The following is a 53036-nucleotide window of genomic DNA, read 5'->3' on the forward strand; positions in this document are numbered from 1 at the left end:
GGGATGGACAGATGGTATGTAGCCACTCAATCTCAGAACGCCAACATCTGACTCACAATGTATTTCGGGGAGAGAGAACTGAAGAAATAGAGGACAGGAAGTTATTAGAGAAAAGAAATTTGAAGGGACTAAAAGCAAAAATTTTAATCTAAAAATACCTATGAAAAATCAAGTAAGCTATATAAAAGATAAAGTAAAATATTACATATACACATCATTATATTTCAAACTGCCAGGGATAAAGATAAAATTCTAATAGCTTCCATAAAGAAAATCTAGTTTCACTTACACAGTAATGAAAATCCACCTGGCATCTGTCTTCTAATTAGCAGCACTGAATATGAGAAAATAATGAAGAAATATGTTTATAAACTTCTAAGGGAAATGATTTTGAACTCAGTATTTGAGGCCCAGTTAAATTATTAGACAGTTATCAGAAATCAGAAGTCAAAGAAATTCGTTTTCTAGGAATGCAGGAATTTAGAAAGTCTGCCTCCCAATCATCTTTTCTGGGGACGTTATACAGTTTAGCAAAACAAGGAATAAAATAGAAAATGAGGAAAGAATGAAAATAATGAAGCTAAGTCAGAGGAAAGTCAGGACCAAGATGGAAACAGGAAATCTGGGGGATGCTGGAGTCGTATTGCAGTGGAGAGCAGTATGTACAAGGTGGGTGATCTTCAGCATATAATAAAGGGGTATGGTTCTCTTATCTGCAAGGCTAAAGAAAAGTAGAAATAGCAGTGAAAAATAAAAGCTTCATAAGACACAATGATTTAAATATTGCAAACTAAAATATGGAATGCTTTGAATGGTTGAATGAACATGAGAAAATATTTTATCAGTGTTTGAAATGTTATTCTTTTGATACTGGATTTATAATGAAGGATAATCATATCTACTTCACTATGTAGCAAATAATGTTTACATTGTCATAATAATTTAAATGCTATTTTAGGGGGGAAGTTTCAGTTTTCAAGATTATACAAAACAGAAACCTTAAGTTTGGTTACAGGACTGAAGTAATTATTGAATTACATTAACACATTAAATTAAATTATTTAGTCAATTTCCATAAATTGAAAGCACAGTTGAAGGAAAGTGTAAGAGTATCTTAGAGAATAGGGAGATATATATGTTCTAAGTTGATGGAAGGAGAAATTAATATTTAAAAATATAGTGTTAATTTACATATGTAAATTTGAAGAGAACTACAGTAATAGTCATTACTTACGTAACAATTACTATGTGCTGGCACAGCTCCCGAAATGTATTAACTCATTTAACCTTCACAACAAGCCTATCAGGTACTCAGATTTTCTCCATTTGAGAGAGAGGAAAACTGAGGCACAGAGGGTTAAGTAACTTGCCCAAGTTCACTTCCCTAATAATGGTGGATCAAGAATGGAAACAAAACAACTATTTAATTCAGTAGAAGGTGTGGATGAAAAATTAGTCAGCATGAAAACCAATTGGGACATATGAAATAAAGCTGATAAATCTAGAAATAATAAGCTGTTTAGAACTATGGAGCTCTGAAGGCTTTACTGGAAGGACTGAAGCAGAGCAGACAGTACTTCTCATTTTATTGTCTATTTTAAACTATTCTCCATAGTAATTTAATATGTACACGATTTTCTTTTTTATTTTAAACTTATCACTTTCTCCCAAACTTCCCATTTAGTCACATTTAGCCAAAGTTCTCTTAACCGAAAAGAGGTTTGGAAGGATTGCAGATAAAATCCCCAAATAGAGAAAGTGGTCTGAGCGCATTCTGGTTCAAAGTGCCTCATCTGCCAGGTAGCTGCACAGAATTCACGTCATGTTCATAAAACATGACTTTTAAAAACATGTTTAAAACTTATTAAAATGTGTCACCATATCACAACACTTGAAAGTAGTGCAGAGAAGCAGTATCTAATGGCCTGAGAAAGTAAAGGTGATGGCAGCATTACAGTGAGAGCCACATAGGAAAACACCGAAGAGTTAAAGATGCCAAGCAAAGGCGGAGCCGTCGCAAAGCTGTAGAAAAGACGAGAACAGTTTTCAAACTTTTATTCAACCAGAATATATTGAGCATCTACATGTCCCTAATATGTTTCGGGTGTTAAGTGCTGAGCTTATCAAAATTTGGAAATGCAACTTGTTCTTAGTCTACAGTCTAGCAGAGAGTATGAGGGATGTATATAGAAATACCTTTTGTAGATGATAGAAAAGGTCAAGTCCCATCACATGAGAAAAGTTTGGTGCAGTAATAAAAGTAAGGGGAGAAATGCTCCAGGGAGATAATCAAAATGGAGCAATTAAGCAAATGTCAGTTTTCTGTGCTCCCTGTCATACAGGAAGCAAACTAAGATGTAGGCCCATTACTGGAGTTGACCAACAAGGGTCAGGAGATAAGGAAGTATTACGTGATGTAGCTAGTGAACCAAAAATGTGCAAAAGTAACCGTGTACCCTTGGTAAGAGACCCCACTTCCCCCCCATCCTTTTCTGGGCCCACAACTCTGCTGAGGATTTGTCTCACCCCAAGCCAGGGTAATACAAGGAGAAGGAGGGAAAACATACTACTCTTTGGCAAAATTACACACTAGATTCAATATTAAAATAAAGGTTTGTTGTCTTGGTGATTCTGACCTTGAGACTGAACCAGGTGATCCGTTTTCTCTCTTCTCCTCCATTAAGTGTAAGTCGGAGAGCCTGCGGTCTTCCCCCAAACCTCACACCCCACTTCCTTCCTCACTTTCTAGCTCAGGCAGTTGGTCAGATTCCGAAGGACTCTGAGCCAGAGGGAGGAAAAGGAAGTGGGATGAGGAGGGTGAGGAGGGAAGAGGTGGAAAAGGATAAAGAAGCTTATTGAGATCTTAAGGGAGGAGGAGAAGAGAGAGGGAGGCCAAGGGGAGGCAGCCTCTACGCCTGTCGGCGAAAGACTCAAGACCGTCTGGTGTTAGAAACCTACTCTGTGTGGCTATTTCATCATTTATCTGTGAGATTTTCTTTCTGGTAAAGGCTCATTTCTCTCTATCTTCCAAACATAGTTAAAGTTTTCATATGTTCATGGTGTAACTAGTTGCAATTCCACTAACTATTTCAGTGGATTTTTGGACATTGTAACAGAGGACTTTAAGGGAGCAGGCTATCTTCTGCCCTGGCAGCATAGACTATTGAATTTACACTCTGCTATACTTGGAGTGAGGTGATCTGTATCCCAATAGATGCAGAATAAGAACTTGACAAAATTCAACATCCATTCATGGTAAAAACCCTCACCAGGCGGCTGTAGAGGGAACAGATCTCAACGTGATAAAGCCCATTGATGACAAGCCCTCAGCCAACATCATAGTCAGTGGTGAAAAGCTGAAAGCCTTTCCCCTAAATTCAGTAAGAAGACAATGATGCCAACTGTCACTGCTGCTATTCAGCGTAGTATTGGCAGTCCTAGCCACAGCGATCAGATGCGAAAAAGAAAGAAAATGTATCCAGATTGGAAGGGGAGAATTAAAACTGTCACTATTCGCAGATGATATGTATACTATATAGAGAACCCTAAAGTCTCCTCACAAAAGCTATTGCAACTAATAAATGAATTCAGCAAGGCAGCAGGATGTAAGATTAATACACAGAAATCTGTTGCATTTTTTACACTAACAATGACATATCATAAAGAGAAAGTTAAAAAAAATTAAAATCACATCAAAAAATAAAATACCTAGGAACAAACTTAACCAAGGAAGTGAAAATGTATGTTGAAAACAATAAAACACTGATAGAGGAAATTGAAGATGACTCAGAGAAATCCCATACTCTTGGACTGGAAGGATTAATATTGTTAAAATGACCATACTACCCAAAGTAATCTAGAGATTTAATGCAATCCCTTATTAAAATACCCAGGACAATTTTCACAGAACTAGAACAAATAATCATAAAATTTATATGACACCAATAAAGACCCATAATTGCCAAAGTAATCCTGAGGGAAAAAAAACAGAGCTGGAGGAATAACCATTCCAGACTTCAGACTATATTACAGAGCTATAGTAATCAAAACAGCATGGTGGCAACACAAAAACAGACACAGAGATCAATGGAACAGAATACAGAGCCCAGAAAGAAACCCACACACCTATGGTCAGTTAACCTATGACAAAGGAGGCAAGAATATACAATGGAGAGAAGACAGTTTCTTCAACAAGTGGTATTGGAACAGCTACATGTAAGTCAGTGACATTAGAACATTCCTTCACATCATATACAAAAATAAACTCAAAATGGATTAAAGACCTAAATCTAAGACATGACACAGTAAAACTCCAAGAAGAGAACATAGGCAAAGATTCTTCGACACAAATCATAGCAATATTTTCTTAGATCCATCTCCCAAGGCAAAAGAAACAAAAGCAAAAATAAACAAGTGGGACCTAATTATTAAAAAGCTTTTGCACAGTAAAGGAAACCATCAACAAAATAAAAAGACAACCTACAGAATAGGAGAAACATCTGTGATGGACGGGGTTAATTTCTAAAATATATGAAAGCTCATGCAACTTAACATAAAAAAGACTCAAATAAAAAGTGGACAGAAGACTTACATAGATATCTTTCCAAAGAAGACATACAGATGCTCAACATTGCTTATAACATTGGATACTTGTAGGACTGATGTAAGTTTGTTTACCTGCCTGCCATCTCTAAAGCACTTCCCATTGAAAATATTAGCCAAGGATGCATGCAGTAAATTAACAGCAGATACGTAGCACCCTCAGGGTTTGCATCCTGACCCTGTTGTGTATGTCACCAAATGGCAACTTTTGAAATAAGCTCATGATCAGGATGGGGATGCTAGAGAAACAGTCTGGTATAAACTGAATTTCATATATTTTTTAATGATTAGAGTCTTTTTTCAATGATGAGGAGAAATTTGAAAAATAGGGTAAAAAATGTTAAAGTTTGGTTTAACTGAACTATCTTCGTGGATAAACACGATCACCTGCCGTCTAGCATATGTAAAGTAGTAGCCTGGGTTTGAGACCAGCGCTTAAAGCAGTGCATATTATGAAAATACATTAATAAATTCTAGGTCCCTTTCAACACTCAGAAAAGCAAAGATTTCCTTGTTTTCCAGTCCCTGTGCGTAGGATAGGTCCCAGTCAGGGGAAAAGGCTGGGCTGGCGCGGATCACCCGCCGCGCACCAGAAGTGATGGACACGCAGCGGGGGCTCTCCCCGCGGAAACGGGGCTGGAACCCAGGCCCTCCCTGCCCGGAGGAGGCGCCGTTGGTCCCAACCGCCGGGCGTGGGCACCCTCAGCTATGCGTGGCGGGAAACTGCCGAGCCTGGCGGCGAGGCTCCGGAGGCTTTGGACCAACTGTGCTGAGTCTGAAGCTGCCTCCTGGGGCCGAGCGCTGAGTGGGGGGACCTGTGAGGTTTCTCTGGGACCGGGTAGTGAGCGGCACAGACCCTCAGGCTTTCTAGGCTGTTGCCGCTGCTTTAGCTTTCATTTTCAGAAAGACAGTTTGCAGAGGTCTTGCTGATGAAATTAAGTATCCGTTGGTTGGAACCTTGACGAGCTAAATCTTAGATGCAATGGTTTGTTTCCTTACAGATTCAAGAATGTCTCTGGGGAGAAATCCCAATGCAGATTGAGAACACAGAGCTGCTTTGAGTGGGGGCGTGAATACACCAAATGCTACATAAATACCAGGACCTTCCAGGACAATGAGCTGGGGACCCGCTTTCCCCATTCAGTCAGTGGAATCGGAACCCGAGGTAAAAAGGGAGCACGCCCTCCAGTTCATGGCATGCTTTCTTCCTTCTTTCTTTACAATTTGATGAATGTTGATAGATGCACACACCCATGAAACCACCACCACTATCAATAAAGCTAACATTTCCACCACTCCTCAAGAGATGCAAACTTGGAATTCCCAATTTATTCCTTCCCACCCCCTTTACCCCCTGGTAACCATGTTTCTTCTCTGTGTGAGTCTGTTTCTGTTGCTATCATAAAGTGCTTACAAACTTCCCTCCTGTCTGAGATCTCCTGAGTCGGAGGCTCTGCCACCCCAGGGGGAGGGGGGAGGGGGAGGGGAGTCGGGGTCCTGAGACCACCTCTGCTGTGTCCAGTGATGTCAGGTTCTTGGGCTCAATCTGCCACTGTGGGTGGGGGGGCCAGGGTTGTCTCAGCAGCTGGAGGGCCGGGGGCCCGGGCTCCATGGCCACACAGTTACCTGTGGCTGTGGGCACTGTTTCTTCTGCAAGGCTGCAGTCGTGTGGCCACTGCCCCTGTTGCTACTGGTTTCTCTGGGATGCAGGCTGAGCCACCAGGGCTGGTTAGCTGGGCTAGCATGCACCGCCTCCCCTGTGCCTTCACTTCTGCCTTCTCTGCATTGCAGTCCACCCACCTTTAGTTGCACGGAAGTGCGAGCTTCTCTGGTATCCTGGTGTGCTGGGCAAAGGCAACTTAGTTGCATTGCTGATGCTTTTTCTGGTTGTAGGATAAGGAAGGAGACAAAGATAGCTTTGCACTCCATTATGATGCTAACACCTAAAGATGAATTCTTGCTGGTGAGTATTTGGGATTGTGTTTTTAACTGGCTTTGATTCCCATAGTTTTAATCATGCGATATGCTGAATTCCTCTTTTATGCAAATCTTTTACGCATTTCAGAAATCTGACATTGTGTGCCCTGGTTCAGAATGGAAATCAATGGTGAAAGAAAATTTTTTAAAAAACTGATGGTTTTTGTTATTTGGCCTTACGGATATTCTCTGCTTAATTATTACTGACGTATTAATTCCAATATAATTGTAATAGCAGAGATTTCGGCACAGCATTACAGGCAAGACCCAGTAGTATCTCAGGTGAACTGGAAATGGAGCTTTACTTAAAGACACCCACAGTCACAGTGTCTAACAACCCTACAAGCCACTAACCAAACACGAGTGTGCCAAGTTCCCACCTTTTTGGCAACACTGGGACCCACTGGGGATATGTGAGGGTTGTGGTTACCTGTTGGACACTAGCTTATGATTCTGAAAGATGAATCTTCATGACAGCTATATTTTAAATTTCGTTGAGACATTTTATTAGTTAATTTAAATTATGTTAACATGATTTTGATTTCACCTCCTTGGTGTGGTGCCTGACTACCTTCATCCTGGCCCTGACTTTCGTGGTTTCCTTTGCAGTCTCTCCTTGCTGCCTGCCTGGGGATTGCTATCCTGGCCATTTACCTCTGGAAGACGATCCTTGCTGTGAGTATATTATGGTACTCGATAGCTGTCCCCTGAATCATAAATACACAAGGGCTTTGATAGTCCCTGCACCTTGCATTTGTTTTCTTCCAGATTAGTAACATGAATGCAAATTGATGTTTGACATTGAAACAACCTTAGAAAGTATTTTAAACTTTTAAAATAAGAAACAGTATGACAACTATAATCTCACTAAGAAAACTAAGACCTAGTTCTTTTCTATGAAAAGGAAGTCATAGATCTCAACCTTTCATAGGCACTTTCTTACACTGTTAAGGAATTGTGACTTCTCATAATGATTCTTAGATACAATTTAAGAATATGTGAAACCTTAAAAATGTTCATTTCCTTTAATTCAGTGTGATTCCATTTCTCATAACCCCAATGAAATAACCAGACATGCATTTAAAGATGTGTGAGAAGGCAGAGACTCTTTCTAGAGTTGAGGATTTCTGGGGCTCTGTCCTTCAAGGCCCAGGTCAGGCACCCCTTTTTAAGAACGCCCACAGCCTGGGTTATATGCTCCCATAATATCTCCCTCTCATGGAAGTAATCTTGTCTACGTATTTGGTATTTGTTTACTTATCTTTCCACCCAGTAGATTATGAGGTTCCTGAAGACAGAAACCATGTTTTGTTCATTTCTGAATCCCCAGTGTCTGTCAGTGCCTGGCTTTGTAAAGGTTTGTAGAGTTGAAAAAGTAATAAGCCTTTTGTCTCCTTCCTTAAGCCAAAGAGACTAAAACTGTGGGGCCACTGAGTCAGGTTAAATATATTGACTAATCCCTTTTAACCACCAAGATACTGTGCTTTTAGAATATGCTGGGGGTGGGGAGAGTTGCCTAAATTAGGAAGTGAATGAGAGGTTCTAAAGCAAGAAAATTGGGCTGGATGAGAGTGGAAAAGGAGAGGAAAAAATTTCTCCTAAGCAGAATATTTGATTTAAACGGGTGAGATAAAGTGTGGCCAGGATAAAATGAAATTTAGGCCAGGTGTGTACAATGATATAAGCACAAAATTTTAGGAAAAAAACAGGAATATTAATTCTTATTTTTAACAAAGAAAAATCAATAATTGAAATCCAGAAGTAGTGATGACCAAAATTTGGGGTGCAAGAAAAAACTAGAAGCTCTCCCCACCTTTTTTTTTCCTGAAAATGAAAACTCTGACTTCATAAAAATAAATGAATAATGAAAATGAGGCTTGTTTCTTTTTCGGATTAGTGACTCAAAGGAGATAGAAACCATTGATGATCAATATGAAAAAGGCAATTTAATTGGCTTTTTATTTTTCAAAAAAATAAGAGAAATGTCAAACATTAGGCTCTTCTGGGTTATATGAAAGGAATAGAGAACATTAAAAATTCAATAAATAGAACAAATAAAATTAAACATAAAAAGATATGTGAGAAAGGAAAATACATTAACAGCCTAAATGATGCTTGGTAAGAGAATTGTTAAATTACTGTGCATCCATACGGTGTGATATTAGGCAGCTTTTAGAATTCATATATTGCAAAGACATTTCAAGAAATGGACAATATTCTTTAATATGTGTAAGCACATTTGACTTTTTTATGATTGGATTACCACATTTTGTTGATTCTTATTTTGTGGTTGGCATTATTCCTGTGATAACTGTGTAAGTTTAAAAAGCTTACGCTCTAAACTATTCTTAGAAACAAAGAATAGTAAAATATGTAAATTAAAAATATGTGCAGCATATTGTACATATGTTTTTACCTGCAATATATTGTATATGTGCAGTGAAATTGTAATAATTCTACCTAATAAAATTGGAAAATGAAAAAATGCACAATGTTAGTGTCAAATGGAAAAAGCAGAAACCATGAGTTTCTATACAGTGTAGTTAGAAAGGTATGTGCTTCTATTTACATTAAGAATGAATAAATAACGTTGCATGAAAATGTCATAAAATAGAAAAAAGAAACATCCTTATCTATAGGGAACAAGGTCATTTTAAATTTTTTTCTAATGCATTTCTGTTTACAAAACTTGCTCATTTGATTATGTCCTGTTGTAATCATATAAAACCTTCTTCTGTGGAAAAGCATTTTACTCTCTGAACCTGTGCAGCAGTCTTTTATTCACAGACCAAGATGAAACTTGAAGACATGATTAGATTAAGACCAACACTAGGGCACGATTAATTGATATACGGAACTGACTGTAGTGAAGTGAAATGGTCCTGGCAAAAAGCATCCTCTGTTCACTCTGTCACATCCTCTCATTTCTAAGCACATTCATGTCCCAGGCACCCTTGGACATGGTTTCTATTTTAGGGTCTTTTAATACGTTAACTTAGGAGAGAGCAGGACAAGAGCTTATTTGAGAGATGCCTCAGTTATCTAACACTGTTGGAAACAAATTATTCCATATAAACGAGCTTTGCAGATGACTTAAATTAACTGGTCCCAAAGTGGCAGAGTTTGGAGTGCAAAGTTCTAAAATTGAGAACAGATCCCCTGACTTGTTAATTGTAACAGACCTGTCATTGTAAGTGAAATATCCTCATGCGTATTGATTGGAAAATTCACTCAAATCAAAGGTCTTTCTCCTGGATTTCTGTGGCGTGTTTTATCCCTCACTGGCCATGAGATGCCCTGTGAAGAAAGAACATCACAGGGTGCAAAGGAGGTTGGAGAGGGAGAAGGGAAGCAGCTCATGTCCCCACTCTGCTTCCCGCTTTTGGAACAGCCCTCTGTTCTGATTTTCAAGGGACTCTTGTCTGTGTCCATATTTTGCCCCTCAGTCCTTCCTCTGGGTCACATGCCTGTTGCTCCTCCCGCTCGTCTCTGCCTGTGGGTGAGATGCCATCGGACAGAAGGTGCTCACTGCTGAGCAAGGTGTGACTTTAAAGGGATATCCTTGGCTTTCCCCTTTCCCCTTTCTCGGTGCTTTTCCTGCGATAGCATTATTGTAGGTGCTGTTGGACTACTGCATGATATTCTGATATCTTGGCAAGTTTTTCAGGCCAAACTCAGCATCTGATCGCCATTTACAACTTTTGATTTGGGAACTATGTACCAGGGGCCAGGACACGGTGTTTGACAGGGGCCTTGCCTGGATTTTATTGAGCTGTCACCCAGTGCTGTCTTCAGGGCTGAGTCACACGTGGGAGCTCTTTTCACCCTTTTCGTAAATGTCGACTTTCATTACTGTTGCTGCTTGTGCGTTTTGTCTAGCCAGTCTCCACTCCACCTCTGACTTGGCAACCATTGTCACTAGTCGTCTGGGAAAGATCGTAGGACCTGGTTTGTTGGAACCATTTGACAGTTCAGCAAATAGTTAACAGTGAGTAGACGTTTTCTAAGGTGTTTCTGGCGCGTGAAAGAGGCATAGCTTAGTCCAAAGATTTTGCCTTTGCTACTGTTTCCTGAGAGGCTTTGAAAACGGTCCTTGGTTCTGGATCATTATGGCTACTGGAGTTGACAAAATATAATGTGAGATAAATGGTGCTTTAGGATAGTAATTAAAATATCTGCCATTTCCAGGATTAAAGTTAAATAGACTGGTGCTCATGTAGAAGACTGTAAACAAATCTTTTCTTCGAAAATTAGATATTTACCTTCCTTCTTACTCAAAAAGGGGTATCGAAATATCACCAACTGAATAGGAAATTATTTTTTACTTTTAAAAATTCTATAAATTAATTATGCTGGGCTGCATCATTTGTATACTGCCATTGGATCACAGTTTGCTTGTTAGGAACTGTAAGTTTATGCAAAATAACATGCTTTTACATCAAATTTAATTTTCTTTCTCTCTGTTCTAGGCAAAGCATCGAATATATTGAGGTAAGATTTCAGGCTTCTGTTTTCTTTGTAATAGTTCCTCAGTACAGGTGTTTGTGTTGGTTCTAATTTGACTGGAAGTAAATACCTTGACTTCTCAGGTCTAATTTGCCTCTTCATAATTTTACTTTTCCTGGCTTGTGGCCTAAATGACAGCATTTTAGGATTGAGTCACCACCTGTTGAGACAGGAGCCCAGGAGAGGGAACAGGTCACACTGGTGGGAAGACATAGGTGTGTTTAATTCCATTTAGAAAAGTTAGGGAATCTGGTGAGTCTGAAGTTTGAGGGGAGTACTTTGGCCTAACCTGGCTCACGGGGAAGTGTAAAGATTACGACACTGTCTGAGGTAACCAAACTTAAGGCTTAGAGATGAAGACAGATAATGCCAGTCAAAGTGTGTGTCACAGCAGAGGCTTCAACTATGCGTTGAGCCGTCAGTGGAAGGAGCTTCAATGTCACTAATGAATGAGCAGAAATGAAAGGATGTAAAATGGGGATAATGAGTTCTGTGCAGGCTTCCCAGGCTGTGACGGTTATGTGGAGCTGTGTGTGGGGAGGCAGGACAGCCGTCTGGCACACATTTATTAGGTCCTCGAACGTGGGTGTTTCTTGTGGCGAAGTGCAACCCCCAGGGTAGGGTATAGAGAAGTGTGACCTCAGGGCAGCAGAGATATCATGTTGTTAAGATAGAGGGTAAGTCTGTACTTTGGGGTCAGACAATATTATTAAATGCCTGGCAGGAGGTTCTAGCTTCCTGGGCCCTGCTCTCCGGGCTTTCCGTGGTGTTATCCACCTGTAAGGCGAGTGTTTACCTACACGGTGCATGAAAACCTTCGCGTCTGGGGCTGATGACCCTTGTGACTCAGATTGTAAGGTGTTCGTGTTCTCAGCAATTAAGTGGTAAAGCCAAGATTGTACTCAAGGATGTGTGATTCCAGCGGCTGTGTCCTTCCAAGCCACCCACCCTGGTTCTTATGAAAGGAAATTTTCCGGCAGCAGGAAGACATTGGAGGTCTGAGTAACCAAGCAAGTGGTATTAGAAAGATTTCTCTGGGTAATTTAAACTGTGGGTGGAGGTGGGGAAAATCTGGAAGAAGTCAGGAATTTTCTTCTTTCTTTTGATTTTTTAAAGCAGTTGCAACAATCTGCTTACTTTATTGGTGACAGGAAGACAACATTTAAGTACACAGGATGCTTGAGTTTTTTTCTCTTCTGTATCTATTGATGTAGGTGCTATTTGAACCGTTGACATTTTCTAAGCTGTATGTTCCTTAATGATGTGATATTAGGTGGAGACATTGTATTGTGTTTCCCCATTTTTGAAGAAAGGTTGAATAGGAATCTCACTTTAATAGAGTTCTTACCTTCACATTTGTTTTTTACATTTAAAATGCTACTAACTAAATTTGCCTTCTTCAGGGATTACAGCAATGCTGAAAGGATATTTTTGCTCAGAGTACCAGGATAACGTGGCTTTGCTTTTGAAACATTGGGGTAATCCGATTTTGCTTGTTTTGGTGATAATATTAGAGATTGGTTTTTTTTTTATCTCTTTTTAGTTAATTTACACCGGATTTCTGAGGCGATCAAGCGTTGCATGAAGAAAAACTCAGAACTTGTAGAAGAAATATCCAGGTGCACACAGAAGGTATAATCAACCTTTCATTCTCATTCTCATGGCTTCCCCTTGAAGGGCGTCTGCCTCCTTCTAGCTTGCTGACTTCACTGTCTCTCCTTTCTTTCCTCCTGGTGGTCCATTTCATTATATTCTGTAACAGCCCGTTCAAAGCAAACATCATACCCACGTAAAGTACTGTTTTCTTTGTTTCTGTAAGGACTCACCCACAGGAGATCGGTTTTGCTATAATTAATGGTTTTGATTTCTGAATCCATTCTTACATAATTGTATAGATCAACGAAATAAAGAAATGTACTAAAGAAGCTATGAGGGAACATAGGATTCTCTCCAATGAAGTACATAGATTTCAGGTTAAAAAAAAAAAAACCCTTCTTTTTCCAAGATTACAGACCACAAAAACAGAAGTAAAGTAATGAGTGGCTATTACTGACCTCTGTGTTTTCTTGTAGGATGATATCAAAACACTTGAGAAGATGAATGAAATCCTTGATGATGTCATTCAAGATATACATACTGAACTGCAATCTAAGAGAGATCAGTGTCAAGAATTGGAACTTGGTGAGAATTTTGCCACTCAGTGTTACTGTCATTTGGCTTCTGAGGCTTTTTTGTGCGTTGGGTGAATTAGACCCTGCATTCTTCCATGCTGCTCATTTCAAGTATTAATACCACAGTAACATTTCTTTTTTTTAAATTGAAGGGCCTAGGAATAATTTTGTTCATGAACCGGGGTAATTTTTATATAGTTTAGCACTACCCTTTAAGAAAAATAGAACTGAGAAACTGTAGAAGAGAATCCTGTAGATTTCAAGCCACGTTGAACAGTCCTATTCCTCTTAATGAGAGCAGAGAATTTTCACAGTGAATCTGGGCACAGTACATATCTTTCAGTAGGAAAACTCATTCATTTAAGCCTCATGGCTTGAAAGATTTCAGGCCTTTATTTAGCCTTGTCACTCAGTTGACTAATCCATTGTCTTGAAAGCAGGAAATTCAACTTCCCATGAACTATTTATACCTTCAGCTGTTCTCTTCTTTACAACTTTCATGTGTTTGACTTGTCTCTTTGGCCCAAACTAGATCAGCTGCTTTAATGACACAATGATATATGATGTGTCTACCAGACATTTCTTTTTAGCACATGGCCCAGTGTTTCTTTTGAAATCCTAGTACATGTTATGTTTCCATCTTACATGCACACAGTGGAAAAGAACAATCTGCAAAGAATTTATAAAGGTGTTCTTTCTTTTTTAATTGAAGTATAGTCACTTACAATGTATCAATTTCTGGTGTACAGCATAATGTCCCAATCATATATCATACACACACACACACACACACACACATATATACATAATATTCATTTTCTTATTCTTTTTCATTAAAGGTTATTACAAGATACTGAATATAGTTCCCTGTGCTATACAGAAGAAATTTGTTTTTTCATCAATTTTTTTATCTCTCAGTTAATATTTGTAAATCTCGAACTCACAAATTGATCCCTTCCCACCCCTCCTCTCCAATAACCTTAAGATTGTCTGCTATGTCTGTGAGTCAGTTTCTGTTTTGTAGATGAGTTCCTTGGTGCCTTCTTTTTTCTTTTTTTAGATTTCATGTGTAAGTGATATTATATGGCATTTTTCTTTCTCTTTCTGGCTTATTTCACTTAGTATGACAATCTCCAGGTCCATCCATGTTGCTGCAAAGGGCATTAATTTTTCTTTTTGATGGCTCAGTAGTATTCCATTGTATAGATACACCACAACTTCTTTATCCAGTCATCTGTTGATGGACATTTAGGTTGCTTCCATGTCTCAGCTATTATAAATAGTGCTGCTATGAACAACAGGGTACATGTATCTTAAAATTAGAGTTCCTTCTTGATATATGCCCAGGAGTGGGATTGCTGATAAGTTTTTTTAGTTTTTTGAGGAATATCCATACTGTTTTCCATAATGGCAACACCAAACTACATTCCCACCAACAGTATTGGAGGGTTCCCTTTTATCCACACCCTCTCCAGCATTTATTATTTGTGGACTTTTTGATGATGGTCATTCTGACTGGTGTGAGGTGATACCTCATCATAGTTTTGATTTGCATTTCTCTGATAATTAGCGATATTGAGCATTTTTTCACGTGCCCATTGACCATTCATGTCTTCATTGGAGAACTGCTTGTTTAGGTCTTCTGCCCAATTTTGGATTGGGTTGCTTGGGTTTTTGTTTGTTTGTTTTTTATTAACTTGTATGAGCTATTTATATATTCTGGAATGTAAACCTTTGTTAGTCACATCATTTGCAAATATTTTCTCCCATTCCACAGGTTGTCTTTTTATTTTGTTGATAGTTTCTTTTGCTATCAAAAGCTGGTAAGTTTAATTAGGTCCCATTTGTTACTTTTTGCTTTTGTTTCTATTGACTGGATAGACTGTCCTAGGAGAACATTGCTAAGATTTCTGTCAGGGAATGTTTTGTCTATGTTTTCTTCTAGGAGGTTGACATTGTCTTGTCCTACATTTAAATCTATGAGCCATTTTGAGTTTGTCTTTGTGTATGGTGTGAGGGAGTGTTCTAACTTAATTAATTTACAGGCTGCTGTCCAGTTTTCCCAACACCATTTGCTGGAGAGACTGTCTTTTCTCCATTGTATATTCTTGCCTCCTTTGTCAAAGATTAATTGACTGTTCTGTCTGTGGGTTTATTTACAAATTACAGAATTTGTAAATGTATATATCCCTAGGTGCCAGTTTGTGACTGTCTTTACATATTTCAATACAGAAACTATAACATTCAGTAGTGTGCTGTCAGAGTGTGCTTCAGCTCATCCTCATCTGGATACACCCACAATGTTAATGTCTAAACAGTAATCATTAAACAGAAGCAGACTCATAGACATAGAATACAAACTTGTGGTTGCCGGGGGGAGGGGGGAGGGAAGCGACAGACTGGGAGTCCAAAATTTGTAGATACTGACAGGCATACGCAGAATAGATAAACAAGACTATGCTGTGTAGCACAGGGAAATATATACAAGATCTGTGGTAGTGCACAGTGAAAAAGAATGTGACAATGAATATATATATGTTCATATATAACTGAAAATTTGTGCTCTACACAGGAAATTGACATAACATTGTAAACTGACTATAACTCAATTAAAAAGAACAGTAATCATTAAAATGTTTTTGATTACCAAAAAAAACTATTTATAAAATAGATTTCAAACTATTAAATATATAGAAGTAAAGCAAAATGCACTCACTGATAAAAATCAATGTTATTTCAAAAAAATTAACCAATAACAACGTGTCAGATCTGACCAGCTCTTTGCATTTTTAGAGTGCATTTGCAAATAATTCTATCATGTTTTCACAAAGTCCTATGAACTGGTAGGGGCAGGCGTAATTTTTCTTCTTCAAAACCATATGCTAATTTCCAGGAGAATTTAGCACAAGATCCAAAACTTTTGATTTCTAACTGGATGGTCTCTTCCCAATAACTGACTACTGGCATTCAACCTATTGGTAAGAATTGAGTCTAAACTTCTAATAGTGTAGCTACTTGACATGATAAATATAAATAAAACCTTCTCATAAAATATATCTGTACGTGTGCTTCAGTATTCTATAAGGACCACAAAATGAGGAGGGTTCACTTCCTTACTGCTGTAACTGCAGTTATAGCTATGGAGAAGACAGTATTCTGCCGCAAAAATAAAATTAAAATGAGAAGTAAACATGTACAGTAAAAAATGTCTCCAGAATTTGGATGGGCAAATGCAGCAATGTGACACTGATTTTGGCAAATATATGATGCCAACTGTGCTGGAACAGAAAGAAGGAACTGTAAGATCATTGTTGACTTTGAGTAATTCCAAGATTATGTCATCTAACTCCAGTTGGCCAGCTCTACACTAGCAGAGACAGTGTTCAGCTTCCTGGATTATCCACTCCATGCCACAGAAGACACACAAGAGCTAGGAATGAGGGGGTGAGCAGGATGTAGGGACAAGGAAGCAAAAAGGAGCAGGGAGACCAGAGGAGATCCAAAGAGGGGTGAGGGCAGGGATGTGGATGGGGTCTCTGACAGACCAGGTATGTGAGTACCTGCCCCTCCCTCTCTCCCCCAGGGGCACTGCATATGGGACCCCTGCATCAGAAGTGGGTCACTGCCCCGTGTACCCGCAGGACTTAGAAGACCCTGGACCAACTTGCCCTGGCCTCCATGAGCTGCTTCTCGAAGAGAAGTTACCTGGTGAAGATGTCTTGTCTGTCTTGTTATCTGACCGATGAACACAGCTTGTATCTTCAAAGGACTTTGGAAGCTTAATGGATTTTCTCAGTGGCCTGGGGAGAGGCTCCCTGCTGGTGGGGAACGCTGCTTGTGGAGGTCACCAAGGCTCAGAGAAGCAGTGTGATGGCCTCCGGCAGAGAGCAGGACCAGAGTGGGAAGTCAGGCCCAACCCCTGTGACCGGGCTCCCACGGGTCACTCGGAGATCTTGGAACTGAAAGCCACAGCTACTTCAATCCAGCTATACTGACGCCATTGCTCACCTCAACACAAGATAATTCTTCACTCAGCACCTCTCCTGTGCCCAGTGCTATAGACCTGGCATGGAATTTAACCCCTGTGATAACCCTGAGAAGTGAGTCTTTCCACCTCCAGTTTACAAATAGAAACTGAAGCTCAGAGACATTAGGTTACCGGCCTACAGCCACACAGCCAGTGAAATGGCAGGTGAATGGCAGGTGTTTTCTTGCCACTAGAGGAAGCCAGACATCTGCTCATGCCCCGGATGGATGGACGCTTCAGGAGAGCAGGCCGCTTGCTGTACCAGCAGGACGGCCCCCAACCTGCTTCTATGAGGGTGGCTTTCTCACCTGCTGGGGGCCACGTTGGGGCCAATGCCTTGGCAGATCTGCAGTCATCAGTGAAGTTCCTGATGCTGTGTCATCCAGAAAATGTCCCCAAAACACCTGGGAAAGGGGGCTGAGGCCTCTGGGATCGTAACTTGCTACCCCCACTGAGGTGCCTTGAACTCCCCAGCCTGCAGTCTGGACTTAACTAGATTCTGCTTCCTTAAAAAAAAAAAAATCTAAGAACAGCAGGCATTTTCCACAAACAGAGGAGGAAGAAAAGTGACTGCTCGAATAAGTAGTAAGGATCTGAATGTGGGAATAGTCCTTCATGGCTGAACATAGATTTTTATATTTATAATGATCCATTTATAAGTAAGTATATATTTGTATGTATGTGAACATATATGTATGTATTTATGTATGTGAATATGTAAATGCAGGTACAGTTGGCTTTGTTCCAGAAAGTATTTAATCCCACCTATCAAAATATGTACACTTAGATAAAATGATGCAATAATATTAAAGAAAAAAAAACCCAAAACTAAAATCAAAATGTATATTGTAAAAAATGCATATATATGTATACATATGTATGAGTATATATTAAGTACATTCATTTGATAGTGTCAGATCAACGTATGGCTTTGAGTTTTCTCACAGCCAGTGTAAGAGAGAACTGAACTTCCTCTTGGTTTCTGTGATGTGATATGAAATAACCGATCCTTTCATCACTGGCATAAAATTTCCATCATTATCAGTTAGACAATCAGGACATGTTCTATGTTTGCATATACAATAGGGAAGCAGAACTCCTTTTAGTTAAATTGTTACCTGGAACACTTGGTTAGGGGAAGAGAGGCCAAAGGGATAAGATGCTGCAAAGTGTCAGTGAGGGAGTAAGCTGGGGGTCAGGGTCTCGAGAACATCCAAGCGCAACTGCTGAGGGAGCGGAGGACTGAGAGAGAGGGGAGGAAAATGAAGGAGAAACTCATCTTACTTCATGAGTTTGGTTTGGCCACATACATTTTTGAAACGTCTCCAGAAGTCTTTTCTTCTTTCAGTTCAAGGATCTCCGTTCTACTTATTCTCAGTAGAACCATTGAGCAAACACATATTTCTTTCATTGTAAAATAATATGTAATCTGACTTAATGTCCATAATTGGATTTTGTAATTGGAATTGGGTTATTTTCTGTGTTTCTTCAAACCTGAGTTTCTCATTCTGCAGAATGGGTTAATGTACTGAGTAAAGCCTTTCATGCTGATAAAGTATGAAAGTAAATACTTAGGAAAGTGCCACCATAAATTATAGCTACAACTTAATAACAGTTAAAAATGTGGGCCAACATATGTTGACTTGCTTAAAGTGTAGGGTATTTAGTTACTCATTTAGTCATTAAATCTGCAGTGTTTCATCCTACTCCAGCCCCTTACATCTGAGTTAGCATGGCTGTGGCCAAACCCTGGAGTCATTATTTACAATGAACATTCACCATTTGTCTAACATTAAGTTCATTTTTTTTCCTTCTCTTCAATGTGTGTAATTATTTCTATTTCTAAAGCCCCAGTGGAAGAAGGACAGAAGGATGAATCAGAATATGTTGGTTTTAATGTTGGTTCGGCCACAAGCAAGCTCTATGATCACAATCAAGGCACTGAATTTCTCTGGAGTTGAGTTTTCCTTTCTGATGTGCGTGACTAGTCAAGTGCATGATCGTCACCTATGTGGACACTTAACAATATGCAGGAAAGTGCTCTGAAATATCTCACACACTCCAAAATTTTTAAAGAATGTTATTGAATTGATTGTTTCCTAAAATTTACCTTTTGTCTTAGAATATTTATATTTCTCTATTTTAAGTACTAATTTTAACAATAATAATTCAATGTGGTCCCCTGAGTGTGCCCCAGGGTCAGCTCTAGAAGTGGTCCATTCTTTCAAAAATTTAAATTTTAGCATTTCTGATGCACAGAAGGAGGTAGTACTCACAATGATGTTAAGAGAATTTATTAAGGCCCTACCCTCTGTCCAGCCTTGTGCCAAGAATCTCTCTAATTTTATTATGTAACTGATGGAAGTCTATAATGATTTCAGTAATATTACTTATTCAGATACATCCGAAGTGTTCAAGGGCAGACAATCACCTGTCTCTTTCACACCATATTTAGTCTGTAAGCTATATGATGCCAGAAATTAATGAATATAAAACATTTGAAACATTTACATTTTTATTTGTTTCTCTAGAGGTAAATTTCACTACCTAGTTATAATCTACAGCTAGAACACATGCATCACCAAGATGAGGAGGCTTAGCAAACAGTGGGCACTGTAAATAGTTGATGAAGTTGATACATATGTGTAATTTAAATATTATATACTTGTCTGTATTCATACATCATAATTATACCAATTTATCTCTATCTTCCTACACATTTGATTTATTTTGCAGTATTATATAAGAAATTTGGAGCCAAAATGCTTGTGATTTATAAGATTTATGACCAGGGATTAAACAGATAAATCACCAAGGCAAAACTACCACCAAGCCTGACACTTCTTCCAGATGAAGGTTGCAGCAACTTTTAGCTGAATTTTTTTTCCTGAATAATCTGTGAACATTCAAATCCCATCTTCTGGTTAATATGTGACTGTTCAATTTGTTCCTCCGAGTCTCTAACTCAGATTACAAGAGTAATGCTTTTTTAAAAACATTTTTAAAAGGAGAGTTTCTCTCTTAAGTCACTAAGTGCCCCGTTATTTAGAGAGAAAAAAATTCAGGTTATTAGATTAAGATGGACTTTTCTCTCCATAACTGTGCAGCTAAACTATGTTAATTTTCACAGTTGTTTTACATTTAAAAGACCTAATACCCCTGAACAGACTTCTAGAACTTTTAATCAAAGTAGATTATCAGGGTTCCCTCTTTCTACTTAAAAAAAATGCCACTTTTCAGTTGAAGTATAGTTGGTTTACAATATTGTATTAATTTCAGGTGTACAGTTTCAGATTCAGGTTTTTTTTTTTTTGCAGATTATAGTCCATTATAGGTTTTTACAAGATATCAGGTATAACTCCCTGTAAAAATGTCACATTTAAAGCTGGAATTTAAAATAAGCCATTACATTTGATTACCACTTCTACTTCTAAGGATAAATTGATTACTTAATAATTATTTCATGTAAATGAAAGCACTTTGTAAATTAAAGGATCTTTAAATATTTGGTGTATCTGATATTGTTATTACCGAGTTGTCTTTATTTTAAAGAATCAAGATCTGCATAATATATATACCACACTGGAATACACATACTTAAGAAAATACTGTCACTGGACATGGGGACCTCAATCTTTTTGGCACTGAAGGATGCCAAGTTTTAACATTTGCTGACTTTCTTCTTTCAGGAACACAATTAGAATCCATTTTAAAGTAGAAGCACAGTATAGGTAAACAAGTTTACACTGTGCAGCACAGGGAAATACAGTCAATATCTTGTAGTAGATCACAGTGAAAAAGAATATGAAAATGAATATATGTTTATTCATGTATGACTGAAGCATTGTGTAGTACACCAGAAATTGACACAACATTATAAACTGACTGTACCTCAATAAAAAAAATGAAATTCAAAAAATAAAATAAAATAAAGTAGAAGCACAGTAAACAAAGAAGGATGGGTCACAAATGCCTATAATCACCCAGGCAAACTTCTCTCCCTAATGACTCTCCTGTATTTATAGTAATGGTCCAATTTGAGAATAAATTCACAAGGCCTACATTCTCACCCAGTTACAGAATCCAAAGGTACCAGGCTAGGCTTCACATGGTGCTATGAATGGCCAGCTCTGCTGGGCTGACAGCTGTGCTAATGCCATTGACATTTTGGCCGAGAAGGAGAGCACTGCAGATGAGTGGCCACGTGCCACCCCTCTTTTTTATTTTTTATTTTTTTTCAGTGAAAGTTTTGTGTAAATTGGATGGTTCTGGAGAATTCCATCCCACCGCTGTGAATGGGTTCTCCGTTGCTGGCTCTAACCCTTCACAAGCACACCCCAGAACCAGGCTTGTGTCATGTTATGATCAACACATTCATTATTTTCCATATTTCCCTTTTGCCTGTTCCTCTTTTCCCACATCCCTGGTTGATAAAGGAGCTTCAGGTTTGTAACCACCCAGGCTAATTCTTTAAATTCTGAAAATGTCTTGCTCACTATTATTTTTTAATTTTCAACAGCTTTACTGTGGTATGGTTCCTGTATGGCAAACTACACATAATTCAAAAGTACAGTCTGATGAATTTCAATTGATGTAGACACCAGTGAAACCACTATCTCAACCCAGACAGCTAACATTTCCATCACTCCCCCAAGAGGTGGAACTTCTGATCACTGTTGCACTTTAACTCATTTCCCATTTAAGCCCCTTAATGTTAAAACACAGTGTGTTTTTTTTTTAAGAAGTCTTCAGTGTAAGGCTGTAGAGGAATGGAGAGCACATGGACTTTAAACTTAAAATTCCAAGTCTGACACTTTAATATTTTATGACTCTGAGTAAATTCCTTAATAATGGTCAGTTCTCATTTTGGACTCACCATGTTCACTCATTGTTTCAGGTGCTTTGTGTATTTTAGTTTCTGTAATTCTCACAACAGCCCTATGAGAGGGTCCTATTATCCCCAACTAATGACAAGAGAATTAAGGCACAGAGAGTTTAAGTAACTTTCCTAGAGTTTCACAGCTAGAAAGTATGAAACATAACATTTAAAGCAAGGCGTTCTAGCTCCAGATGGCACTTAATGCTCTTGTCCCACTCTGAAACTTAATCCATGAGAGTAATGACATCTGCTCACTGAATTGTTTTTGAAGGTAAAATAATGTCAAATACAGTGTTTGCCCCTATGCCTGGAATGTACTAGTCTGCTTCCATTAAATATTACTTCTTTCTCTTCTTTTCCAATGGCTAAGGTGGAAAATGCTGATGGAGGAAGGTGGCGGGGGAAGAGGACTAGGATTTCATGTGGGCTGAAGAGTAAAAAGCCTAGTTCTAATGAGGGCTTTTAAACTTAATGACAGAATAGTTCTCAGAGTCTTTAGTCTGTAGTATTCATGGATTCTAGTAACAAAATCCATTTTTGTTAGGACTATCTGGAGTAAGACATCAGAGTATGATCAACTTAACACCTTCATATTAAAAGACTGTCACTAACACATTTCATTAAAAATCATAAAAAATTTTTGCTCTACAACATTACTACAGTATTTGGAAATAGCTGGAAAGTGTGTGAGATATAATATGAATTTTATTAAGCTCTAAGCTTACCCTTAAGTATATTCCAAAAAAGTATTTGATTTAAAATTAGTTATTTACAATTTTTACTAGTACAAAAAATGTGTTGATTATTGTTCAACATAATATGCCTCATTAAATTAAAAACATTTGTGCTTTCAGGGTCTTGCTTATGTGTTTGCTTAAGGGATGGCTGCCCTGAGGGAAAAGTGAATTAGAGCAGCTGGAATACACTGTTCCCCTAAAGGTAAAGGCTTTTAAAAGTATGTATTTTGTCTGCTTTTCCCTTTACCTTTAGGGGAACAGGTGAACAAGTAGAAACTTAAAAAAAAAAAAAGAAATCTGGATGACTAGAAAAAATTGTATGAAGTTTGCACTAAACTTTTTCAAGCTATAGTTTATGCAAAATTAGGTGCTAAGTGTCACCCATATTTTAATATTAATATAATTTATAATATAAAACCATTATAACTGTTTCAATAAGACAAGCATATACATAATATGATATATGATGATATGATTAACCATGTGATAACAGGGATAGAACTGGTACCTAAAGATCAACTAGATCAATCACTTATTTTACCTTTTTGAGGGGTTTATGGCTTGCCCGAGTCACAAATAGAGGGTGACTGGGACCCAAATGAGCAGCATTTATATTTGCAGTTTTTTTTTATCATAATATGAAGATATGTGCGTGTGTGTGTGTGTGTGTGTGTGTGTGTGTGCATGCATGCATGCAGACACATGTCGATATTTGTATAACATACGTCTGTTCTTTGGAGTTGTTTAAGAAACTCTATTTCAGTTCTGTTTCTTAGATATTTAATCTCCCAAACTAGAGATAAAATGTTAAAAATTCTGCCAAGTAAATAGCCATAACTTTAAATATTTTATATTTAGAAAAGCTCTTATTATCTTCCCAACAAAGTCATGCATATATTTATTATTTATTTAGTTATGTGTGATAAGAGAAAGGGTAGATTCTATATCAAAAATACACTTGCAGAATTGGATTCCCAGCTCATGACAGGGAGAAGTTTGTTACTCATATATTGGATGGGATACTGAGTGGACAGGCACAGGGCTGACGGTCATCAGAGGTTCCTTTAAGAGGATCACCATAGAAACCAGGAAGACATTTACTGCAATAAGGGCCACCTGTGTGATCCTTACAGTTCTGAGGAAGAAATACACTTTCGAGTTTATTATTTTGGTCTCAAGCATCAACACATTACCAAAAGTAGGTCTACAGTGTCATTAGCCTGTTCCCTTCCAGGAAGAATAATTTTCCACATTAAATGGTCAGTTTTACAGCTGGGAAATAGCATTGAAAGTTAATTTAATATCTAGCTTATAAACTACATGCTAATTTCAGCATATGCATACTTACAGGAAGATGACTGAAATTCATTCTAATTTTTTTCATTATACAAATCTTAGTTCCTTTCCTCCTCTGGTTTTTAATTTTTTTCTTAAAGAAACATACGTGATTGTGAGTGTGTGTGTGTGTGTGTGTGTGTGTGTAGAGTCATAGAGTCTTAATAACATTTGCTTCATGGAAACTACCTGATTTTAGGTAAAAATCAATTGTTCAGCTTAAAACTGCTGATTTAATGAGAACTGTGGCTAATTACACATATCTTCTGAGTCTATGGCCCTCTTAACCTCAGAGATTAATTTGGACCTCAGTAGTCTCTGATGATGTGGACTAATGCGTTACATCTGTGAGGGGCTTGCTTGACACATAATAAACAATGAGAATAATGAAACAATTATATCTGTACACTAGTATATGATAAAACCACAAGGCAAATAAGAATTTTCCTCATTGTTTTTTTAAAATTGAAATGGCATTTTTCTGCCAACTAAGTATTTTAGGAACCATATACTTTTCAAAAAAAATCCGAATAAAATAATTTATATCTCCGTTTCTTTGTATTAATTAAAGTATATTCATTAACTAACGTTTTCACAAAATTTATCAAGATTGGTAAAGGTGAACAATCCAATCAGGTAATCAACCAATGAAATTGTCCAGAAAGCTTCCAATAACACAATTTGATAAATTTTTATGATGTTTTGGCATCATGTAGGCATAACTTCTTCAATCTCCAATGATTTAATAAAATGTATCTAATGCCTATTAAATATCATACAATATGGATTCATTGTGACTGAAATACATTTCTATTTTTACAAGCATATAAATTCTATTTTTTTCTCATTTTGAGTTTATCACAGCTTGGGGTGCAAAACCTTTCATTTTATCATCAATAACCAAATATGTGGAGGAAATAGCTAATAGCTAAAATACAAATTCATGTTAAGTATAAAATAAAAATTTATTAATCTGGATGACCAATGGGATAGCCAGCTTGATTTAATAAGAGTTTTGAATTATTATTTATTTCAGTCTATTTTTAAGAAGCTCAATTTTAATTAAATTTGGTAAATGGATTTAATAACAAACACACCTAAATAAACACTTTGAACACAAACACACATAAACAAACACTTTTGAACATAGCTTGTTAAATTCCTTGGGCACAGGGACAAATTCTTTTTTGAGTAGAGGATATGAAGGGGGCTGTGGCCTCGTGGCAGCTTCCGGCAGCTGCGCGCTCACGCGTCCAGCGGTCCTGAGCCCGATGCTAGGCTTCCCCAGGTCCCCACTCCGGGGGCAGAAACCATGGACCCTCCCTGCCTGGCACCAGGTCTGCTGCAGGGCCCCGGCGGGGCTCGGCCGGCCACCTAAGGCCCCTGCGTTGGCAGAGGGTCCAGGCTCCGGCCTTCCGCAGAATGTGGTCAGCGAGAGGGAGCTCAGGTTGCTTCTGTTTCAGGCTCTTGTTTCCTCCCAGGAGACGCGGCACAAGTGGCAGAGGGACATTTCGCAGCTGGCTGGCCCTGGAGACTCAGATCCCAGCAGATGCCCCAGATCCTGGCAGGGGGGCTCCCAGTGTGACCATGCCACAGGCCACTCTGAGCTGTATGGCTGCGGGTGTGGACGAGGGTGAGGCCTTGTCACGGGTGGCCACAGTGCCAGACAGACTGCCCGTCCTGTCTGAGCCATGCAGCCTGGTCCCCGGGTCCCTCCAAGGCCCCAGGAACATCCCCACTGTGGCCTCCCTGTGGGCTGGCAGCAGCCTTTCCCCCTGTTGAGTGCGGAGCCTCTGAGCTGCCTGGGCCAGGCTAGGCCCTCAGCTCCCAGGGGTCCACACGGCCCCAACACTGGACACCAGATCCCTGTTGGAATGTGATGCAGAAGACAGGGCGTCCTTTCTGCTGCCTGCCAGTCCCGACAGGTGGCTGGGGTCCCTGGAGGGCAAAGGCGGCAGTTCCCCTTCTCGGGTGCCCGCCAGGAGCAGCCCGCTGGGCAGGGCAGAGCCGGCCTTCCTGGCAGACCCCGAGCCCAGCTCCCAGAACCCTGCAGATGGCCCCCGGGAGCCGTGGGGCTTGGACGTGAGCTGCCGCAGCCCGGCCCTGCAGGACGAGATGGACAGCATCTCCCTGGACTCCTTCGTCTACTGAAGGCCTGGCTGTGCCAGGAGGCTGGCATGCGGTCTTTGGCACTGTTCTTGCTGCACAGTTGGGCATTTTATTTTGGGTTTTAGCTGCAGCATGCTCTAACTTGAGCAAGGCTGGCGTTGAGGGTGGGGAGCTGGGGAGTGGTCTGCAAGGAGCAAAGGCTGAATGTTAAAGAGGAAAAGAGGTTTTCCTGGAGGAAGAAGAAAAAAAGACATTAAGTTACAATCCAATAATTTAACTCTGAACCACTTGCTTCCTGCAAAATGTAGGAACTAAAGCCCTTAATATACATAATATACAGAATTTCCAAGCTCTGAAATCCCATGGCAGTTTCATTACCTGCAAGTGAGTAATTCTTTAGTACCTGCTGATAGTTGAAATAGGTTTTTCTTTAAGGCATTTAAAATTCTCTCAAATTTATTTAGCAACCTTCTATCAAAGTAGTAAAGATGTTAAATTCACTATCAACACTTGTCTAAATAACAGGAATAGGGATGGAATGTGCAACACATAGATCAATGTGATGACTGGCTTTCCTCTTCGAATTCACCTTCATATTAGTTCCTTTCAACTTTCTAGTTTAGCTAAGGTTGGCTATTACTAAAAAAAAAAAATGTTTTTTTTTTCTTACAAATAGTCATATTGACACAAAATTATATCTTCAAAGACAGAGATTTAAAAAATAAGATCATAAAACTGGTTATGTTTTAATCATGTTGAAAACAACATTTCTGAAACTCAATGGAAAATCTTGTAGAACCAAGAGACCCCACTTTTCTTTATTGATTTAAAAGGAAAATAATAATGTAGAAGTTCATTACATTTCCTACTGTCATATTTTATGTAATCAAAATAATAAAATTACCCTTAAAATGCAAGTGTTTTTGCAACTGATACTATAAAACAGTATTAGACAACAATACAAAGGAAACCCAAACTGAAAAAGATGAAAGGTTCACTCTGAGGATCTGGGTATTTTTAGTGGCATCCTGCTACAAAAGTGCTTTCCAAATGTTTTTTCACATCACTCGTCACAAGAAGAGTGACAAGGAGCAAGTATGCAATCTTCCCCTGTGGCTTGGAATGTTTTCTAGGTCACTTCAAATGTACCCTGAGTCAAAAATAATCTTTTTATGTAGGTCCACACTGTAACAGAGGCCTGGATTTTGGTCTGATATCAAAAAAATAGTTCAGTTAATTTCTAATTAGATTTCAAAACCAAACTAACTAAAAAGCAGTTTGTCTGTAAATTTCATACTTTTTTTTTTTTGGATAAAGGAAAATACTTAGGTAGCAAACCCAGCAAATGAGATTAGTTAGAGGAGGCACTGGCTTGATGTCTCTTCTGAAATAGTCAAATACAGCTGAGATATTGAAACATGTCAGTCTCAAAGTAAAAGCACAGACAGGAAAATGGAAGGGAAAGTTGCTGAAAAAAAAAAGAAAAGCAGTTGACATAAATGGACTCTTCAGAACCTTAGCTCAAGAGAGTGCCTAACATCACCCCAGGGGATGTAGATGCTCTGGCATGTGCTCCCTTTCCCACATACAAACTCCTGAACTCTGTCACTTTCACAAAATCTTTGCAATCATTTGGAAGAAAGGTAGCACCCCACTCTGAAGTGAGGTCACACACAAGGCTGTCTTTCACGCATAGATAATAAATGTATATTTCTCAACTACCTCCATCCTATTAGGCTTTCTCAAATTACACAAAGAAATTTATGATTTATTACCACATGTTCCCTTGATATTTTATTTTATGGCATTATTGTACCAGGACTCTGCTTAATCCACCATTCCTTTTTAAGTGTGAAACACTTTATCATATAAAAATAGAATTATGATTAGAAAAGGGATATTTGGGCCTTCGAGTCCATGTGTGTCAGTGCTGGCCTTCAGCCCACTACCATGTTTAAGTCTCCCTTCTCTGGCGTCACCACAAACTGGATGGGATGCAAAATCAGGGTGGTCAGGGGGACAGCACTGCTGCCCTCTAGGAGCTTATGGTTGCCATCAAGTTAAAATTGCATTTTCTGGGTTACTTACTTTACTTCTGGAGGGTTACTACAACATAATATATCATGAAAAGGCCTTTCTTTTTTCCTCTCCAGTTGAAAATGGAAACAAGAGAGACCACTGAAGTAATATAGTATATAGAATTGTGTCATATATTGTTGGAAATGTTCCTTCTGCCTCAGGATATGAGGGCTCTTAAATTTGAACATCTACAGCAAACACATTAGAAAAAGAATGAGCTGATACTTCACATCTGAAGGGGAAACAAAAGCAACTTTCCTCTTTGAGCAGAACAAAAAAGGTAGCAATTTCCTGAACCTTTCTAATAATTTCTCATTAAAAAATTTTGCTATCCTAGATTCATTATAGAAGTGCTTTTGTAAAATAATCTGTATTTCTAAAAACTGGTGAAGTACATCTCCAGACAGGGGTATAGCAATTAAGGGTGTTGGTAACAGGGTACGTACTGACTACTCTTTACAGGACAATGGAATTGTCATTAATAAGCACTTTCTCTCTCTCCTTCTCTCTCTCTCTCTATATATATATATAGATCTAGATCTAGATAAAGTCCACAAGCATAAGTGTGTATCTCCATTTGTCACATTCCCTTCTGTAACAATGGGGGTGACATGCAGGATTACTCAGCCTCTCAAAGGAATATCACTTCACTTATAATCTGTACTCCATTATCTGTTGTCTTCCCAGTATTTCCTCCCTCTGCTGCATCAGTAGTAGCTTTCTTTTCTATTGGACCATTACTATCAGCTCAAAAATATGATAGAGTATCTCCATCAAAAATTAGCTAAAAAAAAAAGACAAAGTTACTTCCTTAATATCCCATAACTGGGCTTGGGAGTGGGAGCTGGCCCGGCCCTGCAGGGGGGCTGGGATGGCCCATCAGATGAGGGGACGGGATCTCAGAGGCTGTCCACCTGTAAGTACTCAGGGACAGAAAGTGCCCAGGATGCACGGGCCTTGGTGATGGGCTGTGGGCCCCACTGGTGTCAGGATGACCTGGCTGGTCACTGAGCAGGTCAAGCTGACTCCCGTCTTGGGCTGACACTGACATGGGACATGTAGGTGGGGCCATGGCCAGGGTGCCCCACGGGTTTGGCCTAAGGTCCGGGACAGTTGTGCTTGCCAGTGCTTTGATCTTTGCGGGTTTCTCAACAATTGGAGCCTTGAGCCAGAGCCCACACTTAAGAAGTTACAGCAACCTGGTTAACTTTGCTCACACCCAGAGACAGGCCCTGACCCTGTTCTGACATGAGGGGTGGGGGTGGGTTGCCTGGGGTTCATTACTCCTCATCAGGGAAGAACACATGCACCAGGTGCCTTCTAGAGGTGCCAGGAGACCTGGTCCCGTCTGGCGGGGGCGGCATACACTGAGGACATGGTCTGTGTGCGTGTGCGTGTGCACACACACACACACACAGGTGAGGAGGGCACACAGCCTCCTCCCCGCTCTGTCACCCCAGGCAGGGGCTCCTGACAGGAAGCTTTCAGAGCCTTAACCATGGTGGTCCCCGAAGCCCCTCCCCTCCCTCTTTCCTGAGCTTCTGTGTGATCTGTTAGGTGCTTTTCTCAGGGTCACCACTTCTACTCACCTCCAGGCCCCCACTTTCTGTCCTCTCAGGCAGCTTAGAAGATCAAGTGCTTCCTCCTTCGGGGCTCCTGGGTATACACCTCCCCTTTTCTGGGACAATTTATGTCTCGGTGTTTACTTAGCTGCAGGGGGTCCCTCAGGCAGCTGACAGATTCCACCCAAGGCCATGGGCAGATTGTTTGTGGAGGTCGACCCGGGCCATTTATGGCCGTCTCCTGCATGCTGTCCTGAGGCCAGTGTGGGTGTCCCGGGGCTGCTCCTGGGACAGTAAGTGGTTCCAGGGCACTGGGCTATTCCAGGGCAGCAGGAAGGAGCACCCTGGGGTCACAGCACTTCCGGGATCTCCGAGAAAGGGCTGGTCCAGCTGCTTACCACACCATGACCCTTCACTGTGACCCCAGTGTGCAGAGGGCAGGTGGGTGGGGGAGCCCAGGGGATGCACCAGAGGCCAGCAGTCAGAGTAAGCCCGACTGCCCCTCCACCAGGCGAACCCCTCCCGGGTGAATCCCACACTCCCTTCATCTTGGGATCAGACCTGTTCCCAGCACGGGGCCCTTTGTGACCACACACACCTGACACTTGTGCAGAAGCTCAGTTTAGATGCTGCTACCTCAGAAAGTCTTCCTGACCACCTTTCATAAAGGAGTCCCTCCCATCTTGTCTTCCTAAACCCATTCTCAGTACCTCTATCTAAGCACCCTGTTTGTTTTTTTCATGGCATTTACCACCTTTATCTAAATTTTCTTTCTGGCACATTGTCCAGCCCACCTGAGGGCAGGGACCATCTCTGTATTGTCCATCACATTATCATCCATGTCAGGAGTCTTGGTTGTCTCAAAATACATGGTCACCAATATCTGTTAGCTAAAATGAAAGTATGAACACTTCCAAGAAGTGGTTAATATTTCCATCTTACAAAAAGGAAATTGAGGTTTGACTTAAAACACTTTATTTTCAATACCCAACTTTGCTTTCACTCCCTCACCTGTCTCACTTGTCAAGTGAAATGAATTATAATGACACTAGGAAAGTAAGACACTATTTGGGAGATGAACTGTGGAGGGACTTATAAAAACAGAAATGAGAAAAGGGGTTCTGAATCAACACTGGGGCCCCAAACAAAACAAAAGAGAATGATTTTATAATGGAGTCCTGATCTGTTTTTAGCAGGCTAGAATTAAGACATTAGTGATCTTTTGGAGTCTACTCAGCTTTTAAAGGGTCCAGGGACATAAGTGATAACAAAACTAGGGTGCCTGGCCTTCTGAATTCAATAAAAAGGCAAATGAAATTAAGAAAGGATACTCATAGGTAACAGTGAGCCTGGGGATAGGGGATTCTGATAAAGAGAAGATGGAATTATTAGAGAGTAGAAGAAATTAAGAGGTCACAGAGAAACTCCAGACTTCCAGAAGTCATTGTCTCTTGATTCAACCAAATTCTTTTAGGGACACCGAAGTAACTTCATTTATCAAACAATTACTGTGTGACAGGCACTGGCATTTCCTTCTGCTTCCTTATCCAATGTGAGGTTTCTCCACTCCAGGATACATTCTGTGACATTTCTCTACACTCAAATCACTCACCTCTTTCAATTATTATTGTTTTTACGTTCTGTACCACTTCCTGGTGCCTTACTCATACAGTGCTGTTGCGACCGAGTCCAAACTTGTTTTGCTTGCTGCACAGTTGGGAGAGGAGGGGCTGGGGCAAGAAATAGTTACTTTATTTAGAAAGCCAGCAGGCAAAGAAGATAGCAGTCTAATGTCTTGGAGAACCATCTTCCCCAAGTCAGAATTCAGGCTCTTTTTTATAGTAAAAATGGGAGGGGGTATGGTTGGTTGGTTGCTGCAAACTTCTTGCTTTAAGAATTCTTCTTGCAGCCGTCCATGTGAGTCAGGCCATGGTGCCCTTGTAAAACCTCTAACAAAACAAATGTTTTCTACTCTGCAACTTGTTATTTTTGTAGGAGTGCAAAAGTGTTAATAGCCTTAAAGTTCAGAGCCTAATATGGAGTCAGTTTTGTTCTTTTCTATTACACTGTGATTCAGTTTTTCATAGGTATTTATTCTGTCTCCCTAAACAGATTGTTAGCTCTTTAAGAACAGGGACTATGATGTAACCTTGGTAATCCCCCGGGCATCTAGTGCAGAATTTACCAAGGAGTCTTAATAAATATTTTTGAAGAAAGAGAGGAAGAAACAAAATCCATAGCCAATTAAAGCATTCTAATATTCAGACAATTTTATATTCAATGGGCATTTGAAATTTGTATAAAAGATGATAAAGGGTACTGAGAATAATCAAAGTGGAAATAAAAGTGTTAAAGCAAGAAAAGAATCAAGGCATTTATTATTCCAATTGAAATAAGAACTTAATGGTTCAAAGAGAGCTTCCTGGTTTGAAGTGAAAACTGCTAGGCTCTTAATAAAAGAATGTTTCACCAGATATAGCATGTATTTTAAATGTAAACTCAAATTTGGGTTGACAGAGCTAGTTCATTTCCTTAATTGTTTTTACCTTCTCTATATGGTGTTTGGAAAAGAGTGAACTTCAATGAATTACATTTTTTAAAAAAAATTATAGATAGATCAGGCTGAGCCGAGAAGAAAACACCTTTGGGCTCTGCAGCCCCGGTCCCCCGGGGAACGCGGCGGCGGCGGCGGCGGCGGCGGCGGCGGCGGCGGCGGCGGCGGCGGCGGCGGCGGCGGCGGCGGCTTCTACCCGAGGCCGCCACCGCCTCCGCTGCCGCCGCCACCGGCCTGGTGCCGGACGTCCCTGGGGGCCCACGCCGGTGAGCGCCTGGGCCGCCGCCTCCAGGCCCGGGGCCGCCCTGGAGCCCTCGCGGGCCTGAAGCGCCGCCGCTGCCCGACGTGCTCGGGGACGCGGTCCCGCTGGTCCTGCACTGGAAGCGGTGTTCGGACCCCGCGGCGGGCAGCCTGCCCAGCGCCCCGCGCGCCCGCCGGGCCCAGCCTGGGCGAGGCGCGCTCCCGGCTGCGCGCGGCGGCTGCACGACCCCCGGGGGCCGAGGCGGACCGCACGGCCCGGGCACCTATGCGCGCGCCGGCCGAGCCGCTGCGCGCCGAGCTGGCCGAGCCCCGGCAGCTGCTGACCCAGGCGGCCCCCGGGGGCGAGGCCCGCGGCGGAGGCTGGAGAGGGTCTGGCGCCGCAGGCTGCGGCTTGGCGGGAGGGCCCGGGAGCGCGGGGCCCAGCGGGAGAGAGAGGCCGCGCGGACAGCCGGACAGCCGGACAGCCGAGCTGAGCAGCAGATTGACCCCCGGAGGGTCAAGTGCATGCAGAGGGTCAAGTGCATGCAGAGGGTGGAGGAGACGAAATGGGCAAGAACAGCAGAGGCACACAGGGAAAAGCTAGGGTGTTTGGCACCTGATGGGACCTGAGGCTTTGCGCTGTCATTGCCCAGGTCTAAGCCTGTTTCCCTACATTTGTAAAATAAAAAACATAGATTGCCTTTCTGAGAAAAAAAAGGAAAAGAGCACATTTGTCGCGATACGACTCTTGAGTCCTGTGTATCCTCTGGAAGCAAGCATTATTTTAAAGTACAAGAGAACTGACAAAGCCATGCCTGGAGTACGTCTGTAAATGCACAGTGGGTCGGTGCGCTGACGTGGAACATCCTGTACACACAAATGATCCCTTAAAGGCACCATTTGTAAAGGATTTAAGCTTCTGTTTATTTGCAAGCTATGCCCTCTATCAGGAAAATGGTGTTTACGTTTTTTTGACCTGATTTCAAGTAAAATTAATTTTCAAACTACCTAAAAAATACATGAAAGTAAATAAAAATTATTACCCTAATATGACACACTGTGGTATTAAGAAACATTAATCTTATTATAAATCTAGAATACTGAGACAACAATAAATATCTCAAACTTTAGGTGCTAAACAAGTCAAAAATCCCTAGGGAATTTTCCAGCTCAAGGTATTTCTTCCATATATCATGTTCTTGACATTTTAAAGATTGAATCCTTCAGATGGCTGTGATTTGTTTGTATTCTTAGGAATAAAGTAGAGAAAGAGTGTGGTACGTAAGGTTAAAATAATGGAGGAAAAGTTAAGAAAAAGAAAAGAGATGTAGTGCTAAATTCCTGGCAAGTACAGAGGTGGACATGAAGGAGAAATATTTTGGAATATTATTCTGCTGTCATTCATCCTAATTTTATCAACAGATTAAACAGAAAATAAATACCTATAAAAACATCAGATTTTCAGCTATATGTTGTAAGGCAAAATATCTTCAAAAGAAACACGATTTCAAGATGACATTATGAGTAACAATTTTTGAAAACCATGATTTGTTTGTTGGCAGACATCGGAGTTTCTTTAAGCAATATACTACCATTTGTGCAATCATTAATGAAAAAATTAAATTTATTTTAGATTAGTTTATTGACAGTAATGTTGAAGGAACTTAGAATGCACTGAGGCTTTATTCCTGTGAACTCACTTCCCTGGAGAAGCTGGTGCTCCCTGGTGAACAGGGACAGACTCCACAGCCACCACAGTGCTTCTGTCAGCAGGACAGGGGACGGCAGGGTCAAGGCCAACAGAGCCCAACTGGAGCAGAAGGAAAAGGAGATGGTAAATGAGTAAACAAGCTCTTAGGTGCTACATCACCTGAGGAAGAGTATAGAAACAATGATTTAAATACAAGCAAGCTATCTATGTTGAGAAAAAAGACATAGGAATCTCCACAACTTGAAAGTCTGGCCATTCGTCATATTAGGGAAATTTAGCCCAGTTAAAAGTGCTTACAACCAGTACCACCATCAAATACTGAAAAGATATGAGAACATTCTTACTCATTTCTTGGTTTTTGGCTATGTTTCTTGATTTCCTTTCATTTTTTTCTTTCTTTCTTTCCTTTTTTTGTTTTTGTTTGTTTTGAGATCGTTTAAACTCATATGGCTGGAGGAATTTTTAAAACAAAAAACGTCTAACTGATTCATTTTTAACATTTAAGCTAGAAAAGTGGAAAGACACAATATTAACATTCAGTCTGAGCTTTTAAATTTACTGAAAAAATGGAAGTGAAAAAAATAAAGGAAGGAAGGAAAGATGGAAGTTATTTTGGTTGCTTTTTCTCAGCAATAAATCTGCTTGTTGGTAGGTAAAAGTGAAACTTTCTCAAATGCTCAGTTGATTTAGTTAGAACTATTTTCTTAAATTGTTTTGGGTCTAAATTAAATTCATTGGTTTCTGTATTTATGGGCTTTACTTTATTGGTACTTCTGTCAAACTGGTGATTTTGGCAGAGGGAGTTGGTATCATTCATTATTTCTGGGAAAAGCTGGTCTGGTCAAATTGAAAATTGTTACCTAGTGGTATATATGTGTATTGTGTGTGTATATTTCTTTACAAAAATTATGCAAATAATATGTATATATATTCACAATTTAAATGTGTTATTGGCATCTTACTGACTTTTCCTCATTTTTTAATAAATGAAAATTTTAAATTTTCATTGTTAAAAACACAAACTCAAGAGTCAGATAGACCAAGATTCCTATTCTGTCTCCAACATTTCCCAGTCTAATAGCCTTAGAAAAATTACTTAATATCTCTAGGCCTCAATATTGTCATTTATGTAATGGAGATAATATGAGCCCAAACATCATGAGTCTGATTAAAGGAATAAATGAAGTAATGAACAGAAACCTCTTGATATAGTACATAACACATATACATGGTTATAAATGCTAGCCATTTATGTAACTAGTAGTCATTTTTATTGTTTCTGTCAAATTCTGTTGAATTTATTCTGTTTCTGCTTCTTTTAAGGGTTCAAGTTAGCAAAGTTTTACTTCAATGTTTGTCAGCTCACAAATAACTGAAAAAGCTGATATGCAAGGGGCTAGCATGCTGTTGTCTAAAGGCAGCGTGGAGGCAGCTGAGAATGTTCTCAGACCAGAGGCTCTGCTGCAGAATTCCCCATGCTGGGGCGAGGGCAGCTGGAGGGGGGCCTGGGACAGAGGAATAAACATCTCTTTGCTCTGCCATCAGGGCTGGTGGCCCAGGACCCCGAGGCGGTTGACCAGAGGTTGATTGCTTGGACTTCCTAAGGCTGCCCTAATGTCTGGCTGTGCTGGGGAAACAGGCTTCAGGAGGCCCGTGTGCCAGCTAGAAGGGCCCTCGGCCAGCCGGCCCCTCCTACTCCAGCCCCAGGGAGAGCCCTGCTCCCTGCTGGCCGGGCCTGCTGGGCCCTGGGGTGGGGGCAGTCTCTCACCCACAGCAGCTCTTGCCAGGAGGACTTTTTGGTGTTACCTATCATGTAGTGTCAGGTGCGAAGGTCTGGCTGTGGCCTTGAAGCAGGCGGGGCAGTAGGCAAGGGTCCTGAGGCAGTGGCTGTGGGTCTGGCACCTGCAGCTGTGGGCTGCCCATATATTTATGTTTATTTCCAGAGTGTGGTGCACTCCAGGAAGGGTGGGGAGCATGGTGCTGGCAGCCTCGGCCCAGTAGTGTGGGCATGGGTAGGGAGGCCGGGGGCCAGGCATCTCCAGTAAGAATCACTGAGGCCCAGACAGGAATCTGTCTTGAACGTGGCCAACGGCAGCCCTACCTGTAATAGAGCCCTGCTCCCAGACGGGACCTTCAGGGACCAGCCCAGTGGGGTGACCTCCCAGGCATGGGCAAGCCAGGCTGAACCCGGCCACAGCAGATGTGGGGGACAGTGATGTTAAGGAACCACACAGGATGGCTGGGTGCAGGCAGGGCACAGGAAGCAAGGGCAGGGGGCCCGGCCATCAGAAGGCAAAGCAGTGCTCCTTGGGGTGCCCCCACAGTCCAGGCTGGGGAGGCAGGCATACTGGATCGTGGGTGGGGGTCCGCACATCAGCACCAGCAGCTCCTCCTCCAGGGGTGGGAGGTGGTCCCGCATCATCTCATCATTTACAGAGCCCTGGCTGTAGTCCCAGGCTTCAGGGGCTCTGCCCACCATGTACCAGAGCTGGAAGCGCCCAGAATGTGTGTCCCTCAGTGCCTCCAGCTCAGGCCACCGCAGGACGTCCTTCTCGGTCTGTTTGGTGAAGAGCAGGTGGTGCATGGTCTGGTTGTCCGGGCCCTTCGTGATGGTGTGGATCCCCTGCAGCATCAGGGTGATGCCTGTTCCTCCCATGACCGTGCCCACAGACTTCACTGTCTTGATGATGGGGTTAGAGTTCTTGTCTGGGCATGTGGCAAACTTTCCTTTGCCCTGGTAGACCAGCAGCCCATTCAGGCCCTGGAACGCAATGGTGTCTCCATTCTTCATGTTTTCCAGGTACTGGGACATCTTCCCTCCAGTGGGAAACTTGGGGTGGGTGTCTTTGAAGCAAACTTTGGTGACCAGGTCCACAAAGCCCTTGTCGTCATCGCTGTACATGGGTGTGTAGGGCTGAATGACCAGCTGAGAGGTTGAAACAATAAAACTGACTGCAAGAAATACTGCAACAAACCAAAAAAATACTACTTATATCCCTCAAACTAGATTTTTTTGTTATTTTAATGTATTAAAATATACTTTAAATAAACTCTAAGAACACAAAATTAAATGACTGCTGTTGATTCATAATGATAATTATTGCCTTTTTAGATAATTGATAGATCTCTGTTAACACATAATATGCCATTATTTTAGCCCTAAAAAAGATGCAGCTAATTCTTGCTAGGTCATGCATTTGTAGTTTAGTCTGGTGGTGGTAGATTTTTATTGGTTGGCAATTCACAGTTATCGAAGAGCTTGCCAGTCCGATAATGTCTGTTGAGACTGAGACAGGGAACAAAGTCAGTGGGCTCAATAAATACATCTTCAAAAGTGACAACCTTTAACCAAGTTGTAAGCTTTTCAGCAACAGGTTTCTAAAATACTGTTTTTATTCTGACTTTACTAAGCCTAGACACTTGATAGCACCTAGGAACATGTGTGAGTTTACACATAATCAAGAAGAAGCAGAAAAGGAAAATTGACCTGAAATCTTAGAAAACAAGCATTTGGCTGAGTGCTAGCTGGTGTTCTCTAAAACAAGTGAATTATCTTTAGCTACTGATTGACTCATCTGACACTATTTCTTGAATGCGTTCTTCACTAGGGGCACGGTTTAAACAATCTGGCAGAAGGTCCTAAACTGGGAAGAATTAAAAATCATTATTTTACAACATTCAGGTTATGTAGTTTTTTTTTTAAATTGAAGTTGTCATTTATACGACTAAACTTGTATATGAAGTGTCACTTGCAATTTTTTTTAATTCAGGTAAAATTCACAGAACATAAAAATAACCACTTGAAAGTGTCATTTAGTACATTTACAATATTACATAACCATCTCTCTAGTTCCAAATATTTTTATTAGTCCTTCCCGCCAACGGTAAAACCCTGTACCTATCAAGCAGTCACTGTTTATAGAGTACCACTCCCCCAAGCCCTGGCAACTGCAGGTCTGCTGTCTCTGTGGATTTACCTCTTCTGGATATTTTACGCAAACGGTCAAATCTAATACATAACCTTTTGTGTCTGGCTTCTCTCTGTTAGCATAATGTTTCCAAGGTTCACCCATGTTGTAGCATATCCCAGTATTTCATTTATTTTTTATGGGTATTTTACTGTAGGAATATACCACATTTTCTTTACCCACTCATCAGCTGATGGACATTTGTCTATTTCCACTTTTTGGCTATTTTAAATGGTACTGCCTTCACATTTGTGTATAACACCTGTTTTTAATTCGTGGGGGTATATGACTAGGAGTGGAAGTTTTAGATCTGGCAATTCTTTTTTTATTTTAATTTTTTAAAAAATTTTTTTTGGGGGGGAGGTAATTAGGTTTAGTTATTTATTTTTTGGAGGAGTTAATGGGAATTGAACCCATGACCTTGTGCATGCTAGCATGCATGCTACCACTTGAGCTATACCCTCCCCCCCTTAGACCTGGTAATTCTTAACACAGCATAAGGCTTGGAAGAGTTACTACAGTAAGGATAGTCCTTGCTTATGTTGCCATGAGCTTAGGAGCAACTCTTTAAGAACAAAGATTCTATTGTGTGTCTATATACCTAGCCCTATCACCTCAATACGTGCCCAATCACTTTTCTTGGATGGATGGATCTATGGATGTATAGAAGGACAGATGGATAGTGGATAGGTAGATGGATAAATGGATGGATACAAGACTACATACATACATAAGTGAATAAGTAAATGGATAGATAAATGGAATGCAGTTATATTACCAACAATGTGTAACATACTCCATAACAAATGATACACTAAAGCTTAGTAGCCACATTTCAGATGAATAAAATCAGATAAGTAGAAGAAAAGTTACTTGAGCTAATAAAGAAAATAAATTGAAGACTTAGCATATGACTTGAGGCCAGAACTTATATGAATTGATTGTGACATTTAATTGCCTGCAATTAATGGACTATCATATGACAAACATATTTTTGATCACTTTAAGAATTAGATGATTTTATGATGACTATATTAGTTGATTATCATACAAAAGACTACCACAATTTACTAAGCAGCAGTCTGGTCAGTTGTATATAGATAGAGTCCTAGGATTTTCAATATAAAATTAATAAGCAAAACATAAAGAATACTGAATTTTTAAAATAGAAAATGAGTAATTAACTACTTTAAGAAACAATTTAAAATGTAACAGAACAAAAACAAAAATATTTTCAATGAACTGTCAATTTTAATTTGTCTTTTGAAATAATAGATGTTCCCCTCCATAATCTATGTAACCATTTTGAGAAATTTCAACACTCAAATGTCTTTCCCGACAATATTCCACATTAGTATTCACTGAGCCATCCCAATGTTTGTTAGATTTTGCTATTTGTTAAATGGGATTTTAATGCATTTAATGGTTTTAAGTGTTACTCTTGAAGAAGGCAGCAGTTTATTCTTTTTTTCCCTTCAATATGGTCATTTTCTTTTTTTTGATACAGGCTGCATTCATTTAAATACATAACACCAGTAATAATAAAGTTCTAAGGTTTGGAAATGCATGAACAATCAAAGATTTGTCAAGTAAGTCAAATGTTCTAGCTGGCTAGTTCCCATCATTATGAGAGGGAAATACAGATAAGGTGATGGATGAAGAGAAAAGACATAATTATATAATTAGTATTGAAAATATTGGAATCATATCCGAAATATTGGCCTGGCACTGACTTAAAGGTTGTTCTTAATATTTTTGTTTTACTATATTTTCCACCGGAATTAGATATGTTATGTTTTACAAAAAAGGAAAAAAACACCGAATTCTTTTTTTAAACAAGACTTTTGATCTTAAAACTCTTTAATTTTTTTCAAGTCACCTTTGTTATATGGAAGACCTCAGTTTAATTGCACTTAAACAGGAGTTACTTTGGGTTAGTCGCTATCAGTAAAGATTTCATTGCTGTGGGGGTGCTTTGTTCTATTTCTTTTTTGACAAAACATAAGACGATGACTTAGAACTTCCTTTAGCCTCTGTCCTGTGGAAGTTCCACAAAATACTACTCAATTTTTGAAGCCTGATCATTTTTACTCCATTCCTAAAAAGGTAACAGAATTACTCACTGGCTCAGTCAATGTCTGAGTGGGCCATCTGGGAACAAGCTAGACATTTTCTCCATACGTTTTCAATCTCAGGACGAGGGAAAGAACTGACAGAATCGGCCAGTGTTGCAACCACTCATCAAAAATATATGAAATGCTAATATGAGAATCCCTCTCCTCCTCAGTCCTCCAGGTGTGCACTGTAGTACTCCCACACATCCACTGTATTCTTTACTACACTGTCACAGACCTACCTGTCTGCCTTTCATGTTGCACTAGGCCTTCTTTGAATTCAATCATCATGTATCCATCTTTGTATCCTCTATCATTAGCCTAGAACTATCACATCATAACAATCACTGTGCACTGATTATCTCCTGTCTTCTGTACACTCTAACGGGAACATGAGAGACTTCTCCTTTAAATATCAATGAAACCAATGTAAAGTTTTTGTCATGTTTTTACAAAGGAAGGACCCCAAGCTCAGAGAAGTCAAGTGCCTTGTCTATAGGATACAGTTAGCAAATACTACAGCACAGACTCAAACCCCAAACCAGTGATTTGTTTGTCACCCCACCTTGCCTCCCAGTGTGTGCTAAGTAGCAGTTTAAGTGTTTTTAGAGACATCATTTTCTGAGCATTCAATCTTCTTTTTTAAGGGAACATATTTACTTTAGGTATAAAAGGTTTACTATTAACAAGTTATCACTATTATTTGCATGTTTATAAAACAGAAATAAAAATGGCATACATGTTTAGTGCCAAAAGCGGCACATCCAAACAAACATCAGTACAAAAATAAATTCTCAAGCTACGTGTTTTTTAAATAGATGTCATTGAAACAGTAAGGGGAAAACAATCTGTACTGGTCATGTGTTGAAATGCAAACATCATCACAGCAAATCAGCCCTGGGGCACCACTAAGACCAGCGCCTGCTGGAGGAGACCCACCGAACCCCACATTCTGGCCAAAACCAAGTAGACACACCAAAATAAATGTACAAGTGATGCTCCTGAGCTACAGAAGGCTGAGCCTCTAAATGGTGGTGAATTTCTGCTACAGAGGATCCCAGATGGGGTCTGAGCTGGTGAACTAGTGGCACTGGGATGTGGTACCATACACGGAGGGAGAGCTAAGCCCGCTTGTGAAACAGAGGCCCTGTGCACAAAGCACAGCACGTACGGGTCTTCTGCACCAATCGCCAATCCTTGCAAGTCTCCTGGCCACTGACAAACAAGGACACTGGTAGAAGGGAAACAGAACCTGCCTGGTTTGGGAACTCCTGTGCCCAGCAGGCACACCCCTCAGTGATGCTGGCACAAACCCACAGTGTTCACAGGGTCTCAGACCTTCGTGGCCATCTGCTGTTCACACTTGGCCACACACCTTACTGGTCAACGGAGCTGTGGCCCCACAGGGAAAGCAAAGCCAGCCCAGCAAACCCTCTGCCCAGCCCACTTGGTGCTTCAGCAGCAGTGGCCCGCTGTCCTCATTGCCTGTGACCTGGGCCAGGACTGAGTCTGCTGGAACTGGCATGCCGGGTCAGGGAGGCTGCTGGGTGAGCAAAGAGCATGGTCCTTCCAGCTCCCATGCAGCAGGACGCCCGCTCAAGCACAAAATCCTCTGGGACCCCAGCAAGGAAGGTGGATGCTGAAGGGACAGGGCGGACAGGGGCTTGAATGGGCTGCAAACCACTGCAGGCAGCTGAAGGTTCCACACGTGCTGATGCCGGCTCACCCACCCTAGATGGAGGCTGGCTGCACGGAGGCCAGGACACCAAGCTGCGCCTGCGGCCACAGCCACGCTCAGCTCACTGGTCCCAGTCCTTGGCCTTCTTGGCTTTGAGGGACAAGTGTGTTTCTTGTTGATAAAAGTGTGGAGCCAGTTCCAGCAGCCAAGCAGATTCAATAGCAGTCACATGTCTCATGTAACACTTGGAGGTTTGTGTAACCTCACTGTAGGTAACCCAGCGAGGCGGCTTCTCTGCTTGGCTGAACACTCTATCTTGAAGGTTAGATACTGTTTCTGCCTTTTTACAGAAGAAGGAACTGGGACTTCCACACACAAGGCAGGCACTCAGTAAATGATGGCAGTCTGGATGAATCCACTATTACAGAATAGATTTGGGAGGCAGTCAAAGATAAGGAGGAGAAAACACATGTGGGTGTAAATCCAGGCTCAGACTCTTTCCAGTAACATTTATATAAACCTTTTTAAGAGTCCTAAGCCCTCGTCAGAATAATTTCTTCAAAATGTGATTACCTGTATCATTAATTTCAAAAAGCAGAAGTATGCTATCAACACTATTCCTATAATCATCAAAACACTCTTTTGTTCATAAAGATTTTTCTAGATTATTTATTACATAAATTCTGTGTAACATTTTTGATACCAAAACTATTACTCTTAAAACTCACGTGGAACCATCTTATCTTGAAGAAATCCCCTATTTCTTTACAAGCAGTAAAGACACACGGGGATGCATCAGAATAAAATCATGATGGGCTCAGTTACGCTGTGGCAAGAAACAACTCCAAATTCTCAGTGGCTTAACAGAAAGCAAAAATTTCCTCATGTCAAATCCTCCACAGGTCTGGGTGACGGTTCAGAGCAGCTGACCTCCGTGTGCTGTCCGTATGTCAGGCTGCTTTGATCTCCTGGTAGCTGGGTAAGCTCCACGGAGCCTCACACTGGCAATTCAGTCTTTTCCAGAGGCTGGAGGACGGGGAAGAGGAGTAACACATCACTGCAGCTCACATTTCATTGGCCACACCAAGTCCGATGACCACACCTACCCTTGAATGTTAGGAAAGTGCAATCTTCCACAAGAAGGAGGTTGAAAATGTGATGAACCATACTAATGTCTACTATAGGGAATAGGGGAAATCTATTGTTTTGCACAGTCGTATATCTAATAAATGTTTAAGAAAACTGAATAGGGCTCCTGGTTTGAGTTAAATATTAATGATCCTACTAAATCTAACATTTGGAGAATTTAAAGGAGACAGATGCACAGCTAGGTTAAACTGATTTCTCTCAAATTCCAAAGGAAGAATAAAAAGTTTTCCATTTTTATCTTCATCTTATCAATGAGGACAATGAGAAGGAAATCAATTAATTTTATTGGATGGGGCATTTTGGAAAAGAATGACAGCAAAACTGTCACAATTTTCAAAATATCAGTACGTGCTTTATTCTCGACATCTCCAAGCCTTCATGGTACTTGGAAAAAATGGTATTCCTTGGAATGATGCAGGTCAGATAGAACTGTGTTGGACTTGTGTGCTGATTTGACACTAACAAAGTGTTTCTACAGTCCCCTAATTCCATTCTCATAGACAGCTTTTGAAGTTGGCAAGCAAATTCTCCTCCCCTTATTTTACAGACGAAGTGACTGAAATCCAAAGAGGTCAAAACAACACTTAATGTTTATGACTATTAAATGGCTAAGGTGAAAACAGAAATCAAAATCCTGACCTGCAGCCCAGTTATTCAATTCCAGTTCCTCCACAGCGGGGGGGAACGTGAGCCCATTTGCCAAGACAACCACCTTGGTAGTAAATCCTCCTTAAACAAATCTAAATATCCATTTCTGTTGAGATAGCTTCAACTTAATCTGTTTGCACACAGGATGTACACCACATTGGAAGCCTACAGTGCAAGACAAGTTGAACCCAAGTGATATTTTACAAATGACTCAATCCACTAGCAGATCAGTGATAAAATTACAAGCTTACCAACTCAGGATTCATGCTGCCTCTTGGCTCACCTGAAACCAGTAGGAGTTTCAAATCTGACATGGCTTTTATTTCATGAGCCACAGTGCCTTACGTAATGTAGGCTGCAGAAGGCGACACCTAATTGGATGAGCGCCCATGTCAGAGCCCATGCTCACATATGGGAAAACCTCAGAAGGCTCAAATGAAACTAATGATTGTAAGACGGGTAGACACTGAAATGATCTGACATGAATCAGGGGAAATGCCTTTGATCTCCTACTAGATCTGAGCAGTAATGCTGACAAAAATAAATAACCCCCTAGCCAGTTTTTGTCACTTTGGTTGTCATTTATATTTTGAAAGCCAGAGAATGCATCTCTTTGTACTCTTTAAACATCACGACAATCTATTTAATTCAATTTAAATGTGAAAAAAACAGAATTAACTCCTAAGTGCTGCTTCTCATCTTCATGGTATTTTAACCCAGCTTCTAGCAGATCTCACTGTGGAATAGAGGTACATTGTTGAGTGGTTCTGTTTATGAATCTGCCGTTCCCTCCTGGAGACGGTGACGATGATTACACTTAGCTGAAATACTACAAGTGTAAGTAAGACAACCAAGGCAGCACAAGCAAATGATGGGCGAGGGCATCAGCAATTAAAAAACACCGTCTTGGGCGGCGGCGGGCGGGGAGGGCGTGCGCTGGCGGAGAGGTGTCGGGGCTTAGGAAGGCAAGTGGAAGGTCGTCCCCCGCGCCCCCCGCTCTCCGGCCCAGGCAGCGCAGGCGGTCGGCTGTTCCTTCTGCAGGGACGCGTACTGAGCTGGAAGAGGTTATTGTGAGCGCTGGTGCCACAGGAGGTGGCGCGGCGGATGTGACTTGAACGGCAGACCATCCGCATCCTGCCAACTTTTATCTCCCGGATCTCTGGGGCAGCGGAGCAGAGGACCCTGCAGCGCCCCGCATCTCCCTCCTCCCGCGCGCCCAGGCCACAGCCTGCGGTCGGTGGCCACGCGGCAGGCAGCCGCAGCCGGGGGACTGCGGGGGCATCGCCCTCGGGGACCTGGCGGGCGCAGTCGCGCCTCTGCCTCCGGTCAGCAGCCTCTCGCCTTGGGGAACCCGGCTACGTAGGAGTTGCGGAGGCTCAGGTTCTTTCCCGAAGCCGGGGAGGATGCTGGCCTCGCTCCCTGACAGCCGCTGCTCCACGGCCGCCTTGCAGCCCGGCTCTCCGCGCCGCTCGGCGCGCCCGGCCCGGGTACCCGCCTCTCCGTGCTGGGGCGCGCCGCCTGCCGCCCAGCGCGGTCGCTTGGGGAAAGCAGGGGCCCTTGTCTTCAGCCCTGCGTCAGGCTGATGCTCCCCTCTGGTCCAGGGCCGAGCTGCAATAGTGAAACCTGAGGCTGTCCGGGATCTGCTCCTTGCCTTCCGGTGCCTTCTAGTCAGCTCACAAATAACCCTTTATCTTACATTTTTAAAAAGCTGGCAAAGTCTGATGGTAAGAAGCCGGCATTACTTTTCCCTGGACGCAGCACGTGAAGGGCTAGGAAATTTGTGTTGACCTTTCACTTAGAATCTTCCTTCTTGGATTATCCTGTTTGAGAGTCTTGTTAAACCCAGTTAGGGAACCCTCTTGGTAAAGTGGGCCCTCAGCTTCTAACCTTACTGGCGCTGGGATGGGATGCTGCCATCTCATAACTTGAGATTAAAGTACAGTGATGAAAAAGGAATTCAGGATTTTTGTTTTTGCTTTACATTAAAAAGAATTCTCCAACCCTCTATTAAAAATTAAAACAGATAATAAGAATTTCATTAGGTGTTTAAATGAGCCTTTACATCACCTGATACTGAGTGAATGAAACATAGCACAGACCGAAATAAATAAATAAGAAAATGATGGGCAGAACAGTAACCTAGGATATAAAAGCTCCGAAGAACCTAAATAGGCATCTCTGCATAAAATTCTTTGAGGACCCAGACTTTTCATAACTTTTGGCCTAAAGACCCTCAAGAGATGAGTCTCTGTGTCACTGACTGGAATAAATATCAAGGGCTTCCCAAAGCCTAATCAGTGAAAACCCCTTTAACCTGGTATCTGAACCCCTTCAACTTTCCAGTTTGCTGCCTGCCCTCAAGACCTGCTTGCCCCCTCCCATAGTCTCAGGGCATTGATTGTGCCCTGAATGTTCAGCTGTCCTAGGACACGGCTGGCCTTCCCTTCCTTGCTGCCTTTCACAGGCTCTTCTCTAAGTGCCTATCTTTGCAGTGACTGTCACTCAGCTTCCAAAGCCAGAGTGATGTTCTTGAGAACCTTCTGCTTCTCCTGAGGCAAAGTGTGGTAGGCAAACTGTAAAGGCCCCTCTCAGCCTATAACTCCGTAAGTTTTATTTGCACAACAAAATCTGAAGGGCCCCATGTCCCAAACATTGAGCTAGGTGCTAGCAGTATAGAAATTAATTAAAGTAGTCCCCACCAGCAAGAAAAAATAAACAAATAAATAAAATAATAAAAACCACCCTCTTGGAGATGAACCAATGTTGGAGACACTGCTTTGATTATGGGTATGCCCCGCTGCTAGTTCTGGGTTTCATTTGATCATCTAACTCAGTCTAACATAGGAGAAAATTGCCATGATAGCTTGTGTTATTTACTATTAGATCAGACAAGGACAAAAGAAAAAGCTCATTCAGACAGTTTTAACAATAGAAGTTAACATTTTGTCAGACAAATACATCACTGTTTTAACAAAGGAAAGTGCAGCGGCTGACAGTCAGCCTCATGTGGGCATGTTTGGTTTTTTCAGGGAGCGCGCTCCTTAAGGAGAAAAATGAAGAACAAAAAGGAACTAACCTTTTAAAGCGTTCTAGGTAATAAACACTTTACATAATTATCCTATATGATTTTCACAGTCACCGTGAAAAGTAGGCACTATTTTCTCTACTTTACATTTGAGGAAAGTAAGTTTCCTTAAGGACCAACCACTTGCCAAAGGTCACATATATAGTAAGCAATAGAGCTAATTCCTAGTCAGGTTGCCCCCAAAGCTCATACTTTCCTTTATATAATGCAGCCATTATTGTATTACAGTGTTTTATAAAAGACTTGTTTATTTAAATGAAGGTACTCATATTTCTTATTACAAAACATATACTATTAAGTCAGAAACTACTGAATTAATTAATGGAAGAAAATATTTCACAAACCACTTTTTGAACATGGGTACCCTGGAATTATATAACTTCAGTTTTCCACTCTCTAAGTCACGATAAAGGCAACTTTATTTCTCAGTATGGGGATCATTTTCATTGCATGTTCTGACATAACTGTGAAAAAAAATCATCAATACTATGAAAGGATTCAGACAAGTCCATTCTGGGTAGGTAAATTTTTAAAGCTTAATAGAAACATTTTCCAGAAAACTAGTGCTCCATTCGTATCTACTATTTGAAGGCAGCACACTTTAGGGGCCTTCAAAGTCACTCTTAGCACATACATGTATGTTTGCCCCAAGGTAAAGGTGTGAACACTGGGAGATGCAGTTCCTGAGATTACCTGAAGATGGCGTCCGTCTCAAGGCTGTTTGTGATTTGTATCAGGACTCTTTAAATTTGCAAGCGCTGTAACAAACTCTATTCTACCGGTGGGAAATTTGTGCCATGTTGGTAAATAATTCTTCTTTATGTAACAATATGTTTATATGTTCTTGAGATTGTTGCAGATACACCTCATCTTGGGCTGTGCTGATTCTCAAGTCATTTCCCTAAAGGGAAAGGAAAGTAAAAATGGGGTAAAACTGTTAGGGGGGAAAAGGTATAAACAGGTAAAAAGGATCCGTATTTAGATTCTCCACTTTGTGGATTATCCTCAGTAGGGTTTTAATTTCAGGTTGGCTTTCCCTGTCATTCAGCTTATTTCTGGTATGTATTAAAGGCAGAGAAAGCAATTTAAACAGTAGCCTTAATTAGATCAATTACAAAGTATATACTTTTTGGTTACTCATGACCTTGCTTCCCCTATTAACTAAAATAAAACATACTTGAGAGATTCATACATATATGTGATTACAATTACCTCAATTTTATAAAAGTGCACAAAAATTGTATCTTTCAAATATACTATTTTATGGTAAATGTGGGTTGTATAGGAAAATACGGAAGAAAACTTAGAACAGTGTATTAAGCTATTGTGTTTGATTTATTTTGTTTTGTTTTTTATTTTCAAAATTGTATTAGGCTATTGTTTTAAAGGATTCTTATCTGGGAATAAAAACAAATAAAAAACCCCTGCAGTCTAATGCCCCCAATAGGATAATGGCACCATTATCATTTAGGTTAACCCTTTATCTTAGTTCATTCATATAAATAATATATAACTTCTCAAAATTTTACATTTTTTGAGAACCTCCTGATATATATCACCTAGATCACTTCATCTAATACTGGAAACATTCATTTTTAGGGAAGAATTTTTGTTTGTATTGATTCAGATACATGGAAGTTTCAAGACAAGAAACAGAGATTGGTGCTAAATGAACATGGACCCATTTGGAACCATACACTTGCATGAAATGTGTACTTTTGAGCATCTGAGTTGAGGGAAGGGCACGTGTTATGTGAAAGGCAGAGTATGAGAAAGGGTGAAAGAGCGTTTATGACAAATTTAGACTTCAGCATTTGGGGATTGCCTATAGCCCTCCAAATCCCAAAAGCAGTTTCTCGTGTATCTTTCTTACCTAAATTAGTACTTTTGAAGTCAAGATTTAACTGCACTTAAATAAACAAGTTTCCTTTTCCATTTACTTTTGCCTAATGTAAACAAAGAAATAAATGATACAATCTATTTGGAAGAAAGGAAGATGGAAAAAATACAACTATGTAAATCAGCCATTTGCCTAAACACTTTCAGTAGCCTTATATTGTTGGGAAAGTGGTTATTAAGTTTGACATTAAAATTCCAAGCTGGCTCTAAAAATCTCCTTTATCTTTAAAACCCAATGAATATACTTAGTCTTCTAGGTATGTCTGAATGAACCATAAGACTGGCATAAAAAAATTACCAAGATATGACATTCTTCTCTAGTAGTAAGTAAATGAACGTTAAACTAACCAAGTAAGGAATAACCTCAAATAACATGAGTGTAAAGCAATTAAATACAAATGATGCGCTCAATCATCTACCTCGGAGATAATCATAAACTGGAGCACATGTTCTGTATCTTCTTCCTCTTCTTCGAGGTTGTAGGAGGTGGGAAATGTCAACTGTCCTCCAGCTGCTATGAGCTACAAGAGAGGAGATGTGTAATCATTACAGGACAGAAGATGGGCTATTAAATCATATTTTACTTATTATTTTAAAATCACTTTATTGCTTTAGAGGGCAGGATTTGGAAGAAATAGATATCTTGAGCGTGCCGAGTGAGAACAAGAGACATTTCTTTGGAGTAACCTTTATACGAAGCTTACCCATCAGTGGCAAGCCTGACACAGACATAAATTCATGTATTATTTTCCCCAGTATTGCGTGCTTGCTGAAATAAGTTCGATGGAACCAAACACAGAACCTTCTGTAATTTTCCTAGTCTGTAGCTTGAGCTTTACAATTCCGAAGTGGAGAAGAATCTTGGTTAAAACAGAGATTTCTACCCATCCCTGAGGGTCACTCACTTTGTGTTGATCTGAATGGTTTGAAAAAAGACAACACTCCTTTTCTCAGGCACTCTACACAGACTATAAGCTAAACTGGGAAATGTTGCTGGTCAAAGGAAAAGAAAATCACAGCAGCAAACTTTATATTATGATAAAATTCAATCAAAACTCCTAAAGAAGATATACTTTCCCTTGCGTAATCAAATACGCTTAGTTTGAATGAATGTTTTAGTCCTTTACATTAAACAAACTTCTTTCCTTCCAATTTGCACACTGAGCCCCATACAACGTATACTTGAAATTTACATCTTCTGACATTGACAACCTTGTAGAAAGAAAGGGGGGAAAATAGGAAAACAAGGTCATTTACTGGAAAGGAATCAACACTGGAGCTTGAGTGACAGGTTCAATGCAAATGCTGCAGTGCTTTTTAAAAAATTCCACTCCAGCATTGTAAGTAGGCATTCATAATACAAAGCTGATGATTCTGCCACTTCCTCCATGCTGACAAGCAAAGATCCAGCACGGCAGACTGACCACAAAGCAATTCTTGGCGATGCTCTGGGTGGAGGAGGAGGAACCCGGATTCCTCTCACGGTTTTCCGTAGGGAAAAGAACATCACTCGTCATGGCTGATTAAACAGGGTTTTAACCTGCAGCTCCTCAACACCTAAGAGCTCATTACATGAGCCCTATGAGGAACTCAAGTTAACAGCATCAGTGTAGGTGTGGTTCACAGTAGGCACCCTCTGCTATGCTATGAGCGGAAGGGTGTTACACTGATTTGGAATCCCTCCTCCAAACCCATCACTTTTGGGGAATCATGAGAAAACATCTGAAGACTCTAAATTGAGGAATATTCTATGAAATACCTGACTAATACTCTTCAAGAGTGTCAAGGTCATGAAGTACAAGGAAAGAGAAATTGCCACGGACTGGAAGAGACTGAAAGGCATGAGGCTAAATGAAACACTTATTCTGGGAAGGATCCTGAAATGGAAAAAGGACAGGGAGGGAACAAATGCTGTTATATGAGAAAAGTGTGTCATTTAGTTGACAGTATTGTGTGAACACTAACCCCGTAGTTGTGCAAAGGTGCTCCTGTTCCAGAAGATGTTACCACAGAGGGACCCGGCATCATGGAAACTCTCTGTGCTTTGCCACATTCTGTAAATGTTGAGTTATTCCAAATTTTAAACTTTATTATTTTTAAAAGAAGCAAACTCTAAAATCAGGAAGAGGTTGGAGATACCTCCCAATGCAGTTGACAACTTAGTAAGAGATAGAAAAGAAAGAGCACAAGAACTGAAAGAAGAGAGAAATCTTTTTCACAAACCACATGATTTTTGGCATAAATCCAAAATAACTGCCAGAGCAATGATTAAAATAAAGGAGCTCAGCAAGTTTGCCAGGTGTAAGGTTGATACTAAGAATTGATTGCATTTCTATATATCAGCAATATACAATTAGAAATGTTATTTTCAAAAAGGGATTTTAGCAAGCCTATTAAGGACCACAGAAATAAACCCAAATAATGATGCATCACATATTTATAAAAGATTTATAAATCCTTAGAAAGAGTATTTTAAAACCATGTGGACAATACAGAAGGCCAGAATAAAAGGAGAAACAAGGTTCTCAAGGATAGGAAGTGTCATTACTGTAAGAATGTCAATTCTTTTCCAAATGATCTATTAAATAGCCAGAGAGTCCATTAAAAACTGAGCAGAAGGCATGAGTAGGCATTTCACAGAGAAGGAACTCTGAGTAGCCAATAACAGTACGAAAAATTCTCAGCCTCATTAGTAATAAGAAAAAACAAGTAGAACTTAATACTGAGATACAACTTTATACTTACTATACTACCCATAATTAGAAGAATGCAAAATCAAAAAGCTGGGGAGAATGCAGAAAAACAAATGTTTGTATACTGTGGGTAGAAGTGTAAATTGGTCACTTTTAAAAATAATTTGATTGTCTCATAAAGTTGAAAGTATTTATGTCTTAAGACATGGGTACCATTCTTAGCTACACTCAGAGAACATTTTCTTGCACTTTTGGAGAAAGAGAACTGGCTATTTCAGCCTCTTGAGTTAAAAGTTCATCAAAGTAGAAGATTCCAGACAGACTGCCTATTTATACAATGAAATACTGTCCATCAAGGAAAGCAAATGATTGAAGCTATCCACATCGACATGAATTGAAAAACATCCTACTACTACTTAGTTTGCTTGCTCTGAAATGCATATCACATCACAAAAGTGAACACACACACAGCATGATCCCACCGGGAGATACTGCAAAAGAAACAAAAAGTAACTTACTTTTCATAGGCTAGTACAGAGGGAAATCTGTACATGCGGTAAAATTATAGAGAAAACCAGGAGACAGAGTTAAAAAAGAAAAATTAGGACAACGATTATATTACAGGACAGTAAGAAGGTACCATCATGCTGGCATAAGGAAAGGGATTTCAGAACCATCCGAAGAGCCACTTTTCTGGAGTGGAGTCTCATGCTGAGTGACGCGGAGTCCCACGTGAGGTGATGCATTCTGGAGGATACTTTATTGTTTATTATCTGATGACTGAATAAATGCATCACAGTCATCCACACATGCACCTCCAGGACTGCCTCTCCTGCTATGTAAACCACCAGGTGTGCAGGGGCCACGTGGCCCTCCTGGCCCGGACCTGCGGGGATGGGAACAGAGAGCACTGGTCCTCGGTTAGTGCTGTCATCAGTCCCTTGTCTCTGACCCAGGAGGCTCAGGTCTGCAGTCAGCATCCATGCAGCTGCGCTAGGCTAACCTGCTACAATGAAGGGAGGGCAAAATCTCAAATCCTTTGCAATTTTTACAGTATTATGTAACCCTCTGCATGAAGAGAAGGCAAGAGCTGCAGTGTAACATGATGACAAGCCATTTACAGCAGTGTGGGGAAAATGGATTTAACAAATCTGTTTAGTTAAAAACTGTGAATGAAATCTAGCTCTGCTCACTTCACCTCTCTGGCCCCTGTGTCCTTATCCATAAAATGAAGGGCTGGACAACACCATCTCTAAAGACAGTGAGGACAACGTCTAGTTCTCAAAGGCTAAGATTACAGATCTAAGGGGAAA

The 53036-nt window shown here is 40.5% G+C and overlaps 1 protein-coding gene and 1 pseudogene across 2 annotated transcripts; both read left to right on the forward strand.

Moving 5' to 3' along the window:
• Window positions 1–5297: 5297 nt before the first annotated feature.
• Window positions 5298–20788, forward strand: LOC140697822 (uncharacterized). Of its 2 annotated transcripts, XR_012075178.1 has the most exons (7): window positions 5298–5767; window positions 6496–6565; window positions 7189–7254; window positions 11049–11070; window positions 12629–12717; window positions 13158–13266; window positions 19132–20788. XR_012075178.1 is itself a non-coding variant. In XM_072966278.1 (6 exons), exons 1-6 carry the CDS (start codon window positions 5311–5313, stop codon window positions 16902–16904), a joined length of 705 nt encoding a protein of 234 aa, XP_072822379.1. In that variant the 5' UTR covers window positions 5298–5310; the 3' UTR covers window positions 16905–17596. The 2 variants fall into 2 exon arrangements, 1 of the variants encoding a protein (XP_072822379.1); XM_072966278.1 differs by lacking the exons at window positions 6496–6565; window positions 11049–11070; window positions 19132–20788 and adding an exon at window positions 16840–17596 and having other exon boundaries at window positions 5298–5522; window positions 5604–5767.
• A 4717-nt stretch (window positions 20789–25505) lies between these two features.
• On the forward strand, window positions 25506–26385 carry LOC140697951 (spermatogenesis- and oogenesis-specific basic helix-loop-helix-containing protein 1-like; annotated as a pseudogene).
• Window positions 26386–53036: the final 26651 nt, after the last annotated feature.

This window comes from Vicugna pacos, chromosome 8 (genome assembly GCF_048564905.1).
Source record: "Vicugna pacos chromosome 8, VicPac4, whole genome shotgun sequence".
In the NCBI taxonomy this organism is placed as follows: domain Eukaryota; kingdom Metazoa; phylum Chordata; class Mammalia; order Artiodactyla; family Camelidae; genus Vicugna; species Vicugna pacos.

Coding starts and splice junctions, on each gene's coding strand:
- LOC140697822 (XM_072966278.1), top strand. CDS start 5,311: ATGCGTGGCGGGAAACTGCCGAGCCTGGCGGCGAGGCTCCGGAGGCTT. Junction 5,768..7,188: donor CAGTGGAATCGGAACCCGAG/GTAAAAAGGGAG, acceptor TTTCCTTTGCAG/TCTCTCCTTGCTGCCTGCCT. Junction 13,267..16,839: donor GTGTCAAGAATTGGAACTTG/GTGAGAATTTTG, acceptor TCTCTCCCCCAG/GGGCACTGCATATGGGACCC.